At 39.3% G+C, this 72,089-nt stretch overlaps 3 protein-coding genes across 4 annotated transcripts; 1 reads left to right on the top strand and 2 right to left on the bottom strand.

Annotated features, from left to right (window-relative positions):
• Positions 1–42,429: 42,429 nt before the first annotated feature.
• On the bottom strand, positions 42,430–44,203 carry LOC104218090 (uncharacterized). Its single transcript, XM_070152636.1, has 5 exons — positions 44,180–44,203; positions 44,023–44,147; positions 43,698–43,795; positions 43,148–43,342; positions 42,430–43,066 (listed from the first exon to the last, which is right to left on the bottom strand). Exons 1-4 carry the CDS (start codon positions 44,201–44,203, stop codon positions 43,248–43,250), a joined length of 342 nt encoding a protein of 113 aa, XP_070008737.1. The 3' UTR covers positions 42,430–43,066; positions 43,148–43,247.
• Positions 44,204–51,457: 7,254 nt separating this feature from the next.
• On the top strand, positions 51,458–53,646 carry LOC104243629 (omega-3 fatty acid desaturase, chloroplastic-like). The gene is made up of 8 exons (XM_009798850.2): positions 51,458–51,786; positions 51,911–52,000; positions 52,086–52,152; positions 52,222–52,314; positions 52,407–52,592; positions 52,698–52,778; positions 53,032–53,169; positions 53,294–53,646. Exons 1-8 carry the CDS (start codon positions 51,473–51,475, stop codon positions 53,471–53,473), a joined length of 1,149 nt encoding a protein of 382 aa, XP_009797152.2. The 5' UTR covers positions 51,458–51,472; the 3' UTR covers positions 53,474–53,646.
• Positions 53,647–54,957: 1,311 nt separating this feature from the next.
• LOC104243628 (N-(5'-phosphoribosyl)anthranilate isomerase 1, chloroplastic-like) lies at positions 54,958–61,970 on the bottom strand. 2 transcript variants are annotated; one of them, XM_009798848.2, is made up of 6 exons: positions 61,429–61,970; positions 59,583–59,663; positions 59,027–59,083; positions 56,782–57,152; positions 56,542–56,705; positions 54,958–55,371 (listed from the first exon to the last, which is right to left on the bottom strand). In XM_009798848.2, the coding sequence occupies exons 2-6, from the start codon at positions 59,590–59,592 to the stop codon at positions 55,146–55,148; spliced, it is 828 nt and encodes a 275-aa protein (XP_009797150.2). In that variant the 5' UTR covers positions 59,593–59,663; positions 61,429–61,970; the 3' UTR covers positions 54,958–55,145. The 2 variants fall into 2 exon arrangements, with proteins under 2 accessions (XP_009797150.2, XP_009797151.2); XM_009798849.2 differs by having other exon boundaries at positions 59,583–59,666; positions 61,429–61,962.
• Positions 61,971–72,089: the final 10,119 nt, after the last annotated feature.

Genomic DNA, 72,089 nt, shown 5'->3' with positions numbered 1-72,089 from the left:
GTGGATGATTAAAGAAATAAAAAGTTGAATTAGTAGTGGAAAATGCACTAATTGAATGCCCATTTAAGGGAGCAGAAAATCAAATTAGAAAATAAAAAAAAAGAGGGGGGCGGAGAGAGCGGTATACACTCGATATACACTCTGGATACACTGGATATACAGGGGCAGAGAGCTAAGAAAACTTGGAAGAGATTCTGAGAGAGTGAGAACATTAAAAGAGGGTAGAAGGCTAGGAAATTCGGAGAGGAGAAGAAACAAAAGGGGGCGGAGAGAGCAGTATACACTTGATATACACTCTGGATACACTGGATATACAGAGGCAGAATTCATTTTGGAGAGTTTTGGGAGTTGAAAAAGAATAGCTATTGTTTCATTGCCTCGCTTAGGATCTGAAATAGCTAGAACCTTTCTTCCTTTTACTTCTGCTCTATACTTGGAGTCGTTTATAGGTTTGGATCTGTTTGTTTGAATCAAAATTCAATACCAGTTGGTTTGGTCAAGGTTGTGTTTGGGTGTTCTTTTTTTTGTTTCTACTGGGTTTATACTATTCCTGGTTTGGTCAAGTTAAGCTCTGGGCTGTCGTTGATTTCTGCCCGTTACTGCTGCTTGTTGATTGTTGAATACCAGCTGACTACTTGCTGCTGACCTCTCCTTTTCTATTTGATTCGATTTCCAGGTACATATCTCAGACTGTTTCAATATATTGTCTCCTGTCGGAATAGCGAAAATGAAACTGAAGTTTTCTGCCGTAGATCTGTTGTCCTCATAATTTCGTTATGTTTTTATATAACTTATGTAGTTTGGTTTGTTGTATGTTGTAATTAATTGGGGTGTATAACTGGACTGATTAAGTTGAATTATGTAGGCTGCTGGACTGTTGATTTATGGTTATTCTAGCTTTAGACTTAGTATGGTTAGTATTTATTTAGTTGAGCATTTGGCTGTTTAAAATTTAAGAACCAAAAGCAGTTTAAAATTACAACCAAATTGAAAGCAGGAGGCACTGACCACATCAAATTCATTTCTATGCCAAACGTGCTTCAGTAGTTGGAATTTTGACATAACAGTTAATATTAGTTCAGGGCTTAAACCATTTCTCATGAGTAAGTTTCTTTTATTTTGATTGGCATGTGAACTCAAATGGTCCTCCCAAATTAATATTAGTGTTTGAGTATAAGTCAGTGAATCAATGGACAAGTCTGTTAAGTTTTGGTCAATAAGTTGGTCAATTTGATTTAGGTAGCATAAGTTGAATCCATATGATAATCGTGTTCTCTATTTCAATAGCAGGTTCATTAATGCCAATTAGTAATATTAGTTCGGATCAACCTAAAAATAACTGGGTTTTCACGATCGTGTTTCCAGTATCTAATACATAAGTATTCTGAGTCTTAAATTAGGATTCTAGGGATCATTATTTCATTAATTTCTAATAAGTAAATACGGCTTCTCCTCGATTCTAATTGTTAAGCACGTTTGAATAATCTGGATAATCTCAGTGAATAAATTAGGATTTTTTTTAAAAGATGAATAAAGTAGAGAATCATAGTTGCTTTTAGGTTTGCCCTCTTAAAAACACATGAGATGGGTCTCGCCGATCAAAACAAATGCATAAATTGTGTGGTCCTCTTAAATCGTTATAATGAATATATAGAATTCGGGATGGTCCGTTTAGAAAATTTCATGGCCTTCCCCAACATAATAACGCGTTAGTCACTTTAGGCGCGCTTTTAATAACATTACCTCCCTAAACTCGGGTGCACATTTACGTGACCCAAATCCAAATCTCAACGGAATCGAAATGTGTCAATAACCAGGGGTGCATTGATTGTGACGTGGTCCGAGATGCATTTCCACAACGTTGCAAATTCCTTTTAAAAATAATGAATGAGACGAGCCTCGATAAACAAAAATACACAAGCTGCGGGGCCCTCTATACTTGTTGGTAAAATTACTTAGACTTCGGGATGGATCGTTTCGCAAAATTTTACGGCCCTACCCAAAATAATGATACGCTAGTCGCTTTAGGCACGTATTTAATAATGTTATCTTCTTAAACTCGGGTGCACATTTATGTGACCCAAATCCAAATCTTAACAGAGTTGAAATGTGTCAACAACCACGGGTGCATTGATGTGACGTGGTTCGAGATGTATTTTCATGATGTTGCAATTCTCGGTAAAAGTAATAATAATAAAAGCAGTACACAGTTAAAATTTGCACATAGATTCAACATGTATTAAAAATCAGATAAATAAGCCGAATATGACAGTTGAGCGACCGTGCTAGAACCACGGAACTCGGGAATGCCTAACACCTTCTACCGGGTTAACAGAATTCCTTATCCGGATTTCTGGTGCGCAGACTGTTAAACAGAGTCATTCTTTTCCTCGATTCGGGATTCAACCAGTGACTTGGGACACCAAAAATCTCCCAAGTGGCGACTCTGAATCTTTAAATAAAATTCCGTTTCGATTGTCCTTTAATTGGAAAAACTCTCTTTTACGTCCTTTTGCGGGGGCGTAGCCGAAAAAGGAGGTGTGACAATAACTCTAGCCTTAGTACACAGATAAATAACAACAGGGGCATGGCCGTAATAGTTCTGCCCGTCATCCAGGAGTAATGGAGGGTCTTGGGATCGGCCCTACCATACTATTTTTAGAGGAACCAAATGATCCATTTCTGCCTTCTTCCAAAAGTGACTTCCTCACCAACTGTGATGACGTCATCACTTGTTTTACAAGTCAATTCTGTATTTTGAGGCTTTAAAAACCTCTTTTTACCTCACCTCAATTTGTGTGCACAGTCCGGGTGTGTATCCAAAAAGCCATCACGTGAAAACCTATGAAAAATAATAAATTTTGCTTTTAAAATGAATTTAAGTTGACTTCGATCAATATTTTAGGTACCCGGACCTGTGATCTGACGGTCTCGTAGGGTCCGTAAAAATATTTGAGACTTAGGCATATGCCCAGAATCGAATTCCGAGGTCCCAAGCTCGAGAAATGAATTTTTAAAGAAAATTATTTTCTGGAATATATAAGAGTTTTTGGAAATAAAAGATGTTTGAAATTGATGGTATCGGACCCGTATTTTGGTTCCGGAGTCCGGTACAAGTTTCAAATAATAATTTGAGTGAATCTGTAAAATTTGATAAATATCGGAATTGGTTTGGTATAAAACGGACTTAAAGTTGAGAAATTGGAAATTTTGGTGTTCTTGAATAATTTCATAAATTTGGGGTTTAATTCATAGTTATTGATGTTATTTTGATGATTTGATTGCACGAGCAAGTCCTTATGATATTTTTAGGTTAGTGTGCATGTTTGGTTTGGAGCCCCGAGGGCTCGGGTGAGTTTTGAATAGGCCACAGAGTGAAATTGGACTTAGGAGAGTTGCTGGTGTGTTGCAGGTTTGTAGCAGGCCTCTGATCTTGCATTTGCGAGATCAGGCATCGCAATTGCGATGCAAGCAGGGTTCACAAATGCGGGGTTTTTGTTGCAAATGCGAAGAACCCCGGGCCAGCCTTATCTCGCAATTGCGAGGTACACTTCGCAAATGTGAAGTCTTCAGTTAATGCCAGAAGTCGCAAATGCGACCCATGTATCGCAAATGCAATGTCGCATTTGCGAAGTCAGCAGGTTCCTTAAGGGTTCGCAATTGCGGCATCTGCAACCTGCTAAATCACAACTTAGCCGAAAATTTCTCATTTTTCAAACCCTCTCAAACCTAAAACACCTTTGGGCGATTTTTCAAAGACAAGTACTCTTCCAAATTGATTGTAAGTCATTTATAACTCGTTTTCATTAATATTTAACATCTTTTCACATGATTTTAACTCAAAATCAAGGGTTTTCATGGGGAAATTGAGTGTTTTGGGTAGAACTTAGGTTTTTCAAATTTTGGAAATTTGGACCTCGATTTGAAGTCCGATTTCAAAACAAATTATATATTTGGATTTATGGGTGGAAGGGTAATCGGGTTTTGGTTCGAACCTCGGGTTTTGACCATGTGGGCCCGGGGTCGATTTTTGACTTTTGGGGGGAAATCATTGAAAAATTTATTTTCATGCATTAGAATTGATTCATTTAGCATTTATTGATATAGTTAAGTAAATTGTGGCTAGATACAAGCAAATTGGTGATGGAAACAAGAGGTAAAACGGTAGTTGAGGCTTGAATTGTGTTCGTGACATCGAGGTAAGTGTTTGGTCTAACCTTAGCTTGAAAGATTAGGAGTCGTATCTTATTTGCTATGTGTTAATTATTGAGTATGACGTATAGGCATGGTGATGAGTATCTATACGATGGTGTCGAGCATGCCCGTGAGCCTTATACTATGACCAATGTGACTCTGTTTCTTATTGTTCATGCTTTATATGATGGTTTTATTGTTGAACAAGGCTTGTGGAAGTATTATTGGTAATTGATCATTGTAGAGCGTTGGCTCAAGTTGAGAAATGAGTTGTGAAGAAATTGTGGTAAAGAGAAAAGGTTTATATTATTGTCTCCATTGCCGGGATGTTATTGCTTTTGATATTATCTTCCTTGCCGGGATGTTATTGTTTTGATATTGTTTCCCTTGTCGGGATATGGTTGTTATACTATTGCTCCCTTGTCGGGATTTTACTGTGATTTTATTGATTCCCTTGCACTTATTGCTTTGTGATTGTTGTTTGGGTAAGGAAGAGTGTTAAAGCACGAAAGGTGATGCCGTGCATGATATTTGCGAGAGAGTATTAATGCATGAGGGGTGATGCCGTGCCGATTTAGTGAGGTTAAAGCACGAAGGGTGATGTCGTACCGCACGATGTACAATTCTGTGCTATGATATGAGTGATAATGCACGAAGGATCATTCCGTGCCATGTTTATGTGAGGTAAAAGCATGAAAGGTGATGACGTGCCGATTGTATTGATTTTATGGTAAGGACGAGAGTAAAAGCACGAAAGGTGATGCCGTGCACTTGTCTTTTATTTCTGATTCTTGGTGATAATTGAACTTGGTGTTCCTTATATTTATCTGTTGTTCTTATGTTATTACTTGATGTTCGCCGCAACATGTTTCCCCCTTCTATCCTTAACTGTATATTTCTGCCTTTATTTTCCGCTGTATATGGTTTAACTGTACAGGTTTATTTGGTAGTCTGGTCCTAGCCTCGTCACTACTTCGCCAAGGTTAGACTAGGCACTTACCAGCATATAAGGTCGGTTGTGCTGATACTACACTTTGCACTGTGTGCAGATCCCGGTGCTGCAGCTTTTTGACCGCAGTGAGGGTGCTATCTTTAGTCCATTCAGGCGACCCAAGGTAGTCCTGCAAGCGTCCGCAGGCCTTGGCGTCTCCTCATATCATTTCCTTTCTGTTTTTACTTATTCAGGGACAGATTCGTGTATTTCTATTCAGACTTTATTTGTAGTATTTATAGATGGTCCGTGACATTGTGACACCAAATTCTGGGTAGAGTTGTATTTAGACTTTCGTAGTTTGTATTAATTTAAATTATCACATTTCGTCTTCCGCACTATTTTTATTATTATTATTTCCGCTGCTTTTGTTATGTTATTTTGGAATTGCTAAGAGATTAAAAATGAAAATGGTTAAATAATTGGACTAATTGGTTTGCTTAACTTTTACTAGTAGGCGCTATCACGACTCCCGATGGTGGAAAATTGGGATCGTAACACCAACTTTCAAACTCAAATACGCCACAAAGACTAACCTTATGTCCAGAAGGCCCTATATAAACTTCTGACAATGTTCACAAACTTTTGCTGGATAACCCAACAATCGAGTCCAAAATCAAAGTGTGGTTCTTTTGGACACAAGAGACCGAAATAGGTGGGAAAAATAATTGGTAACCTATCTATATATAACGCCCTTTTAAAGGGCGCTATACTTTAACGTCCGTTTTGTCCGTTAAGATATAGCGCGGTAAATAACCACCACACTATGTATCTTAAAGCAAAGCCCATTAAATATATGCGCTATACACCCTCAAGCCTCTTTGAAATAACCTGTCAACCTTGTTAAACCGGCAATGACCAGTCAACCTTATTATACTCACCCACTGATGAGTTTCCTAATTGTTTTTCGTTTTTCTTTTCTGTTTTTTTTTTAATTCATTTTTTCCGCTATGGCTACCCATATCTATTTTTTTTAATTCATTTTTACCATGCACCCACCTATGAGGAAACAATATTCCTTTTATTTCAAGTTGAATTTGAGATTTATTTCTTTTTAGTTTTCAAAACCTTTTTATACGAGTTATCCCTCTTTTAAATTCAAATTGAAAAATATAATCAACTTTGAAAGATTTGAATTTTAGAAATCTCACCCACAACAGGTTCAAATCTATCTATAAATAAAAGCAGAAGACAAAAGCACCTCATGAAGCCAAGTGGCAGCTTAAAAAAAAGCCACATGGCATAATTAGTTATTGGTTTTTCTTTTTAATTTAAATATATCTAAAAATGAAAATAATTAAAAAAACTACCATATATATATATATATATATATATATATATATATATATATATATATATTGGTTGCATTAATTTAATTAACAAATATAGATTTCTTATCTATATCTATATTAATAATTAACTATAATAAATAAAAAATAATAAATATATAAAAAAATAACTACCCATTCAAATTGGGTCGGAGTAGTTTCAAGTTGGAATTTTTAAATTATTTTAAAATCAAAAAGAAAAAAAAAAGCTATAAAAAACGGAAAAAAACAGAAGGAAAAAACAGAAGAAAAACTACCATATATATATATATGTATGTATATATATTGGTTACTTTATTTAAATTAATAATTATAGATATCTTATAATTAACTATAATATAAAAACAAAAATATAAATATATAAAAAAATAACTACCCATTCAAATTGGGTGGGAGTATTTTCAAGTTGGAGCTTTTAAATTATTATTTTTAAAAAGCAAAAAAAAAAAGAGCTATAAAAAACGAAAAAAAGAGAAGAAAAACTACCCATCCAAATCGGGAGTAGTTTCAAATGTGAGATTTAAAATAAAAAACAAAATTAAAAAAATAATAAATTATCAATTCAAATTGGGGAGTAGTTTTAAGTTGGAGTTTTAAAATTATTTGAAAATAAAAAAACAAAAATAAAGAAATAAAAAAACTTCAGAGAAAAATATTAAATAACGTAATATGATAATGAAACTTTCTATTAACAATGTAGTAGCATTAAATATTTGAAAATATAATAAAGAAAAATACATAACAAAAAAGTTGTTCGATGCGCTGCCTGTATAAGTCCCGTTAGTTTAACAAAGATTTTATTCACTAAAATTTAGATAATATTATTAAGAACAACAGAATCTATATATTACAAAAAGGAGAGGAAAAAACCCTTTCGTTAAGCCAAGTGGCAGCCTAAAAAAAAGCCACATGACATAATTAGTTACTAAATTTATTATTTAGTTAATAATTAATTATTGGTTATTTTTTTTGAATTTAAATATATATAAAAAACAAAAATAATAAAAAAATATAAAACTACCATATATATGAATATATTCATATATATATTAATTGATTACTTTATTTGAATTAATAAATATAGATATCTTATAATTAACTATATAAAAAACGAAAATATAAATATAAAAAAAATTACCCATTCAAATTGGGTGGGAGTAGTTTCAAGTTGGAGTTTTTAAATTATTTTAAAATAAAAAAGCAAAAAAAAATCTATAACAAAACAAAAAAAAAAGAGAAGAAAAACTACCCATTCAAATCGGGGAGTAGTTTCAAGTTGGAGTTTTAAAATAATTTTAAAATAAAAATAGATATCTTATAATTAACTATAATTAAAAAATGAAAATATAAATATATAAAAAAGTAACTACCCGTTCAAATTGGGTGGGAGTAGTTTCAAGTTGGAGTTTTTAAACTATTTTAAAATAAAAAAGCTATAAAAAAACGAAAAAAAGAGAAAAAAAAACTACCCATTCAAATTGGGGAGTAGTTCAAGTTGGAGTTTTAATATAATTTTAATATAAAAAATAAAATTAAAAAAAATAAATTACCAATTCAAATTGGGGAGTAGTTTTAAGTTGGAGTTTTAAAATTATTTAAAAATAAAAAAACAAAAATAAAGTAATAAAAAAAACTTCAGAGAAAAATATTAAATAACGTAATATGCTAATGAAACTTTCTATTAACAAAGTAATAGTATTAAATATTGAAAGATATAATAAAGAAAAATACATAACAAAAACGTTATTCGATGCGCTGCCTGTATAAGTCCCGTTAGTTTAACATAGATTTTATTCACTAAAATTTAGATAATATTATTTAAGAACAACAGAATAAAATTTAAAATAAAAAAAAATCAATAGTAATAAATTATATATCTTCTCATATATTACAAAAAGAAAGCGAATACTAAATATTGTTTAATATAATAAAGAAAAATAGAACAAAAAAGTTATTCACTGACTATATAAGTACGTTTGATTTAATAGAGATTTCATTATTGGGTATATCGTATTGACAAACAAGATGACAATTGAATTTTATTAAAGCAATACGATCCAATAAGACCAAACAAGCCTGATCATAATTTAATTTAATTAATATTTTTTTAATATTGACCGCACATCGCGCGGGTACGACTACTAGTTATAATAAAAAGAGCTGCATCTTTCTATTTTTGAAATTATTTAATCTTATATTCCATCTACTATAAATGACATGCATTGTTGGACTTTTTTTTCTAAACATAAAATGAAAAGATACGTAAAACTCTTATTAATACTCATTTTAAATGATAGTTTCTGTATTTTGAAGATACTTGGATTATATAAAAATTTAAATTCTTAAACATCATAATCCAATAGAATATTTTCGCGTAAAATGTGTAGGTGGAAGTACTACTTTAGACTTAAAGTGGCATTTTTGTTATCTCTTTTATAGGTTTTTTATTTATTTTTATAAAAATTTAATATGATGTGATCCGTCTAAGCGATACTGTTAATCTGATAAAATGAACTAAAAAGATAATCATTTGAGGGACTGAGAGTATTTTACAATTTTTTTTTATTAAAAGACATATTATCCTCGATAGTTGGAGTGTTTATAAAATCAAACCAATTAAGTTAATTTATTAAATATATGAACCAAATCAAAGCAATTGAGTCGATTTTCATCGATTCGCTTTTTGTTGGTTTTATTGGGTTTTCGGTGTTTAAATTTTTTGTTAAATTTTCTTAAAGCATGTTAAATACATTATCAAACACATATTCAACCGACTATAATCTAGCATAATACTACAAATCCAACTACAAAGTAAGAGCAAATATCTAAATTACTATTAAGACAAAGGACTAGATCACAAATCAATTGTACAAAAAAATAATATATGTACTGTACAAAATTTAAGATTTACAGAAAAATATACATACATACATATATATATATATATATGTATGTAATTATTATTTCTAGATATGTATTTATATAGTCAATTTAGTTTGTTTTTTCAATTATTTTTCACTTAAAACCAAAATCAAATCAAAATTTATCGATTTTTAAAATTAAATATCAAAACAAAATCAGTTTTCTTCTTTAGTTTGAATTGATCTTCGGTTTGATTTGATTTTTTCATATTACGTGAACGCCTCAACTCAACAAGGAGGTTAAAATTTTCATGATACTAGATCTACATTTTAAAAATTACTATAATAATGGAGTAAATTATTCCTACAATGTTCAAATTCATCTCTCCTTTGAAATGCGTGTAGAATTATCCAATATGGCTCTGAAACGTCAGGATAATGAAAATGCGTAGCATTGGCAGGTGGAGGTTGTTTTGGTGCAGTTACACGCGGCAACTCATCAGTGGGTGAGTTTAATAAGGTTAACTGGTTATTGCCCGTTTAATAAAGTTGACTGGTTATTTCAAAGAGTAAGGGGTCGTTTGGTAGGATGCATTGGATAAGTTAATGCATGCATTAGCTTTGTGTATTAATAATACATTGTTTGGTAAATATTTTGAACATATGCATTAGTTATGCAAGCACTTGTTATACATCATATTTGGTATTATCCTATGCATAACTAATGCATAAAAAACAATGGTATTAGCAATGCAATGGGTTTTAATGCATGCACTAGCTTAATTAAAGACAAAATTGTCCTTCAAAATTTATGCTTGATTAAAATATGCTAGTTAGTATATTAAGCAAGTTCAAAATAATCCAAATAGTGAGAAATAAAATTATATCCTTAGTAAATAAATAAATACTTAACATATTTCTTTTTTTATAAATAAATATTTAATTTTATTTTACAATATAGGTAGACAAATAAAATAATTTTTTCTAAACTTTTTCATATAAAAATATTTCTCAACATATGTTTCTTTTAAAAAGTTAGAGTGTGGACTAGTTTTGAGGGCATTTTTGTAAACAAACAATTCTTTTAGAAACTGTGCAATGTTTTAATACATCAAACCAAACAATGGATAAGAAATATGTCAGCATAACTAATACCAACATAACTAATGCAAGCATTATAATACCAGCATTACTAATACACTCTATTCAACATTATTCTTATGCACCCTACCAAACGACCCCTAAAGATGTATAGCGCATATATTTAATGCGCTATGCTTTAAAATACATAGTGCGGTTATTTACCGCGTTATATCTTAACGGACAAAACGGACGATAAAGTATAGCGCCTTTTAAAAGGGCGTTATATATAGAAATGTTACCAAATTTTTTCCCACCTATTTCGATCTCTTTTGTCCAAAAGAACCACACTTTGGTTCTAACAATCACCTCTGAACTCCAGACCTTAGTACTTCCTATGCTTTCAATGTTTATCTTCCCAACAACATTAAATCATCATCAGACAGAGAGTCAGCTTGAAAAGGAACACTTGAGGGCAAACTATTTCCGCTGGAATGCGATCAGAGTCAAATCTTTCTTGATGATTGATAACATTCTGAAATATAGTTCGCAAATGAAATGCCTCTACTGGGACTAGAATATCATTCAAGCTTCCTCTAATCCACTCATGAGCCTGATTCTTAGAACGATGCTGGTAACCATGATAAGTTCGTATTAGATGACCATTGTCACCAATATATACTTCTGGACAATAACTGTAACAAAATAATCCTTTTGGAGGTTAGAAGTCGTCTCGTCCAAATATTACTTTTGTTTCATTACAATTGAAAGAAAAATAGCGTGCCAAACACAATTGTATCTCATGGTATCGCTTCTTATAATGAACATGCCAAAAAACAAGCCAAGTCTAAAAAAACATTAACACAACAATTAATCCTACTGATAAATAAAATCAATTTCTAGTCCTTATTAGATCAATATTCAACTAAGTAGGATTTTATCCAAAGCTAATATTGTTAGAAAAATATTATGAAGAAACAAGCGGGGACATCTCAATTTTGCCCTAGCTTCTAAAGAAAAGGATGTGACAAACATAGGAATGCCCCAGATTTAACCACATCTTCAGTTCTAGATATATCTACCTCCCAAGGTAGGGATAAGGTTTGCATACACATTATCGTCCTTAAATCCCACCTGTGGGATTTCACTAAGTATGTTGTTGTTGTTGTTGTTGTTTTCAGTTCTAGAAATCTGAATACTTTGCTAAGCCTCACTATCTCCAAAACTCATTAAAAACCCTAAGCTTGCACAATAGTGCATAATCAGGATCATTACAAGAATTAGATTCATCATCACCAGAAAACCTACACTATGCTCCATCATCAGATGACAAAGATCACTCCTCTCCCAAGGTTCTTCTTTGTTCTTTTTCTTCTCCCCATTCCCATTTCATAAATTTGGTATTTCATGGAGAAATTCAAAATGGTCATCCTTGATATATACCCTTGAATTTGGTCTAAAACCTTAATTCTTACAGAGGTTTAACAAATTTTTCTAGAAAACCCTTCTCAAAAAATGAAAACCGCTATCTGTTTCAAGGGTTAAAATTTAATTCAAATTCCTCTTCAGTAACGAAATCTCCAACCCCTAATTCAAGCTCTTCTCTCTCAGAGTCTTCAAAGAAAAATATTTAATCTCTTCTTGAAGTCATCAGCATCGGCAGATCCCCATGTCTTTTCTTTAATTTTTTTTGTCAAATTTTCTTATCAGTTTCTGGAATCTGCTATTTCATTGTTGATTACAAGGACCTAATTACATCGAGTGTTTTTCATCTTGATTATTATTTATGTTTGAAAATACAAATTTCTTTGTTATTGCAGTTTCTATTTCAAGACTCAATTACAAATCTATTCAAGTTTCTCATTTTATGTAATTTCCCACTTGATGCTAATTCTTTTAAAAAAGAAAAATATTATTAAAAAAATTTCCTTTTAAGGAAGAATTAAGTGGTTAAAGATTCTGATTTTATTTGAATTTTAATATTTTCTTGCTTTGATTACAAGTCTTATCAATTTATTTATTTCTCTGATTAGGGATGTTAAATTAATTGAAATTGAGAAATTTATTTCTTGTTCATTAACTATCAGAAAAAATATTTGTTTCTAATATTTATTTATGTGTATATTTCATCAACCACAATTTAATAATACACGAGAAGATACAGAAAGAGCTCCCTTGCGTGCAGATTAAGTTACATGCATGTGATTCGCGTCGTATCACGACGTTAAATCAAGCGCTTGTTGGGAGGCAATCCAGCTTTATTGCTTTCTTTTATTTGTTTTTTTTATTTTTTTTAATTGTATTATTTTAGTAGTGTCATTTTTTCATTTTCTAGGAGCATGGAAAGCAAAGATATTGAAAGTATGCAACAGCAAACCAAATGGTTGGAACTAAATGTGAGGTACCCGCACGAAAGACCAAGCTTGGGAGAAGTCTGAGTACCCCATGAATTGTTAGTGCTTCGGCCTTTGGCCTACCAGGGAGTCTCTTTTACCCTTTTATTAGTTATGGTGTGCATTGGGGACAATGCGCAATTTTAAGTGTGGGGTGAAGAGATTGTCTGGGTGACTCTCTATGCTATTTTAGTTGTGTTAGTTTAATTGAATATTTTTTTTAAATAGAAAAGATTGGACTTTTCCCGACTATGGATCTATTAGACAATTTTCTTAAGGGATTTAAGTCTAAAAAAAAGATTTTCTTTTGTTAGGTAGTGTAGCAATTCCCCCTTGGTTTTTCTTTGTGTCGCGATTCTTTTTCAAGGGTTTTATTTGAACCGGGTGTAGTTAGTTTTTTAGGAATATGAGCCATTGTGTTGTTTTTTGAATTGAAGCAATATCACTTGACTTTGTTATGCCTTGAGAATAGTGAGTACTTTGGTTGTAACGCTTAGGCTCAGTTTTTGACTCTTGTATAAGTATCTTAAATTGTATGTTCTTAACTTTGCTTAACTCCTTTGACTAGAGTGTCTTGATAATCCAATCTTGAGTGAGTCATGTGTCATGTGCGTGTGAGGTTTGTTGTATTTTGTGCATTGCATTTTATGTCTAGAACTTGGCCCGTGTGTTTGCAAAGCAAAATAGTAGTTTTGTTCAGTCTGGGAAATGATATAGGCGTTTCTTTGTTGAGCCAGATATGTATATTTTACCCGCCTAATTGTTATGTATCATAGTTAACCCCGTTGAGCCTGTAATCTTGTTTCTTTGGCATCCACATTACAAGCTTTACCCATTTGTTTGAATTAACCATATATTTGAACCATTGTAACCTCTCATGAGTACTTGAATTGTTTATGAACTTTGTAAAGGTTAAAGTGTGGGGTGGTTGTTTGGCTTTTGAGTGGAACTAATTAAATAAGGAGAAAGGTGCACTGTTTTGAAAAAGTAAAAGCCACTTGAATTGAAAAAAAAATAGTTGGATTGTTGTAAAAAAAAATAATTCCTTGATAAGTGGTGGCTCTTGATGTAAGTGTGCTTAAAGAAGAATGAGGTAATATACATTGATGTGAAGGTGGAGTTTTGGTTTGACATAAGTATGGGGTTTGGATGTTAAAGTATATGTATTAAAGTGCTTAGGGAGGTATAGTCACTCTTATACCTAAATGTATCCTACCCGCCCCGTAACCTACATTACAACCAAATAAAGTCCTAATTGATTCTAAATTGAATGAGCTCGATTAGTGGAGTAGTATACTACGGGCAAGCTTATGGTGCATCTTTTGTGGCATATGAATGTTATTTCTGAGAGTGAGTGAATTCTGTCTATCTTGAGTTCCTAAGTGTTCGTAAATTTTATTGTGTGGAACTACTCTCTTTTGTTGTATGAGGGCACTTGATTCATGAAGGAAAGGTAATGTCAGTGACCTCTATGTTAGAGTAAGTGAGTGAGTTGTGAATAATGCGTGGTACTTGTGAGTCAAATCTTGAGGTGAAGATATTACGCTTTTGTGCTTAGTCTATTTTAAATACTCTTGGTGCGATGAGTTAGGAGAATTGTTTAAAAAGGTCGTGTCTATAAAAAAATGTAGTTTGATTGCTCGAGGACGAGCAATGGTTTAAGTGTGGGGTGTATCTGTAGAGATGCTCGAGTAGCCGATCAGAACGCACAGAGCGGTGAAGAAGGCAGAATTAATCTTCGAATGATATTCGAGATGTTGCAGACTCAACAAGCTGCGATAGCGCAACTCCAAAATCAGAATCGAGCACCAAGCCGAATTGAGCTCGAAACATCACAAGAAGTTGTTCATAAAGCCGAACTTGTACCGGAGAAATCGAACGCCAATGAATCGGGGACTGACCCTGCCATTATGAAGATGTTCGAGGAGCTCACTGAACGGATTGAATCGGGAGAAAAGAAAATCGAGGCAAATGATAAAAGGGAGAAACATACAACTCCCGGGTTGACCAAATACTGGGGGCACCACTGATTCTAAAGGGTTTGGATTTGAAGAAGTTCGTGCAGAAGCCATTCCCTCCAATTGCGGCTTCGAAGCCCATCCCGAAAAAATTCCGCATTCCAGAAATTCCCAAATACAATGGGACCACTGACCTCTAATGAGCATGTTATTTCTTATACATGCGTAATTAAGGGGAATGACTTAGAAGACGATGAGATTGAATACGTTCTATTGAAAAAGTATGGAGAGACTTTATCCAAAATCTGAGATGATATGGTACCACAATTTGCCACCCAATTCCATCGATTCCTTCGCCATACTTGCAGATTTGTTCGTAAAGGCTCACGCCGGAGCAATAAAGGTTGCGACTAGGAAGTCCGACCTCTTCAAAGTGAGACAAAAGGACAATGAAATGCTAAGGGAATTCGTATCTCGGTTCCAGATGGAGCGTATGGACCTACCCCTGGTTACAGATGATTGGGTTGTTCAAGCCTTCACTCAAGGTTTGAACGAACGAGGTTCAATAGCATCACGACAACTAAAGCATAATTTAATTGAGTATCCAGTTGTGACCTGGGCCGATGTACATAATCGATACCAGTCGATGATCGGTGTCGAGGATGATCAATTGGGAACCCCTTTCTGTTATGTTTACTCAAATAGGTCCGTCGATTGAATTCAAAGGGACATCGACAGAGAACCCCGATCGAACGGAGATCAATACTAGCCATACAATGTAGATCGTAAAAACAACGGCCCAAGAGTAATCCCGTTCGAAATGATTGAAGGACTAATCGAGGACAGATCTCTCGAGGGCTCATGAGTAAATATTGATGCATCGGGTATTATGTCAGCCATTGGATGAATTAAGGATACTAGATGGACCAAACCCCTATAGACCGATTCAGCTCAAAGGAACCCTAATCAAATATGCAAATACCATGGTACCCATGGACATAAAACTGAAGATTGCAGACAGTTGAGGGAGGAGGTAGCTCGTTTATTCAATGAGGGTCACCTTCGAGAATTCTTAAGTGATCGTGCCAAGAATCACTTCAAAAACAGGGATTTGAACAGGCAGAATGAGCAGGAAGAGCCACAACATGTGATTCATATGATCGTTGGAAGGGTCAATATTCCTCAAGGGCCGGTATTTAAACGCACCAAGGTGACGATCACAAGGGAAAAGCGAACTCGAGACTACTTACCAGAAGAAACCTTATCTTTCAACAACGAGGATGCAGAAGGGATCGGACAACCTTACAATGACGCACTTGTAATATCTATCCTTATAAATAAAATTCAAGTTAAATGTGTGTAAATTGATCCAGGTAGTTCGGAAAACATTATTCGATCAAGGGTTGTACAACAACTCAGTCTCCAAGGTCAAATCGTGCCTGCAACTCGAGTACTTAACGACTTCAACATGGCAAGTGAAACAACTAAAGGGGAAATCGTTTTGCCAATAAATGGGGTCAGGACTATCCAGGAAACAAAGTTCCATGTAATTGAATGTGACATGAGGTACAACGTGCTGCTCGGGAGGCCTTGGATTCATAACATGAGGGCAGTGCCCTAGACGCTTCATCAAGTCTTGAAATTCCCGACATCAGAAGGAATCAAAACGGTGTATGGTGAACAACCCACCGCTAAAGAAATATTTGAAATCGACGAAGTAGTACCGGTATCGGTGCTTTCATCAACAAAGGGATCAGAGTCGAAGGGAAATCAAAAAGTCAAATAGCAACCACAGCCACCGGCCTCGGCCCGATCTGAGGAGCATGAAACTTTCTAGGATAATGATTATATGATACCTCGAACCTTCATAATTGTCACGACCCGGACTTCCCACCCTCGGGAGTCATGATGGCGCCTACTAGTAAAAGCTAGGCAAGCCAACCAATTGAATTATTTACCTTGTTTCCATTCTAAATCCATTAACAATTAAGAACCAACAGTTATTAATCAATAAAATTTACTAAGCAAAAGATTAAATTTCAAGTTTAATAATACTGCAAATACCATTCCATAACAAAGCTACCCAAGACTGGTGTCACAACTTCACAGACTGTCTAGGAGTACTACAAATAAAGGTCTGAAAGAAATAAATACAACACTGTCTCTGGAAATACATGAAAGAAACAGGAATAGTAGATAGAAGGAGACGCTAAGGCCTGCGGACGCCTGCAGGACTACCTCGGGTCGCCTGATGAACAAGAAACAACAATCTCACTAAGGTCTGAAATCTACAGTACTGGGATCTGCACAAAAGAGTGCAGAGTGTAGTATCAGCACAACTGACCCCATGTGCTGGTAAGTGCCTCGCCTAACCTCGGCGAAGTAGTGACGAGGCTAGGACCAGACTACTAAATAAACATGTGTAGTTAAATCATATACAACGAAAATAGAAGCAGATAATTACGACTAAAGTTGGGCGGGGGAAACATGCTGCGGGGATTAACAGATAACAATAGAACAACAGTAGAGAAATGTAAGGAATGCTATAAATCAATTACCAGCAAAGATAAGGAAATAAGAAGAACAAGTACACATGTAATACCGTTGCAGGCGTGCAACCCGGTCCCATTTTATATTGCACCGTTGCAGGCGTGCAACCTCTCCCATTTCATATATTACCGTTGCAGGCGTGTAACCCGCTCCCATTTCATATAATTACCGTTGCAGGCATGAAATACGCTCCCATTTCATATATTTTCGCTGCAGGCGTGCAACCCGCTCCCATTTCATATATTTCCGTTGCAGGCGTGCAACCCGCTCCCTTTTCATATGTTACCGTTGCAGGCGTGCAATCCACTCCCATTTCATATGTTATTGTTGCAAACGTGCAACCCTCTACCTTTTCATTTATCAATACCAATCATAATAGAATCCCGGCAAGGGAACAATAATATAAAACAACATCCCGACAAGGAAATAATACTATAACAACAACATCCTAGAAAGGGAACAATAATATAACAACAACATCCCGGTAAGGGAATAATACTATAACAACAACATCCCAGCAAAGAAACAATAATATAACAACAACATCCCGGCAAGGGAATAACAATATGACAACAACATCTCAGTAAGGGAACAATAATATGACAACAACATCCCGGCAAGGGAACAATAATGATAATCCTCATATGAATCACAATAAACCTCAACGGAGTCACAACAATTACAATACAAGACTCACGGGCATGCTTGACACAGACGTATAGATACTCGTCACCATGCCTATACGTTGTACTCCACAATTAGCACATAGCAAATAAGACACAACTCCTAATCCCTCAAGCTAAGGTTAGACCAAACACTTACCTCAATGCCACGAACACAATTCAAGTCTCAACTATCGCTTTACCTCTTGATTCCACAACCAATTCGCTCGTATCTAGCCACAAGTTACTTAATTACATCAATAAATGCTAATTGAATCAATTCTAATGCATGAAAATAAGTTTGCTAAAGTTTTTTGCAAAAAGGTCAAAAATCGACCCCGGGTCTGTTTGGTCCAAACCCGAAATTCGGACCAAAACCCGATTACCCATTCACCCCGGAGTCCGGATATATAATTGGTTTTTGAATCTGACCTCAATTTGAGGTCTAAATCCCCAAATTTCAATGCTCTTAGGTTTTACCCAAAATTCTCAATTCCACCATGAAAACCCTACATTCTAGGATGAAATCTTGTAAAAAGAAGTTAAGGAGTAAAGAAAATGAGTTAAAAATCACTTACTAATATTTTGGAGAAGAAAGGTTGTTTGAAAAATCACCTCTTATTTTTTTGGGGTTTTGAAAAATGATAAATAACTGAAAATCCCGTTTAAATATACCCCTCTCAGACCCTCTATGCGGACCGCACAAAAAGGAGTGCAGCCGTGGAGCTCACAATGTTGACTACAATAACATGCTTTAGTATTTCGGCCATAACGTTCTCTATAGATGTCCAAATTGTGATTTCTTTATCTTTCTGGAAGCTAGACACGAAGGACTACAACTTTCGTTTTTGAATCATCTCAAATGTCCTTGTAGATCAAAAGATATAGGCTTCCGAAGTCAGACTAGTAAAATTCTTCCTCACCGCGGACCGCACAAAAAGGAATGCGGCCACAAAGGCCCCTCCGCGGTCAGCACTGGGGGGTTAAGAGATTTGCAACATCTCTAGACCTGCAACAGCTATGTTTTAAGCCTAAAACATCCCGGAACCTACCCGAAAATCCCCCGAGCTCTCGGGACTTCAAACCAAACATGCATACTAACTCAAAAACATCATATGAACCTACTCGTGTGATCACACCATCAAAATAACATGTAAAACCATGAATTAAACCTTAAAACTCAACATTTTCATCAAGAACACTCAAAGTTCATAACGCTTCAACCGGAAGTCCAACTCACGTTAAACAAATTCCGTTTTTCACCAAATTTCACAATTATCTTGTAAATACTATAACAAGTTTGTACCGGGCTCCAGAACCAAAATATGGGCCTGATACCAATGGTTTCAAACATTAATTCTTTTCTTCATTTCTTAGATAATTTAGTAAAACAATTTCTTTCAAAAATTGATTTCTAAGGCTTGGGACCTCAGAATTCATTTCTGGGCATACGCCCATGTCCCATATTTTACTGCGGACATTCCGGGATTGTCGGAACACGGATCCGGGTCCGTTTGCTCAAAATTTAGTCAACCATAATCAAATTTTAACTCTAGAAATTTCTATTTCTCATATTTTCACATAGAAGGCTTTCTAAATATAGGTCCGGACCACGCACACAAGTCGAGGTGAGACAGAAAGAGGTTTTAAGGCCTCGGGACATAGAGTTTATTTCTAAAATAGGTGATGACCTTTTGGGTCATCACATTCTCCACCTCTAAAACAACTGTTCGTCCTCAAACGGACATAAGAAGGAAGTACCTGAGTCAGGAAAAAGATGGGGATAACGGCTCCGCATATCAAACTCGGAATCCCAGGTCGATGCCTCGGCAGGATGACCTCTATACTGAATACGAATAGAAGGGAAACTCTTCAATCTCAACTGACGAACCTGCCGGTCTAGAATAGCTACCAGCTCATCCTCGTAGGACAAGACCTTGTCCAACTGGACAAGGTGAAATCTAACACGTGGGATGGATCGCCGTGATACTTTCGAAGCATGGACACATGAAACACTGGATGCACGTCTGATAAGCTCGGCGGTAACACAAGTCTGTAAGCCACCTCCCCCACTTGATCAAGAATCTCAAACGTTCCAATGAACCTAGGGCTAAGCTTTCCCCTCTTCCCAAATCTCATCACGCCCTTCATATGCGACACCCGAAGCAATACCCACTCACCGACATGAATGCCAAATCATGAATCTTACGGTCGGCATACCTCTTTTGTCTGGACTGAGCTGTACGAAGCCTATCCTGAATGATCTTGACCTTGTCCAAGGAATCCTGTACTAGATCTGTACCCAACAACCGAGCCTCTCCCGGCTCAAATCATCCAACCGGCGATCAACACCGCCTACCATACAAAGCCTCATAAGGAGCCATCTGGATACTCGACTGGTAGCTGTTGTAGGCAAACTCTGCTAAAGGCAAAAGCTGATCCCACGAGCCTTCAAAGTCAATGACACAAGCTCGGAGCATATCCTCCAAAATCTGAATAGTACGTTTGGACTGCCCGTTCGTCTGAGGATGAAATGTTGTGTTCAACTCAACCCGTATGCACAACTCTCGCTGAAATGCTCTCCAAAAATATGAGGTAAACTGCGTACCTCGATCCGAAATGATAGACACGGGCACACCATGAAGACGAACAATATCTCGGATATAGATCTCAGCTAATTTCTAGGAAGAATAGGAGAGTGACATAGCTGACTTGGTCAGCCTATCAATAATAACCCATACTGCATTGAACTTCCTCTGAGTCCGTGGGAGTCCAACAACGAAGTCCTTAGTGATACACTCCCACTTCCACTCAGGAATCTCAATCTTCTGGAACAAACCACCGGGCCTCTGATGCTCGTACTTAACCTGCTGAAAATTCAAACACCGAGCTACATATGTAACGATATCCTTCTTCATCCTCCTCCACAAATAATATTGCCGCAAATCCTGATATATCTTCGCGGCGCCCCGATGAATAGAGTACCGGGAACTATGGGCCTCATCTAAAATCAACTCCCGGAGCCCGTCCACATTAGGCACACAAACTCGACCCTGCAATCTCAAAACTCCATCATCTCCTAAGGTAACCTACTTGGCACCTCCGTGTTGCACCGTGTCTCTAAGGACACATAAATGAGGATCATCATACTGTCGATCTCGGATACGCTCCAATAAAGAAGAACGAGCGACTGTGCAAGCTAACACATATCTGGGTTCAAAAACATCCAACCTCACGAACTGATTGGACCAAGCCTAGCGGTCTCTCATCGACCGGAATAAAAGGGAGACTGCACATACTGGCTGACTTCCTACTCAAAGCATCGACCACCACATTGGCCTTTCTCGGATGATATAAGATGGTGATATTATAGTATTTCAACAGCTCCAACTACCTTCTCTGCCTCAAGTTTAAGTCCTTCTGCTTGAACAAGTACTGCAGACTCTTGTGATCCGTGAACACCTCACATGCCACGCCATACAGATAATGCCTCCAAATCTTCAACGCGTGAACAATAGTTGCTAGCTCCAAATCATGAACCATATAATTCTTCTCATGAATATTCAACTGACGCGAAGCATATGCAATAACCTTGACATCCTGCATCAACACCGCACCAAGTCTAATACGAGATGCATCACAATAAACTGTATAAGGCCCTAAACCTGTGGGCAAAACCAACACTGGCATCGTAGTCAAGGCTGTCTTGAGCTTCTAAAAGCTCACCTCACACTCGTCCAACCACCTGAACTGGGCACCCTTCTGGGTCAACCTAGTCATCGGGGCTGCGATAGATGAAAACCCCTCCACAAACTGACGATAATAGCCTACCAATCCCAAGAAGCTCTGGATCTCTGTAGCTGATGCTGATCTAGGCTAGTTCTTGACTGCCTCAATCTTCTTTGGATCAACCTGAATACCCTCTACTGATACAACATGACCCAAGAATGCAATTGAACTCAACCAGAACTCACACTTCAAAAACTAGGCATACAATTGACTATCTCTCAAAGTTTGAAGAACCACTCTAAGATGTTGCTCATGCTCCCCCCGGCTGCGGGAATAGATTAAAATATCATCAATGAAGACTATCACGAATGAATCCAAGTAAGTCCTGAACACTCAGTTCATTAAATCCATGAAAGTTGCTGGGGCATTTGTCAATCTGAATGACATCACCAAGAACTCATAATGCCCATACTGAGTGCGGAAAGATGTCTTAGGGACATCGGATGCCCTAATCCTCAACTGATGGTAGCCAGATCTCAAGTCAATCTTCGAAAATACCTTGGCACCCTGAAGCTGATCAAACAAATCATCAATCCTCGGCAATGCATACTTATTCTTGATTGTAACCTCGTTTAACTGCCAGTAATCAATACACCTCCTCATCGATCCGTCCTTCTTTTTAACAAACAACACCAGCGCACCACAAGGAGAGACACTAGGTCTGATGAAGCCTTTATCAAGCAAGTCTTGCAACTGCTCCTTCAACTCTTTCAACTCAAGCGGGGCCATACGATACAGCGGAATAGAAATGGGCTGAGTGCCCGGACCCAAATCAATGCATAAGTCAATATCCTTGTCGGGTGGCGTACCCGGCATGTCTGAAGGAAATATCTCAGGAAACTTACGAACAACAGGCACAGAATCAATAGAAGGAACCTCGTCACTAGAATTACGAACATACGCCAAATAGGCCAAACACCCCTTCTCGACCATACGCCGAGCCTCCATATATGAGATAACACTATGGGTAGAATGACCAGGAGTCCCTCTCCACTCTAAATGAGGTAAACCCGGAAAGGCTAAGGTCGCAGTCTTGGCATGATAATCCAAGATAACGTGGTAAGGTGATAACCAGTCCATCCCCAATATGATATCAAAATCAACCATATCCAGCAATAATAAGTCTGCTCGGGTCTCAAGACCCCCAATCACAACTACACAAGAGTGATAAACATGATCAATTACAATAGAATCACCCACCGGTGTAGACACATAAATAGGAGCACTCAAAGAATCGCTAGGCATAACCAAATACGGCGCAAAATAAGATGACACATAAGAGTATGTAGACTCTGGATCAAATAGCACTGAAGCATCCCTACTACAAACCAGAACCGTACCTATGATAACTATATCGGAAGCCTCAACCTCAGGCCTGGATGGAAGAGCATAACATCGGGGTTGGGCCCCACCACCCTGGACTACCTATCTAGGACGGTTTGCAGTTGACTGGCCTCCACCTCTAGTGGCCTAAGCTCCACCTCTAACACCTCTGCCTCCACCTCTAGCTCCTCTACCTCCACCTCTGGCTGGCTGGGTGGGCTGTGGAACACTCGGTGCCTGGACCATGGCACGGGAACCCGGATGCTGAGAGCTGTTCGATGCTCGAGGACAATATCTAGCAATGTGCCTCGTGTCGCCACAAGTAAAACAAGCCTCGGCTGCTGGGGATGACGACCCTGAAAACTCTAAAGCGGAGGTGCACTGGTAGGAGCTGGTGATGCACTATAGGACTGCTGATCGGAATACTTCACGTGAGAACCACGGCCACCTGGGGCACTGTGAGAAGCCTAAAGTGCTAACTAAAAAGGCATAGGAGGATGGCCTCTACCAAAAGAATCTCTGCGTCCAGACGAGGCGCCACTGAATCTGCCTGCATGACTAGGCCTCTTGTCAAACCCCTGACCACCTCCCTGCAACAGAACCATCTCAACTCTCCTGGCCACATTGGCCGCCTCCTGGAAAGAAATCTCACTCCCTGTCTCCTTAGCCATCTAAAGTCGAATAGGCTGAATAAGTCCCTCAATGAACCTCCTCACCTTCTCTCTCTCTCTCGGTGGGAAATATGATAAGAGCATGACGGTCCAAGTCGATGAATCTGGTCTCGTACTGAGTGACAGTCATAGAACCCTGCTGGAGACGCTCGAATTGCCTCCGGTAGATCCCTCTCTGAGTGATAGGGAGAAACTTCTCTAGAAATAGCTGAGTAAACTGCTCCCAAGTCAAAGCTGGCGATCCGGCTGGTCTAACCAAGCAATAATCTCTCCACCAAGTCTTGGCGGATCCAGATAAATGAAAAGTAGCAAAGCCGACCCCATTGGTCTCCACTATCCCCATGTTCCTGAGAACCTCATGATAGCTGTCTAGATAATCCTGCGGATCCTCAGAAGATGCACCGCTGAAAGTGGTAGTGAAGAGCTTGGTGAAACTTATCCAACCTCCACAGAGCCTCTGAAGACGTAGTTGATCTATCACCGGTCTGTGCTGCTACTTGGCCGAAGAAGCAGTACGTGACCTCGCCATTAGCTAAAGGACAAGAGTAGAGGTTTCAATTTAGCATTGAGAGAACAAAATTGCACGATGGAGAAGAAAAGAAGTGAAACTTTTCCTAACTCTGTAGCCTCTAGGGGATAAATACAGACGTCTCCATACCGATCCCTCGGACTCTACTAAGCTTGTCTGTGAGTTGTGAGACCTATGTAACCTAGAGCTCTGATACCAACTTGTCATGATCCGGACTTCCCACCCTCGGGAGTCGTGATGGCGCTCACTAGTAAAAGCTAGGAAAGCCAACCAATTGAATTATTTACCTTATTTCCATTCTAAATCCATTGACAATTAAGAGTCCACAGTTATCAATCAACAAAATTTACTAAGCAAAAGATTAAATTTCAAGTTTAATAATACTGCAAATACCATTCCATAACAAATATACTCAAGACTGGCGTCACAACTTCACAGACTGTCTAGGAGTACTACAAATAAAGGTCTGAAAGAAATAAATACAGCACTCTCTCTAGAAATACATGAAATAAATTGGAATAGTATATAGAAGGAGACACCAAAGCCTGCGGACGCCTGCAGGACTATCTCGGGTCGCCTGATGAACAAGAAACAACAATCTCACTACGGTCCGAAATCTACAGCACTGGGATCTGCACAAAAGAGTGCAGAGTGTAGTATCAGCACAACCGACCCTATGTGCTGGTAAGTGCCTAGCCTAACCTCGACGAAGTAGTGACGAGGCTAGGACCAGACTACCAAATAAACATGTGCAGTTAAATCATATACAGCGAAAATAGAAGCAGATAATTATGACTAAAGTTGGGCGGGGGAAACACGTTGTGGGGATTAACATATAACAACAGAACAACAATAGAGAAATGTAAGGAATGCTATGAATCAATTACCAGCAAAGATAAGGAAATAAGAAGAACAAGTACACATGTAATACCGTTGCAGGCGTGCAACCCGATCCCATTTCATATTGTACTGTTGCAGGCGTGCAACCCGCTCCTATTTCATATAATTACCGTTGCAGGCGTGCAACCCGCTCCCATTTCATATATTTCTGTTGCAGGCGTGCAACCTGCGCCCTTTTCATATGTTACCTTTGCAGGCATGCAATCCGCTCCCATTTCATATGTTACTGTTGCAGGCGTGCAACCCGCTCCCTTTTCATTTATCAATACCAATCATAATAGAATCCCGGCAAGGGAACAATAATATAACAACAACATCCCGGCAACGGAATAATACTATAACAACAACATCCCAGCAAAGAAACAATAATATAACAACAACATCCCGACAAGGGAACAACAATATGACAACAACATCCCGGCAAGGGAACAACAATATGACAACAACATCCCGGCAAGGGAATAATAATGATAATCCTCATATGAAGCACAATAAACCTCAACGGAGTTACAACAATTATAATACAAGACTCACGGGCATGCTTGACACCGATGTATAGATACTCGTCACCATGCCTATACGTCGTACGCCACAATTAGCACATAGCAAATAAGACACAACTCCTAATACCTCAAGCTAAGGTTAGACCAAACACTTACCTTGATGCCACGAACACAATTCAAGTCTCAACTATCGCTTTACCTCTTGATTCCACCACCAATTCGCTCGTATCTAGCCACAAGTTACTTAATTACATAAATAAATGCTAATTGAATCAATTCTAATGCATGAAAATAAGTTTCCTAAAGTTTTTCCCAAAAAGTCAAAAATTGACCCCGGGCCCGCTTGGTCCAAACCTGAAATTCGGACCAAAACCCGATTACCCATTCACCCTCGAGCCCGAATATATAATTGGTTTTGGAATCCGACATCACTTTGAGGTCTAAATCCCCAAATTTCAATGTTCTTAGGTTTTATCCAAAATTCCCAATTCCACCATGAAAATCCTAAATTCTAGGATGAAATCTTGTAAAAAGAAGCTAAGGAGTAAAGAAAATAAGTTAGAAATCACTTACTAATATTTTGGAGAAGAAAGGTTGTTTGAAAAATCGCCTCTTATGTTTTTGGGGTTTTGAAAAATGATAAATAACTAAAAATCCCGTTCAAATATACCCCTCTCAGACCCTCTGTGCGGACCGCACAAAAAGGAGTGCGGCCGCGGAGCTCACAATGTTGACTATAATAACATGCTTTAGTATTTCGGCCATAACGTTCTCTATACATGTCCAAATTGTGATTTCTTTATCTTTCTGGAAACGAGACACGAAGGGCTACGACTTTCGTTTTTGAATCATCTCAAATTTCCTTGTAGATCAAAAGATATACGCTTCCGAAGTCAGACCAGTGAAATTCTTCCTCACAGCGGACCACACAAAAAGGAGTGCGGCCGCAAAGGCCCCTCCGCGGTCAGCACAAAATCAATGCGGTCAGCACTGGGGAGTTCAGAGATTTGCAACATCTCTGGACCTGCAACATCTATGTTTTAAGCCTAAAACATCCCGGAACCTACCCGAAACTCCCCCGAGCCCTCGGAACTTCAAACCAAATGTACATACTAACTCAAAAACATCATATGGACCTACTCGTGCGATCACATCATCAAAATAACATGTAAAACCATGAATTAAACCTCAAAACTCAACATTTTCATCAAAACACTCAGTGTTCATAACTCTTCAACCGGAAGTCCAACTCACGTCAAATAAACTCTGTTTTCACCAAATTTCACAGTTATCTTTTAAATACTATAACAAGTTTGTACCGGGCTCCGAAACCAAAATATGGTCCCGATACCAATGGTTTCAAACATTAATTTTTTTCTTCATTTCTTAGATAATTCAGTAAAATAATTTCTTTCAAAAATTGATTTCTAAGGCTTGGGACCTCGGAATTCATTTCCGGGCATACGCTCAAGTCCCATATTTTACTGCGGACCTCCCGAGATTGCCGGAACACGAATCCGGGTTTTTTTGCTCAAAATGTTGACCAAATTCAATCATAATTAAATTTTAACTCTAGAAATTTCTATTTCTCATATTTTCATATAGAAGGCTTTTCGGATATAAGTCCAGACCATGCACGCAAGTCGAGGTGAGATAGAAAGAGGTTTTTAAGGCCTTGGGACACAAGTTTATTTCTAAAATAGGTGATGACCCAAAAGGTCATCACAATAATCCCCGATGATTCTGATGCAACGAAGTCAATGGTCGAAGAGCTGGAACAAATCATACTAATCGAGCATCTGCCCGATCGAAAGGTAACCTGGGCATGGGGTTAACCCCCGAACTCAGGAAAAAACTCATTCAATTCCTTTTAAATAACATGGATTGTTTTGCTTGGTTCAACATAGATATGACAAGGATCCCACCGGAGATCACAACTCATTTATTGAGGTTGGACCTAAAGTTCCGACTGGTAAAGCAAAAGAGAAGGCCCCAGTCCGAGGTTAAGCGTACATTCATCAAGGACGAGGTAACAAAACTTCTCAATATAGGATCCATTCTGGAGGTAAAATATCCTGAATGGTTAGCAAACGTAGTTGTAGTCCCTAAAAAGGGAAACAAACTTAGAATGTGCGTAGACTATAAGGAATTAAACAAGGTATGCCCTAAAGATTCCTTTCCTTTGCCGAATATCGATCGCATGATCGATGCCACGGCCGGCCACGAGATCCTTAGTTTTATCGATGCCTACTCCGGGTACAATCAAATACAAATGAACCCGGAGGATCAGGAAAAGACTTTGTTCATCACTAAATACGGCACTTATTGCTATAACGTAATGTCGTTTGGACTAAAAAATGATGGTGCTACTTATCAACGCCTAGTAAATTGAATGTTCGAAGAACAAATAGGTAAATTAATAGAGGTTTATATTAATGATATGCTAGTCAAGTCCCTGCGAGCAGAGGACCATTTAAAACATTTGTAGGAGACCTTCAACATAATGAGAAAGTACAACATAAAGCTCAACCCAGAGAAGTGTGCGTTCGGGGTCGGTTCGGGCAAGTTCCTCGGCTTCAAGGTATCAAAAGGGGGATCGAAATCAACCCCGATAAAATCAAGGCAATCGAAGACATAACAGTTGTTGATAATGTCAAGGCTGTACAAAGGTTAACAGGGCGCATAGCCGCTCTAGGTCGATTTATTTCAAGGTCTTCAGATATGAGCAACCAATTCTTCTCATTGCTTAAGAAGAAGAGCAATTTCGCATGGACCCCGGAATGTCAACATGCCTTGGAGGAACTCAAACGATACTTGAGCCCGACATTGCTTCACACCCCGAAGGTGGACGAGCAACTTTACTTATACTTAGCGGTCTCGAAGATAGCGGTAAGTGGGGTCTTAGTTCGAGAAGAGCAAGGTATGTAATTTCGCGTTTACTATATTAGTCAGACCCTAGGTGAAGCCGAGACCCGATATCCACACTTAGAAATATTAGCGCTTTCTTTAATAAGCGCCTCTAGGAAATTAAAACCATATTTTCAATGTCACCCAATTTCTATTGTAACCACCTATCCCCTTCGCAACATTTTGCACAAGCCCAAACTCTCGGGTCGATTGGCCAAATGTGCCATCGAGATTAGCGGGTACGAAATCGAGTATCAACCCCGAATGGCCATTAAATTTCAAATCTTGGCAAACTTCGTGGCCGACTTCACGCCAGCCCTCGTACCCAAGGTCGAAAAGGAACTATTATTAAAATTGGGTACATCATTAGGGGTGTGGACCCTCTTCACGGACAACGCTTAGAACGTGAAGGGTTACGGGTTAGGCATCGTTTTGAAGCCACCCATAGGTAATACAATTAGACAGTGTATCAAAACTTCGAAATTAACTAACAATGAGGCTGAGTATGAGGCCATGATTGAAGGTCTCGAGCTAGTTAAAAGTTTGGGAGCGGAGGTCATCGAGGCTAAGTGCGACTCCCAACTTGTGGTAAATCAAGTCAATAGAACCTTCGAGGTTCGAGAAGATCGAATGCAGAGGTACTTGGATAAGCTACAAGTGTCGCTACATCAATTTAAAGAATGGACCCTACAACACGTACCTCAAGAAAAAATAGCGAGGCCGATACCCTTGCAAATTTTGGGTCATCGATCGAAGACAATGAACTTAGCTCGGGGACTGTCGTACAACTTTTGAGGTTAGTAATCGAAGAAGGACACGCCAAAATAAACTCCACAAGTCTAACTCGGGATTGGAGAAATAAGTACATCGAACACCTAAAGAATGGGAAGCTTCCATCAATCTTAATGAATCGAGGACTCTACGTACGAAGGCTGCACGATTCACATTGGCCGAGGATGGAAAACTGCATAGGAGAACGTTCGATGGATCGTTAGCGAAATATTTGGGACCAGGAGATACTGACTACGTTCTATGGGAAATTCACGAGGGCACATGCGAAAATCATTCTAGTGCCGAGTTATTGGTTCACAAAGTCATCAGAGTAGGGTACTATTGAGCCGATTTGGAGAAGGACACTAAAGAATTTATTCGAAAGTACGACAAATGTCAAAGGTATGCGCCGATGATCCACCAGCCCGGAGAGCAACTCCATTCAGTCCTATCCCTATAGCCCTTCATGAAATGGGGGATGGATATCGTCAGTCCTCTCCCATTGGCCCCAGGTAAAGCTAAATTCATTTTGTTTATGACTGACTATTTCTCTAAGTGGGTTGAAGTGCAAGCCTTCGAGAAAGTCAGAGAAAAAGAAGTCATAGACTTCATCTGGAACCATATCATATGTCGATTCGGGATGTCTTCCGAGATCATATGCGACAATGGAAAGTAATTCGTCGGCAGCAAAGTAACAAAATTTCTCGAAGACCACAAATAAGAAGGATCCTATCAATGCCGTTTCATCCTAGTGATAACAGACAGGCCAAATCGGCAAACAAGACTATCATACAAAATCTAAAGAAAAGATTGAACGACGCTAAGGTAAAATGGAGAGAAATATTACCCGAGGTCCTTTGGGCATATCGAACAATGTCGAAATCCAGTACGGGGGAAACACTATTCTCTTTAGTCTACGGTGTCGAAGCTCTGATCCTGGTCGAAGTGGGGGAACCTAGCTTCAAGTTTCGGTATGCAACAGAAGAGTCAAATCATGAGGTTATGAGTACGAGCCTCGAATTTCTCTATGAAAGACGAGAAGCCGCCCTCGTTCGAGTGGCCGCACAGAAACTGCGGATCGAAAGGTATTATAATCAAAGAGCCAATCTTCGACACTTTAAGATCAGGGATTTAGTTCTGAGAAAGGTCACCCTCAATACTCAAGACCCAAACGAAGGAAAACTTGGCCCGAACTGGGAGGGACGGTATCATGTCCTTGATATTGTCAGAAAAGGATCCTACAAACTTGGCACGATGGACGACGAGCAATTACCAAATAATGGAACGTATCACTCCTCAAACGATATTACTGCTAACATACGACCTTGTCCATTTTCATTTACATTTTATACTAACCAATTGCATGTGTTCAATCGAAGACATCAAAGGATTCTTCATCACAAAGTCCTTAGGTCTGAAAGCACGCGTTGTACTCTTTTTTCCCTTAGACCAGTTTTTGTCCCAAGTGGGTTTTTCCGGCAAGGTTTTTGATAAGGCAACCATCGTTCATGCAAACATAGAGCAATTCAACAATATCCGAGGCTCTATTACAATCAACCTCGAATAATGGGGGCATCACCCTCGGATGTCGACTTTGTTAAAAGGAAGATGCTTCGCGTCGATAGGATCTCGATAGGTAAAACTTTGTAAGGCCAAACGGTCAAATGAACCGTGCCCATGTAGATTGCTCGAGCCCTAAAGGCAAACATGTACGCATGTATAATCTATTGAGAGAAGTATTTTTCCTTGCAAAATATTTCATGCCTTAGAGAAATTTTTATTTTACAATTTCATACTTTTGGTCTGTTGTGAAAACAGGCTTAAGGGTCGATCACAACTGAAGTTCAAACAACTTACCCCGTACTCGGGGACTACCGTCCAAAATATTGATGTAATCGAACCACAAAAATCTCTAGATCTTAAGACTTTAAAAAGGCAACCCTCGTTTTTATAGGCCACGGCCACCCCACTCGGGGAGAACAAGTTCGAAGTGTAATCGGGGAACAAGCGCAAGAGTGAAACCCCGAGTTAAAGGCTACGTCCAAATAACACGGTTCGAAGACGTACGAATTCTGTAATGAAACAGGCCTTCTAATATCTTCATAAAACTGGTTAAAAGGGCTACCCTCGGCAAAATTATAAAAGGTGTCGCTAACATCAACCCTCGAAAACCCCAAGGGGTACCAGATTGTTTGAACTCTCGAACAACCTTATTTCATGCTAAGGCATAATAAATTTCTATATGGTTACCTTTTTTGCGCCAAAAAGGGAAAAAGCCATTCTATCAAGGCCATATCAACCTAATTCAAAAGTCCTAAAGTCCATGTTATTTTTGAGTTCGAGGGATCATCCTCACTTAATTACGACCTAAAGGTTATCCTACTTTGAGTTCGAGCAAGTACTCACTCGACATTAGTTTGGTTTCGATCCAAATCGCTTGAACCTCTAACATATGAATGCAATTTCATAAGGCATAAATAAAATAAAGTAAAGATGGAATGGAAAGGGAAAGAAAAGACCTTTTGTATATCAAAAATTTATTTACAAGGTCAACATGGTTCGATCGAAATTTACAAAAAAAACCCTAAACGCTTAATCTTCTCCAGCACAACATCTTCGTCCTTAGAGCCTTCTCCACTCCCGGAATCATCATCATCAGAAGAGAGCAATACCTTGGCTTCAGCCTCAGGCTCTTTCGCATTATTGATCTCGACAGCAAGGTCAAAGCTGCGAGCGTGAATCTCCTCAAGAGTCTCTCTTCGAGACTGGCACTTGACAAGATCGACAACCTAGTATGCTCGAGTCTGAGCAGCATCGACAATTTCTTTTGCTCGAGCTTGAATGACCTCAACATAATATCGGTATACAACTACGATTGCCACAGCATCGGCCTTAGCCATCTTAGCATCAGATTTCGACATTGCATGTTCTGTCTCCAATCGATCCTGTAGCTTCTCAATTTTCTTGGCTTGTTCCAAGTTATTCTCTTTCATGCCTTGGAGTTGACTTTTGGTTGAGGATAACTGAGCTCGAGCATCATCTCTCTCTGAGGCAAGGTGGTCCATCTTTTGCTTCCACACTATAGTCTCTGTCTTCACCTCATCTACTTCTCCTTGAAGTTGCACGATCGTTTCGTGCAGTCGCTGGACCTGTGAGATCGAATCATTAGACATCACTTCCACACCGAGGCCATAAGTGTCTAAGACTTTATTTACCTGCTCAGTCAGTTTGCTTTGTTATTTCTGGGCCACGGCCAGCTCAGCTCGGAGGCCTTCGATTTCTTTTTGTTTTTGCTCACTGAGAAGCCTGAGAGCATTTTTCTCCTCGGTAAGCCCTTGAATTTTAGCCTCATATCGGCTCAAATCTCTTTGAGACTTAAAGAAAGCCTCATGGTGAAGTACCGAGGCCTACACAAATAGAAGGAAAATAATTAGGCAAGGAGAGGAAAACACAAGTATGAAGACTGGTGTTAACAAAGAAAGTTATGGCTTACCCGATTCAAAGCTTGCTGGGCCTCATTGAAGAGACACGATGCTCCTACCTCGCCCATCAGAGCTTGATATTCCTCGATGACTAGACCTTGAAGGTAACTGGCCACCCTTACGGGGACGGAAAAAACTCGTGCATCCTCCGGGATTGTAATAATAATAGTCCATTTGCACCCGGGATCAACATTGGGGGCCGGAAATTGGCTAGTCAATATGAAACTCGAGGAAAATTTTCCCAAGCTCCTCCTCGGTGCTTCCAAGTCATTCAAGCCAGCGACATCGTCAACCCCGGCAAAACAACCTTGGAAAAGGTCCTCCCCTCCTAGAGCGCCTTCTACCTGAGGGGTATTCATGGCCTGAGCCTCCCGAACTTTCCCTTCTGAGAATGAAGGAAGTGGCAGGGAGTCTCCAATTACTATTGCCCCAAGTGGGACACTTGGGGCGTTCTCTTCATTTCGAAGGGCCTCGGAGCCGGCCCCTTCGGACATACCCACCGACTGCTCATTTCGGCGGGAGTCATCTTCAGTTTCCAACAACTCGGGGACTTTGCCTGGGTCCTCTTCCAAAACCCCCTCGGTTCGAGGTGGAATCTCTTCAACCCTCACCGACTAAGAGGCCTTTGGGGCCTCGGTGTTCCTCTTTATTCGAGCCACCATCTCGTAGTCGTCGTCTTCATTTTCTTCTTTTTCCTCTTTTAGTCGCTGAACTACCTCCACAGGCAGGGCGATGATGACTTTCTTTGGCTTGTGAGCTGGATTTTTCTTGTGCTTTGGATCCTCAGAGGTTGAGATCCTTTTGCTCTTCTTATCCTTCACTAGTTTCGGGACCGGGGTTGAAGTATCCTCCTTACCAGACAGAGGCCTCATCAGCACATCCTTCCCAAGACCTGCAAAAGAAAAACAAGTATGAGGAGAAATTCAGACAACGATCAAGGTTATCGAGATATGCGAAAACTTACAATGGCTTCAGCCTCCCATCGACCCTTCGACAATTTGCGCCATACGCGCTCAGCGTGTCTAGACGTCAGCACCAAGCTCCTGACCCAGTTCTTTAGATGGGGAATCACACCCAACATCTAGGCCACGACTGCACCAAGTAAAATACCAGTATGAAGTGATGAAAAAAGAGAAGATAATAAACAGAAGTTAAAAGGTGGAATTACACTCATGTTTCATATTCCATTTCTCTAGAAATGGCATGCTCTCGGTTGGGATCAGGTTCGAGGTCTTCACTCGGACAAATCAGCCCATCCAACCTCAGTCTGTGTCCTCATCTGTGCTTAAGAAGACCACCTTCGAAGACCGACGTTGAAGCTTTATTAGCCTACCTCGATAAAGTCGGGGGCTATACAGACGAATGAGATGGTCTAGGGTGAAGGGAAGCCCCTCGACTTTGCTTACAAAAAATTGAAGCAATGTCACTATCCTCCAAAACGAAGGATGAATCTGGCCGAGGGTGACCTTGTACATCTTGTAGAAGTCCACAATGATTGGATCTAGAGGACTGAATATGAAAGAGTAGATGTAAACACTCAAAAAACCCTCCACATGCATAGTGATTGACTCTTCGGGCGAGGGCACCAACACGTGCTTGTCTACCCAGTTGCAGTCCTTTTCAACTTGCTTTAAAAAGCCACTGGTGATTGTGTATATGTACCTCGACATCAGCTCATATTGGCCCAGAACCGAAGAGGTCTTCTCAACTTTGAAATTAGAGTCAAGGACACACGGGGGAGGAAAGAATTCTTCAAGGAGTGGCTCCTCCGTTGGTTGTTCGCCGTCCGATTTAGACGAGGAAGCTTTTTCTTTCTATGGCACAGTTTGGATGTTTTCACCATTTTGGGTTTGATTTTAAAGAAAAAAGAAGAGAATAAGACTTGGTGTTTTGAGAGAAGGTTGATAACAAAACCTGGAGATTATGCAGAACGGAAAAACATAAAAAATGTAAAAAGCTTTGGAGATTGGAAGAAATTGAAAATAAAACTTGAATCAATGAGAAAAGAGCCTATTTATGGGTTTTACGACGACGGTTCGAAACCACTAGTGCCGACCATCAACTGGCATGCATTAAAAGCCTAGGGAACTGCACCGACTGGACGTTTCGGTCACATCTGCCGCTTACGTTATGGGAATGACGTCATGACAAGTTTAGGATCGAAGGCTCAATTCGTTTCTTGTCATTACACTCCAAAAAATGAGGGGACTATCTGTATACGGTTAAAATCGAGTCGACCTGATTTTACTAATTTATCGAGACCAGTGTGAAAGATCGAAGATTGATCCCGTAATAGATCAGATCGAGGCATGAGGACAAGGTACCGAGTTCGAGATTCGAGGAACCTGTCAAAATTGAGACCAGTAGTGATTGAGACCGAATGAGACAGACATCGAGTAATATCGAAGGTAGCATAATAACAAAAAGGAGAGATATCCGTGACTGTTCGAAGATCATGACGGAAATCTCGGAACGGATCAAATCAAGGACAGTTAACTAGCTAATCATGGGATTTCCTTTTGTAATTAGAGTTATACAATTATTAGGATTCCTTTACTATATAAAGAGGAGTATCAATCATTTGTAAGGTACTTACATTCTGATATATAAAATCAATATAACACTTTCTCTTTAATTTATACTCTTTTTCATCAGCTTGCTTATATTTTTAACTGTTCTTATACCAATCAGCTTGAGGGTATCCGAGCTCAAGGGCCGAATTCCATTCAAACACTGGTTTGCTTTATCTTATTGTTAATTTTTATTACTAATCTTTACATAATAATAGAAAGGCGGGATATCCGTGACTGGTCGAAGATCATGGCGGAAATCTCGGAACGGATCAAATCAAGGACAGTTAACTAGCTAATCATGGGATTTTCTTCTGTAACTAGAGTTATACCAATATTATGATTCATCTACTATATAAAGAGGAGTATCAATCATTTGTAAGGCACTTACATTCTGAGATATAAAAGCAATATAACACTTTCTCTTTAATTTATACTCTTTTTTATCAGCTTGCTTATATTTTTAGATGTTCTTATACCAATCAGCTTGAGGGTATCCGAGCTCGAGGGCCGAATCCCATGCAAACACTGGTTTGCTTTATCTTATTGTCAATTTCTATTACTAATCTTTACATTTATCAATTGATATTAGGTGAAATCACGTTTCTTTAAAACCACATTATAAGTTTAATTGTTATCCAATTTTAAAGGTAAACAATGAGTACCTTGAATTTTCTAAGAAAGATATTTTTTCACAAACGAAGAAAATTGAATTCGTCGTTTTCCTTGGCAAATACCTCAACTCTACTCTATAATTACTAACTTGAATCAATACTTAGACATTTTTATCAACCTTTTGATTTTTATATCCTATTCCTACCAAATGATGGGAAAACATTTTCTTCCTCAATACCAAGTGCACCATAAACTTGTCATAAATGCAAAGGAGAAAAACAAAAAAGGTATAGGTCTCCTTGGGTCCTCCATTTTGGTGGTCCTCCTACGTAATACAATTGTAGCAAAGGCATTCGTGAATGAATAGAGCATAGTCTTGTTCAATCTTAAAAGGATGAAAAAACAAAAGGTACAAACAAGAAACAACATTTTCTTTTTCATTTTTTGAAAAGAAAGAAAGAAAGGAAGAAAATTACAAATGCAGCAAAAGAGAATTGACGGGATGAATAAAAAATTGGAACTCTTTCGAACTCCAATTTGGAACGATTCAATCCTGAAAACTGCAAATTTGTTATAATATTAGGTTGGTCCTGTTGAATTTGACAAAATGTTTGTCCCACATCGGTGGGAAAACAAAAGTTGGGGGGAATTTCCCCTATAAAAGAAGGCTTAATGTTTAGGTTTTAAACACACCTCTCATTTGCCTTCTCATCTGTTTAAGGCATTTGTATCTTCTCTCTTTAGTATTATTTCACTTGTATTTTTGGAGTGGAATAAAATATTGGTTGTGTCCGAGGAGTAGGCAAAATTAGCCGAACCTCGTAAATTCTGGTGTTCCCTTTATTGTTGCTTTATTGTCTTATTTATTATTTGGTGGTTGTCATAATTTTTGGTATAGTAGTTGTGACTTATTCACACTCTATACATTTGGCTTCCGCAACAATTGGTATCAGAGCCAAGGTACTGTCTAAGTATGCTCTGTGGTTGCAGCATAGTCTGATCTTCCACATCAGAAAAGATTTATCTTGGTAACTGAGTCAAGGTTCTGTCTGAGTATGCTCTGTAGTTGCAGCTTAGTCTGATCTTCTACATCAGAAAGGAAATAATCTTGATTTGTGTCGTCAGCTATTAAATAATATTTGTGTCAAATATGGGAGATAATAAACAAGAAGAATCTACATCAAGTGTCAACAATACGTCATCATTGGCATCTTCGCTTATGACAAGAATTGTGTCAAATGCGAAATTTGCGGTAGAAATTTTTGACGGGTCCGGGCATTTTGGGATGTGGCAAGGCGAGGTTCTAGATGTCCTTTTTCAACAAGGGCTAGATCTGGCCATTGAAGAAAAGAAACCAGATGTTATTGGAGAAGAAGATTGGAAGATTCTCAACCGTGTTGCTTGCGGTACCATTCGATCCTACCTTGCTAGAGAGCAGAAATATCCATACACAAAGGAAACTTCTGCAAGTAGATTATGGAAAGCACTGGAGGATAAATTTTTGAAGAAAAACAGTCAAAATAAATTGTACATGAAGAAGAGACTGTTTCATTTCACCTATGTTCCTGGTACTACGATGAATGAACATATCACCAGTTTCAATAAGTTGGTTACAGATTTGCAAAATATGGATACAACTTATGATGATGGTGACTTGGCCTTGATGTTGTTGGCGTCACTTCCTGATGAGTACGAGCACCTTGAAACTACTCTACTCCATGGAAATGACGAAGTTTCTCTCAGAGAAGTTTGTTCGGCTTTGTACAGCTATGAACAAAGAAAGCGAGAAAAACAGAAGGGCGGAGAAGGAGAAGCACTATTTGTGAGGGGTCGTCCTCAAAATCAAACGAGGACAAAGAAGGGAAGATCCAAGTCAAGATCCAGACCCAGCAAAGATGAATGTGCCTTTTGTCGAGAAAAAGGGCACTGGAAGAAAGACTGTCCGAAGTTGAAGAATAAGGCCAAACATAACAATGGAAAGGCCATTATGGATTCAAATGTAGCTGATTGTGATGATTCAGACTTCTCATTAGTTACAACAGAGTCATTAACATCATCAGACATATGGTTGATGGACTCGGCTTGTAGCCATCATATGTGTCCCAACAGGGACTGATTTGTGGAATTTCAAGAAGGAGAATATGGAGTCATCCACACAGCGGATAACAGCCCTCTTACCTCATATGGCATTGGTTCAATACGATTAAGGAACCATGATGGAATGATCAGAACATTGACAGATGTTCGATATGTACCGGATTTGAAGAAGAATCTCATCTCTGTGGGAGCCCTGGAATCAAAAGGGTTCAAAATCATTGCAGAAAATGGAGTGATGAGAGTATGCTCCGGTGCACTAGTGGTAATGAAGGCTAATCGGAAGAATAATAATATGTACCGCTATCGTGGCAGTACAGTTATTGGGACAGCGACAGTGACATCCAGTGACGACAAAGAGGCAGAAGCAACCAAGCTATGGCACATGCGCTTGGGACATGCTGGAGGAAAATCCTTGAAAACTCTATCAGATCAAGGATTGTTAAAAGGAGTAAAGGCTTGCAACTTGGAGTTTTGTGAGCATTGTGTCAAAGGGAAACAGACAAGGGTTAAATTTGGTACAGCGATCCATAATACTAAAGGCATTTTGGATTATGTACACTCTGATGTTTGGGGTCCTTCCAAAACACCTTCATTGGGTGGGAAGCACTATTTTGTAACCTTTGTTGATGATTTTTCCCGAAGAGTATGGGTGTATACAATGAAGAGCAAAGATGAAGTGTTGGGAATTTTTCTCAAATGGAAGACGATGGTGGAGAATCAGACAGGCAGGAGGATCAAGTGTATTCGCACAGACAATGGAGGTGAATACAAAAATGATCATTTCAATAAGGTATGTGAAAATGATGGCATCGTCCGACACTTCACTGTTAGACATACACCACAACAAAATGGAGTGGCAGAACGTATGAACCGGACCTTGCTGGAGAAGGTACGGTGTATGTTGTCCAATGCTGGCTTGGGCAAAGAATTTTGGGCTGAGGCAATTACATATGCATGCCACCTCATTAATCGCTTACCATCTGCTGCTATTAATGGCAAGACACCATTTGAAAAATGGTATGGAAAACCTGTTGTAGATTATAACTCTTTGCACGTGTTTGGCTCAACTGCATATTATCATGTGACGGAGTCAAAATTGGATCCAAGGGCAAAGAAGACTATTTTTATGGGAATTACTTCTGGAGTCAAAGGATATCGCTTATGGTGTCCTATGACAAAGAAAGTAATATTCAGCAGGGATGTTACCTTTGATGAATCTGCTATGGTAAATAAGGTAACAGAAGATACCAAACAAAATAAAGGTGCTTCTAAGCAGGTGGAGTTTGAGGGAAAATTTATTTTTCCTACACAAGAAGCAGAGGAGGAAACAAATGAAGATTATCCTCTAGAAGGAGAGCCAGTAGAGGAGATTCCAACTCAGGAACCTCAACAACAACTTGAATCAATAGCAACCAGCAGGCCAAAAAGAACAATAACGAAACTTGTTCGTCTCATAGAGACGGTTGCTTGTGCAACCTCAATTGTAGCTGATGATGTTCCTACTACTTATAAAGACGTTGTCCAAAGTTCAGAAGAAGATAAGTGGAGGATTGCCATGAATGATGAAATACAGTCCCTTCATCAGAATCATACATGGAGATTGGCCAATCTCCCGAAGGGAAAGAAAGCAATTGGGTGCAAATGGGTATTTGCAAAGAAGGAAGGATTTCCTAACCAAGTAGATGTTCGCTACAAAGCAAGATTGGTGGCCAAAGGATATGCTCAAAAGGAGGGAATTGATTACAATGAAGTGTTTTCTCCAGTTGTAAAACATTCCTCCATTAGAATTATGTTGGCTTTAGTAGCACAATTGGATTTGGAACTAGTTCAGATGGATGTAAAAACTGCGTTTTTACATGGAAACTTGGAGGAGGAAATCTACATGACTCAGCCAGAAGGATTCAAAGTTGCTGGAAAAGAAAATATGGTGTGCAAACTTGAAAAATCGTTGTACGGATTGAAACAATCTTCTAGACAATGGTACAAGCGATTTGACGAGTTTATGTTGCGGCAAGGGTACAAGAGAAGCAAATACGATCATTGTGTGTATTTGCACAAGCTTAAAGATGGTTCCTTTGTATATCTTCTCCTATATGTTGATGATATGTTGATAGCTTCCAAGAATTTGGAAGAAATTGATAAGTTGAAGATTCAACTGAAGAAGGAGTTCGAGATGAAGGATTTGGGTGAGGCAAAGAAAATTCTTGGCATGGAGATAATTAGAGATAGACGTTCAAAGAAACTCTGTTTATCTCAAAAGGAATATTTGAAGAGAGTACTTCAACGTTTTGGCATAGATGACAAGACTAAGCCAGTTAGTACTCCACTTGCTTCCCATTTTAAGCTAAGTACTACTATGTCGCCAATGGATGAAGTTGAACGAAAGTATATGTCAAAGGTACCATACGCAAATGCTGTTGGTAGCTTGATGTATGCAATGGTTTGCACAAGGCCTGACATTTCACAAGCTGTTGGAGTTATTAGCAGATATATGCACAATCCAGGGAAGGAGCATTGGCAAGCTGTGAAGTGGATTCTACGGTATATTCATAATACTGTAGATGTCGGGTTAGTTTTTGAGCAGGAAGACAATCAGTCTGTAGTTGGATATTGTGACTCAGATTTTGCGGGTGATCTGGACAAACGAAGATCAACTACTGGTTATGTGTTTACTTTTGCAAAGGCACCAGTTAGTTGGAAGTCTACTTTGCAGTCAACAGTTGCTTTGTCTACAACAGAGGCAGAGTACATGGCTATTACAGAGGCTGTGAAAGAGGCAATTTGGCTTCAAGGATTGCTAAAGGAGCTTGGTGTTGAACAAAAAGGTATCACAATTTTTTGTGATAGTCAAAGTGCTATTCAATTAGCGAAGAACCAAGTTTATCATGCAAGGACGAAGCACATTGATGTTCGATATCATTTTGTACGAGAAATCATAGAAGAAGGTGGAGTCACAGTGAAGAAAATTCATACTACGGAGAATCCTGCTGATATGCTGACAAAGGTGGTGACTGCGATCAAGTTTCAACATTGTTTGGATTTGATCAACATTGTTGAACACTGAAGATTGAAGATGAAGACACAACCAAAATTTGTTATTGAGAGAAAATTGAAGATGTGGAATTTTGCCAAGGTGGAGATTTGTTGAATTTGACAAAATGTTTGTCCCACATCGGTGGGAAAACAAAAGTTGGGGGAAAATTTCCCCTATAAAAGAAGGCTTAATGTTTAGGTTTTAAACACACCTCTCATTTGCCTTCTCATCTGTTTAAGGCATTTGTATCTTCTCTCTTTAATATTATTTCACTTGTATTTTTGGAGTGGAATAAAATATTGGTTGTGTCCGAGGAGTAGGCAAAATTAGCCGAACCTCGTAAATTCTGGTGTTCCCTTTATTGTTGTTTTGTTGTCTTATTTATTATTTGGTGGTTGTCATAAATTTTGGTATAGTAGTTGTGACTTATTCACACTCTATACATTTGGCTTCCGCAACGGGTCCAAAGGTGACATTAGCAAGTCAAGAACAAAATTCTTCAGGAGATAGCCACAAGTGTAATCTATGCCCAAGTGCCGTCCATGCTTCGTGCGTGTGGTCAATTTTATAGACCATGTGATATATTCTATAATGGAAGTCTCTCTTTCTTCTTTAATTTTTTCCCCCTTGTTCTATTAAAATAGTAATAATAATAACAACAAACCCAATATAATTTTGCAGGTAGGATCTGAGGAGGGTATTGTGTACGCATACCTTTTGCAAGTAATAATACTAAATGCACCCCGAGCAGTTGCCGCCTGCTTTTGCGCTATTGTTACTTACGACGTCTCTTCTCTTACGCAATTCCTGACTAGTCGTAGTTTTTCTAAGGACCGGAATAAGAGGTTTCGGCTTTTCGGGGTATTTAACATAACTAATAATTCTTTATTGGAAAAGTTTAAAAATTTCAAACAATTTTGATCGGTATTCAACTAAGGGCCCCGTTAAGTAAGATGGGAGCCAATACAAAGCTAACAAGCGGGAACCCTGATCTAGACACAGTAGGATCAATTGAGTTAGCAAATCTAATGTGCGTACAAGCATCTTTTTCCTTTTATTTTTGAATTTGGCACTATTTAAATAAAAAAGAACCTACAATAAGGTTTTCTTCCTTAAACACTAACCCGGCCAAGACTCACCAATAAGGTAACTCCGCCCTGTGTTTTTTGGATCAAATCCGGTGACAATTCTCCACTCATGTCCTTCCAGAGCTGGGTAAGTGATCTTCAAGGGCATCTCCCCGATCCATTCTTCCCAGCGCTCCTCAATCAGATCCATAACTGCTGTTGCTTGTGCAGGAGTAACTAGAGAACTTAAAATTGCAATAAAGTTGTCAACTAAGAAAGACCGGAAGTCCATGCGAGCCGGGCTGATATTAACCAAAAAGATACCCTCCTCGAAAGGGCCTGAAATCAAAGACCCAGTCAGGGATAGAGTTGAGAATGACATTAAACTGGATGGTCCTCTTAGACTGGCCATCGGTCTGAGGATGGAAGGCTGTGCTAAAACTCACTCTGCTACTCAAAGCCTTCTGTAGGCTCTGCCACAAGGCTGAAGTGAACCGTGGATCTCTATCTGATACTATGGATGATGGTATCCTAGGCGCACTATCTCATCAATATGGACCATAAACTTTTTCAAGAATGCGCATAGTAGGGCTAGGGAAACTACCTAACTTCAGTTCCAGGCTTCCAAGGTCATCCATTACATTTGTAGGGTCTGAGAACGGAAATCTAGAGAATATGTTTTCCAGATGAGTAACAAGAGAATCTCGAGCGTTGCTGTAATCAGCAGCCTGCTGTCCTTTAAACCCTTTCAACCCCTTCATGATGCCACCAAAAATACCGGCGGTAGCATTCTAGAAAAAGCAGAAAATTACCTTCCATAAGAGGTCTAGCAAAAGACGAAGAATAGAAGCCTGATATCACACTGTAGGAACCTGTTTCTTCTTTTGATGTTGGGATGTACCGACAGCATCATCTGCAGCAGCCGCGAGGGTAAAGCTTCCGGAATCCTATAAATAGGTCATTGTTATCCCATCATAATGTAAACAGAAAGCTCATGAATTTGTGTGGAGATTCTTTTGATCTTCCCCTGGGCAGCAGGGCTGAGTATTTTAGGATTGCAGGATTACCTGCAAGATGGAATGTAAATGAGTGACAGACCTGAAATCATTTCCGAAGGCCAACAGAGAGAAAATAGCAAATTCAGACCCATTCACCTACAAATTAAAAGAACAATTAGCAAAATAGTGTTTTAAAAAGAAAACACAATCAAGAGTGAAGTCAATAATGAGCCTTTAACAGCCTATCAATAACCCCTTAGATTGTATCAAGTTATCGTGCCAGTCATAATTTTCTGGAAAGTATTTACAACCATCACAAACTGAGTAGAAGCATTATGGTGAGAGTCAGAAGTAGTCCTGTCCTAACTATAATCTGGAACGTGAGCATGGGAAGCAACCATAAGCAGTGAAATCATCCCTTTACCAGGAGAACTTATGGTCTTATCCATGTTTATCTTGGAATTCCATCGAAGTATAGACACTAATGAGGATTCTCCCACAACATTAAGATCCGGCAAGGACCTGGCAAGAGTTGATGTAGATTAATCATATGTTTTCCACATGCATACATCAAAATACTCGAACAATGAAATTGAATCTCAAAATAATCGGTAATCTCAGGATAAAATAAAATCCATCACCAAAATGCATACAGTCAGAAAACGTCTGTAAGCCAATGATGTTCATCTCACTGCTCAAGCATGCATGAGAAGACTACAAAAAGAGAGACGCAAATAAAATCTTTTTACCTTATTTCAACTGCTCCACTCTGATATACTAAAACCAGTCCATATTTTTCAGCATCATTCTTAAGAATGGAAGTCCAAGAACACGGTTTAGCAAGTTTAACTTCACGAATAGGGTTGATACCGCCCTATAATTACATAATCTTATTACAAACTATACAGATGCTGATATGGCAGGTGACATTGACAACAGAAAATCTACTACTGGATATTTATTTACATTTTCAGGGGGAGCTATATCATGGCAGTCTAAGTTGCAGAAGTGCGTTGCACTTTCAACAACTGAAGCAGAGTACATTGCCGCTACAGAAACTGGCAAGGAGATGATATGGCTCAAGCGATTCCTTCAAGAGCTTGGATTGCATCAGAAGGAGTATGTCGTCTATTGTGACAGTCAAAGTGCAATAGACCTTAGCAAGAACTCTATGTACCATGCAAGGACCAAACACATTGATGTGAGATATCATTGGATTCGAGAAATGGTAGATGATGAATCTCTAAAAGTCTTGAAGATTTCTACAAGTGAGAATCCCGCAGATATGCTGACCAAGGTGGTACCAAGGAACAAGTTCGAGCTATGCAAAGAACTTGTCGGCATGCACTCAAACTAGAAGACAGTGCTACCTCCTCTAGATGAATGAGACTGGAGGGGGAGATTGATGATGTCCATCTCATTGAAGAAGTATTAGGCATGTGCCTAATAAGAGTTTTCTTTGGTTTGGTAGCCAACCTTGTTGACTTGGTTTGGTTGGTAGCCAACCTTGTTGAATTAGTTTGGTTTGGTAGCCAACCTTGTTGAATTTCTTTGGTTTGGTAGCCAACTTTGTTGAATTGTGAAAAGTGTGTGTAAATTGTCAAATATTGTAGGCTTTAGAGGGTGAAGCTTTGGCTATAAAAGGAGAGCTTCAACTCTCATTTCTACACACCAACAAAGAGAGAAAGAAAGAGTAAGGTTTCACAGACAAGGTATAAGAAAATAGTCTGTGAGGAAAATAGAGAGTGAGCGATATTGTAGTGAGGTGGGAATATCAAAAGAGGGTTATTTCTTTTGAGTGTTGTAGTGGTCTTTGGAGTATTTACCTCCGACCTACAAAGTTGTAAAATTCCTTACTATAGTGATATCAGTTGCTCCTCTCGGGGTCGTGGTTTTTTTCCCTTATTCAGAAGGGTTTTCCACGTAAAAATTTTGGTGTCATTGTTACTCTTTTATTCTTGTTAATTACCGTATCTCGGTGCTACATTATTATTCCGCTTTATTACCGTGAATATTATTTTGGTAAGGGGTTTATTCCCAACAACTGGTATCAGAGCACAGGTTCTGCTCGTTCACTGAAATACTATTCACTGTCGGTAGTACTATACTTGGTGAAAAATAAAAATGTCCGGAGTAAAGTACGAGGTAGCAAAATTCAACGGAGATAACGGTTTCTCAACATGGCAAAGAAGGATGAGAGATCTGCTCATCCAACAAGGATTACACAAGGTTCTAGATGTTGATTCCAAAAAGCCTGATACCATGAAAGCTGAGGATTGGGCTGACTTGGATGAAAGAGCTGCTAGTGCAATTAGGTTGCACTTATCAGATGATGTGGTAAATAACATCATTGATGAAGACACTGCACGAGGAATTTGGACAAGGTTGGAAAGCCTATACATGTCCAAAACGCTGACAAATAAATTATACCTGAAGAAGCAGTTATACGCCCTACACATGAGTGAAGGTACGAATTTTTTGTCACATTTAAATGTGTTTAACGGACTAATCACACAGCTTGCCAACCTCGGAGTGAAAATCGAGGAAGAAGATAAAGCCATCTTGCTATTGAACTCGTTGCCATCTTCGTACGATAATTTGGCAACAACTATCCTGCATGGTAAGACTACTATTGAGTTGAAAGATGTCACATCGGCTCTTCTACTCAATGAGAAGATGAGAAAGAAGCCTGAAAATCAAGGACAGGCTCTCATCACAGAAGGTAGAGGCAGGAGTTATCAAAGGAGTTCGAACAACTATGGTAGATCCGGAGCTCGTGGGAAGTCAAAGAACCGATCCAAATCAAGAGTCAGAAATTGCTACAACTGTAATCAACCAGGTCACTTCAAAAGAGATTGCCCAAATCCAAGGAAGGGCAAAGGTGAAACCAGTGGCCAGAAGAATGACGACAACACAGCCGCCATGGTGCAAAATAATGATAATGTTGTCCTCTTTATAAATGAGGAAGAGGAATGCATGCACCTGTCAGGTTCAGAGTCGGAATGGGTGGTTGACACAGCGGCATCTCACCATGCCACACCGGTAAGAGATCTTTTTTGCAGATATGTAGCAGGTGATTTCGGCACAGTGAAAATGGGTAACACAAGTTACTCAAAGATTGCGGGGATTGGTGACATTTGTATCAAGACAAATGTCGGATGCACATTGGTTCTAAAGGATGTGCGGCATGTACCTGATTTACGGATGAACTTGATCTCGGGAATTGCTTTAGACCGAGATGGATACGAGAGCTATTTTGCAAATCAAAAGTGGAGACTCACTAAGGGATCATTGGTGATTGCAAAGGGAGTTGCTCGTGGCACGTTGTACAGGACAAATGCAGAAATATGCCAAGGTGAATTGAACGCGGCACAAGATGAGATTTCTGTAGATTTGTGGCACAAAAGAATGGGTCATATGAGCGAGAAGGGATTGCAGATTCTTGCCAAGAAATCACTCATTTCTTATGCCAAAGGTACAACGGTAAAACCTTGTGACTACTGTTTATTTGGTAAGCAGCATAGAGTCTCATTTCAGACATCGTCTGAAAGAAAATTGAATATACTTGATTTAGTATATTCTGATGTTTGCGGCCCAATGGAAATTGAATCAATGGGCGGTAACAAATATTTTGTTACTTTTATTGATGATGCTTCACGAAAATTATGGGTTTATATTTTGAAAACCAAAGATCAGGTGTTTCAAGTTTTCCAGAAGTTTCATGCTCTAGTAGAAAGGGAGACGGGTCGAAAGCTAAAGCGTCTCCGAAGTGACAATGGAGGTGAGTACACTTCAAGGGAATTTGAAGAGTATTGTTCAAGTCATGGGATCAGACATGAAAAGACAGTTCCTGGAACCCCACAGCACAATGGCGTAGCCGAGAGGATGAACCGCACCATTGTGGAGAAGGTGAGAAGCATGCTCAGAATGGCTAAACTGCCTAAGTCATTCTGGGGTGAAGCAGTTCAGACAGCCTGTTACCTGATCAATAGGAGTCCATCAGTTCCGTTGGCGTTTGAAATCCCAGAGAGAGTCTGGACCAACAAGGAGGTGTCCTACTCGCATCTGAAGGTGTTCGGTTGCAGAGCTTTTGCACATGTACCAAAAGAGCAGAGAACAAAGCTGGATGATAAATCTATTCCCTGCATATTTATCGGATATGGAGATGAAGAGTTCGGGTACAGACTGTGGGATCCTGTAAAGAAGAAGGTCATCAGAAGCAGAGATGTAGTCTTCCGAGAAAGTGAAGTTGGAACTGCTGCTGATATGTCAGAAAAGGCGAAGAATGGTATAATTCCTAACTTTGTTACTATTCCTTCTACTTCTAACAATCCCACAAGTGCAGAAAGTACGACCGACGAGGTTGCCGAGCAGGGGGAGCAACCTGGTGAGGTTATTGAGCAGGGGGAGCAACTTGATGAAGGTGTCGAGGAAGTGGAGCACCCCACTCAGGGAGAAGAACAACCTCAACCTCTGAGGAGATCAGAGAGGCCAAGGGTAGAGTCACGCAGGTACCCTTCCACAGAGTATGTCCTCATCAGTGATGAGGGGGAGCCAGAAAGTCTTAAGGAGGTGTTGTCCCATCCAGAAAAGAACCAGTGGATGAAAGCTATGCAAGAAGAGATGGAATCTCTCCAGAAAAATGGCACATACAAGCTGGTTGAACTTCCAAAGGGTAAAAGACCACTCAAATGCAAATGGGTCTTTAAACTCAAGAAAGATGGAGATGGCAAGCTGGTCAGATACAAAGCTCGATTGGTGGTTAAAGGCTTCGAACAGAAGAAAGGTATTGATTTTGACGAAATTTTCTCCCCCGTTGTTAAAATGACTTCTATTCGAACAATTTTGAGCTTAGCAGCTAGCCTAGATCTTGAAGTGGAGCAGTTGGATGTGAAAACTGCATTTCTTCATGGAGATTTGGAAGAGGAGATTTATATGGAGCAACCAGAAGGATTTGAAGTAGCTGGAAAGAAACACATGGTGTGCAAATTGAATAAGAGTCTTTATGGATTGAAGCAGGCACCAAGGCAGTGGTACATGAAGTTTGATTCATTCATGAAAAGTCAAACATACCTAAAGACCTATTCTGATCCATGTGTATACTTCAAAAGATTTTCTGAGAATAACTTTATTATATTGTTGTTGTATGTGGATGACATGTTAATTGTAGGAAAAGACAAGGGGTTGATAGCAAAGTTGAAAGGAGATCTGTCCAAGTCATTTGATATGAAGGACTTGGGCCCAGCACAACAAATTCTAGGGATGAAGATAGTTCGAGAGAGAACAAGTAGAAAGTTGTGGCTATCTCAGGAGAAGTACATTGAACGTGTACTAGAACGCTTCAACATGAAGAATGCTAAGCCAGTCAGCACACCTCTTGCTGGTCATCTAAAGTTGAGTAAGAAGATGTGTCCTACAACAGTGGAGGAGAAAGGGAACATGGCTAAAGTTCCTTATGCTTCAGCAGTCGGAAGCTTGATGTATGCAATGGTATGTACTAGACCTGATATTGCTCACGCAGTTGGTGTTGTCAGCAGGTTTCTTGAAAATCCTGGAAAGGAACATTGGGAAGCAGTCAAGTGGATACTCAGGTACCTGAGAGGTACCACGGGAGATTGTTTGTGCTTTGGAGGATCTGATCCAATCTTGAAGGGCTATACAGATGCTGATATGGCAGGTGACATTGACAACAGAAAATCTACTACTGGATATTTATTTACATTTTCAGGGGGAGCTATATCATGGCAGTCTAAGTTGCAGAAGTGCGTTGCACTTTCAACAACTGAAGCAGAGTACATTGCCGCTACAGAAACTGGCAAGGAGATGATATGGCTCAAGCGATTCCTTCAAGAGCTTGGATTGCATCAGAAGGAGTATGTCGTCTATTGTGACAGTCAAAGTGCAATAGACCTTAGCAAGAACTCTATGTACCATGCAAGGACCAAACACATTGATGTGAGATATCATTGGATTCGAGAAATGGTAGATGATGAATCTCTAAAAGTCTTGAAGATTTCTACAAGTGAGAATCCCGCAGATATGCTGACCAAGGTGGTACCAAGGAACAAGTTCGAGCTATGCAAAGAACTTGTCGGCATGCACTCAAACTAGAAGACAGTGCTACCTCCTCTAGATGAATGAGACTGGAGGGGGAGATTGATGATGTCCATCTCATTGAAGAAGTATTAGGCATGTGCCTAATAAGAGTTTTCTTTGGTTTGGTAGCCAACCTTGTTGACTTGGTTTGGTTGGTAGCCAACCTTGTTGAATTAGTTTGGTTTGGTAGCCAACTTTGTTGAATTGTGAAAAGTGTGTGTAAATTGTCAAATATTGTAGGCTTTAGAGGGTGAAGCTTTGGCTATAAAAGGAGAGCTTCAACTCTCATTTCTACACACCAACAAAGAGAGAAAGAAAGAGTAAGGTTTCACAGACAAGGTATAAGAAAATAGTCTGTGAGGAAAATAGAGAGTGAGCGATATTGTAGTGAGGTGGGAATATCAAAAGAGGGTTATTTCTTTTGAGTGTTGTAGTGGTCTTTGGAGTATTTACCTCCGACCTACAAAGTTGTAAAATTCCTTACTATAGTGATATCAGTTGCTCCTCTCGGGGTCGTGGTTTTTTTCCCTTATTCAGAAGGGTTTTCCACGTAAAAATTTTGGTGTCATTGTTACTCTTTTATTCTTGTTAATTACCGTATCTCGGTGCTACATTATTATTCCGCTTTATTACCGTGAATATTATTTTGGTAAGGGGTTTATTCCCAACAACTGGTATCAGAGCACAGGTTCTGCTCGTTCACTGAAATACTATTCACTGTCGGTAGTACTATACTTGGTGAAAAATAAAAATGTCCGGAGTAAAGTACGAGGTAGCAAAATTCAACGGAGATAACGGTTTCTCAACATGGCAAAGAAGGATGAGAGATCTGCTCATCCAACAAGGATTACACAAGGTTCTAGATGTTGATTCCAAAAAGCCTGATACCATGAAAGCTGAGGATTGGGCTGACTTGGATGAATATAATGATGCAGAACGAGATGGTTGTGTATAAGAGTGAAAATGTGTAATGACATGAACTTGATGAAGAAAGAAATGTGTTTCATCACTCATGGACTCATGAATCCCTTCCACTAATAATGTAAAATAAAAAGGAAATACTATTTGTCATGATCCAGGCCTAACTACCAAGGTATTGCTCACGCTGCCCAAACTTTGGGGCCTCAAAGTTTTGTCCCCTTAGACTTTAACCCAACAGGCACCTCAACAGTTAAAGTCCAGAACCCACTTATATGGTCCCTAACATTCACCTCCATTCCGATACGGGATTTTCCTAAGCTAAGCTTCACGGCGAACCCCTTTCAAGTTCAACCGCCAATTGTTTGTGGGCTATTATAATTGAGTTTAATCAGGAAAAAAAAAGTTTCTCTACTCATGCCACTCCTCTCTGATCAGTTGTCAGTACCACATTTGAGTCTAACTACTCCTATATAAGAGCTTCTTTGTATTGAGTTTAATTATTAAAAAACAACTTAATCTTCTCATGCCTCTCCTCTCCGATCTATTGTCAATACCACCTAGCAGAATTAGAACTTAAAACAGAAAAGTGATGATTGTTCTCCTGGAGGCTCCTAATAAATGATGAATTTCAGACTTCCCACCCATGTCAGGCCAGTATCTATCCACGGTTTAGAAGAATACTTCAAAATGACATAAGTTACAGAAGAGTTTAAGAACATAAAGGCATACCATCCTGTTCAGTATCCGGAACCAAGTTCAAGCTAGTTGTCTTAGACTGCCCCATGAGGCTATAAACACAAACCTACACAAACGAAAAGTATCAGTAAGTTATGCACAGATGGTGTTACCAGTTTCTCAAAGATGCAGCCATCTGAAAACATGATAGATGTTACCTGGCCACATTGGTGACCAGTGGCAAGAGTTAAAACAGTGGAGGAGAAATCCAAAGCAGATATTGATGTTCTAGGACCAGTGTCTTGAATGCCCTCCACCTGGCCATCACACTTTGACATGTTATCTCTTGGAAAGTATCGACATGCCAATGAAACCAGAGACTATTTTTATGACTATATAGGTGAATATGAGAACACATCAAGGCAGTTGCTTATCAGTTAAGAGTCGAATAAATGCAAAATGCAAGGACCTGAGCTTCCAGAATAGCTATAAGTGAAAAGACTGGAAATGTTGCATTCCACAGACGGACAGATCCATCCAGATAGCCAGCAACAAATATTCTCTCCATTCCCCTGGGTCAACAAGTTTTTTGACCCAGGGGCACCCCCACCATTTAAGTTGTCTGATATTAGGGCAGCTATTCCTAAGCATTGTTGGGTCAAGAATCCATGGAAATCTATGAGTTATGTTGTGAGGGATGCTGCTATTGTATTTGGATTGGCAGCTGCGGCTGCTTATTTCAACAATTGGGCTGTTTGGCCTTTGTATTGGTTTGCTCAGAGTACTATGTTTTGGGCTCTCTTTGTTCTTGGTCATGATTGGTCATGCATCTTCTTGATTTTTCGTCAAAGTTTTGATTTTTATTGTTATTTGGAGCTTAATTTGGTGACACCATTTTGGTTTTCTTTGTGAATTGACCCCATTTTGGTTTTCTTTGTGAATCAGTGGACATGGAAGTTTTTCAAATAACCACAAGTTGAATAGTGTCGTTGGACATATCCTTCATTCTTCAATTCTTGTTCCTTACCATGGATGGTTTGTCTCTTTTCTTGAAAATTATTTAGATTTTTAAGAAGATTATTGTATAATGAATGGTGTATTTGTGGTGATATTTTTTCAGGAGAATAAGTCATAGGACACATCATCAGAACCATGGACATGTTGAGAATGATGAGTCATGGCATCCTGTAAGTTTCAGCATTTTCCAAACACTATTTTAGTTGCTTGTTTCAACCTCTGATTTTTTGCTTTCTCAGATACCTGAGAAGATTTACAATAGTTTGGATCTTGCCACAAAGAAATTAAGGTTCACTCTACCCTTTCCCTTGTTGGCATACCCTTTCTATCTGGTGAGTACTTCATAGTATCTTTTATATCCATAATAAGTGTGAACTGGCAACAAAAAATGACATTTTCTTGAACTTGAGTTGGGTAATTACAGTGGAGTAGAAGCCCTGGAAAGAAAGGGTCTCACTTTGATCCAAACAGTGATTTGTTTGTTCCAAGTGAGAAGAAAGATGTGATGACTTCAACTCTGTGTTGGACAGCAATGGCTGCATTGCTAGTGGGATTGTCCTTTGTGATGAGTCCTTTCCAAGTGCTTAAGCTCTATGGCATCCCCTATTGGGTTAGTCCATTTTTCAACCTTCCTTCTTGACACTCATTCCCCCCCCCCCTTTTGCCTAACTTTTTGTTTGTTCTTATTATTTGGAATTGAATATTTTGAATGTAGGGCTTTGTCATGTGGCTTGACTTAGTTACCTACTTGCATCACCATGGTCATGATGATAAACTTCCTTGGTACAGAGGAGAGGTATACTTTTTATTGGAGTTAGATTTTACTATTAAAAATACTAGTTGATAGGCTGGAACTATGTTATTAACATATGTTCTGTCTTTAGAGATTCTTGATGCATAACTGGTCTAATCATGTCTTTGAGAAATATTAGCACTTAGCAGTATTATTTTATAAAGAAGCAGACTCCTACTTGCTTGGAACTGAGACGTAGTAATTATTATTTTATTAACAAAAAGTTGGGAGTTGACAATTTAGATGTATCAAACAGGAATGGAGTTATCTTAGAGGAGGGCTTACAACGCTTGATCGTGATTATGAATGGATCAACAACATCCACCATGACATAGGAACACATGTGATACATCATCTATTCCCTCAAATTCCACACTATCATTTGGTGGAAGCAGTAAGTATCACAATATATATTAAAATGAGTTTTAACTTATATACATCGACAGTATAAAGAAACTAGCTGCTCAATGCAATATGCGATGGTATTAACATGTGTTGATTACTTTTTGAATTTGCAGACTGAAGCTGCTAAGCCAGTGTTAGGGAAGTATTATAAGGAGCCAAAGAAGTCAGGGCCTCTACCATTTTACTTGTTGGGAGTTCTCATAAAGAGTATGAAGCAGGATCACTATGTGAGTGACACTGGTGATATAGTATATTATCAAACTGATCCCCAACTCTCAGGGTCTCAGAAATAGAATCCTATACTACAATTTAAAAGCAGGTGATTCTTTTTCACTAACACTATGGCCATTCAAGTTTGTAATCACAACTACAAAGTAAAGTTAGCTCCCATTAAAGGATGGAGAAGGCATATAAAGTCTGTAGATGAGCAGTTTCAATTGTTGCCATATTGTAATAATTGAGTGGAGAAAGAAATTGTCTTCAACGAAAATTGGGGAAAGTTGGGTGATAAGTTGGGGAAAGAAGAAGGAAACAACAAAGGAATGTCACTTTCAATAAAAAAAATTAATAACATTTTATATGTCGGACTAAACCCCTTAAGCACCTGTAGCATGTTAATTTTAGCAATAGTTGTTAATTGGTTGTTTTCTAGGTAGCCAATATCCACTCTCTATCATACAAGTCATGTATAAATAAGATAAGTTTCGCCCCCATATAGAAGTTGAAGTCTTTATATTAACACAAGTTTGATATGTCATGAGATATTAAAAAATAATTAAAGTTATATATAATGATACAACAATAACAACAACAACGACCCAGTATAATTCCACAAGTGGGGTTTGGGGAGGGTAATATGTACGCAGACCTTACCCCTACCCCGATGGGTAAAGAGGCTGTTTCCAGGAGACCCTCGGCTCATATAATGATAGTGTAACGATTTTTATACTATCAGTGCAGTTTATTAATCGTAATAGCAAGAAATTAGTACAAGACAGAGACTATTATATGCCACTACTTTAGTTACCTACTAACACACCGTGGCCAGGATGATAAACTTGTTACATATCCTCTTGGAGAATTTTGATTCTAATTAGATTATTTTGATTCTAATTAGATTCCGCTACTAAAGAATTATTTCACTATGATAAGACAGATATCTAACTGACAGGTCTGATTTCTTTTTATAGAAATAATAAAGTCAACCAAGTTTAGGAAATATGTTGTTGTCTTTGGAGGATCTCAATGCGCAACTAATTTAATGATAAGTATCAGCTGTATTGCTCCAACCGAGAGGTTGTGAGTTCAGTCTCCCCAAGAGCAAGGTGGGAAGTTCTTGGAGGGAAAGATGTCAGGAGTCTATTTTGGAAACAGTCTCTCTACCCTAGGATAGGGGTAAGATCTGCGTACACACTACCCTCCCCAGACCCCACTAAGTGGGATTGGTTTGTCCAGAATAACTAATCTATTCACAAAGATTTTGAATTAAGTTGTATCAAACGTATAGTTATCAATTCAGGCTTACAACAGTTACAGATTGGGCTGTTAGGCAGGAGATACTTTATAGTAGCAACAACAAGACCCATTCACGCTTCAATAATCACATTGACAGGAAGTAATAAAGTAGCTAAAATGCCTCAGAGATTTGGCCAAGAAAGTATAGTATCTGTGTTAAGTATCACATATTTTTCTTTTGTGTTGGAAAAGATTTTATCACAATAACGGGACTAAATTCATTAAGACAAGCAAATTGAAAGTCATTTTCAATCCAACAATGTGCAATAGAATTTTACTTTATTAGCTGTCGTCAATCCATCTTCAGTCACGCTTATAGCCCATCAATTGAACTACACAAGGGAAGTTTCTTCTCCTAGTAACACATGAGAATAATTAGTGCAATAAATTACAAGAGGAACATTGCAGTTGATTTAAGAATCTGCGCTGGGGAATTTGCCTCAATATTTGCTACAACCGTACAGATTTCACTGCATTCATGAACGATAGTATCCGTGACACATCCTTTTGGATGCCGTCCTGTCCACATATGCCACTACTCACATCCACTCCATTGGGTTTAAGTGCAGAAAGAGCTTCACAAACATTCTCCGGGTTAATTCCTCCTGCCAAGAGCCACCCATGTTTGCTTCTAATGCGCGGCAGCTTAAACTGAACCCAGTTGAATCCTTTGCCACTGCAAAAGTGAGCTACTACTTAGTAAAGTATACAGAGAGCAAGTGAAAATTGGTAACCGATGATTTTTGCAGGAGTAAAATTCAGCTGCTTACACACTCATATCAATTGCATCATTCATCAGTTGTTCATATCAATTGCATCATTCATCAGTTGTCATCTATAGAAAGCACATAGAAAGCACTAAGACTTTGCTATGAATTCAACTTCTCAAAAATTGTCATTGTCCTCATTGCTATTATTCCTATTCTTGTTCTAACTACAATGTCACTGTTATAGCATGTTTGGCCAAGATTCTCCCCAATGCCAAGCTTTTTTTTTTTTTTTTTTTTTGGGGGGGGGGGGGGGAGGGGGGACTGCTTCTAATTAGAAGCAGAAGCAGTTTTTAAGAAGCATAAAGAAGTAGCTTCTTTCAAGAAGCAAAAGCAATTTTGACTTTTCTTCCTACCAAAAATACCCTTAGCAAAATATTATATATACCAAAATAACCTTACTTAGTTTAAACTATTAAGTAATATATAATTACTTTTGGGATGAGCTTTCATATTTATTGAATGATTTCTTGATATATTTAAATTATCTTGAAAGAATAAAGTACTTTTCAATTTTATTTTTATATTTTACTTAAATTAAATAAAAAAACTTAATTATTACTTTAATAATAAATATTTGCGATTATTTATCTGCTTATATAACATTAAGTATTAAGCAAATCTCTTCATGTCCTTATTCGTAATTTGACACTTAAAAGCACTTTTTGAAAAGCTTGGGCAAACACAAATTATTCTTCAAAAGTGTTTTTCAAACTGATTAGCTAAACACAGATTGTTTTTCTCCAAAAGTACTTTTTTGAAAAGCACTTTTGAAAAAAAACACTTCTCAAGATAAGCTTATTTTCCCAGCTTGGCCAAACAAGCTATTAGTCGCTTGATTCCTTTCGCATTAGAAGACTCAGTTGCTTGGTCATGCTAAAGTTACAAAAACAAGTTTGATTTGGTCTGAAAGAATTCAAACAAGTTTAGTAATACCAACAGAATAGAATTATGTCTTCGTTGATTAGCTCGATATCACTTGTCCTTTACATTATCCATGCAATATAAACATGGTTGGAAAGAGACAGTGAAGGATTTCATACTCAGCCATGACAGGTTTATGCAAGGAGAATCAATACCTGCCACCTTTTGCACTATCCACTAGAACCCAATCAACCAGAGAAGACTCCTCATCAGAAATATAGTTCAAAAGGCCTCCCTCTTCATTTGCATGAAGTACGTATATTACACGTTTTTCCCTGACCAAAATTGGAAAAGCATCTCGAGAACCATTTCCATGAAGCTGCTCAATTTGCATGTCAATTTTGAGGAATTGGAAACAAGAAATTAAAGATGGTGAAAATTACAGAGGTCCTCACCTGCACAAATTCAAGGTCTGCTGCATCAGAGGCTTTTAGTATTGTGTCAGCATTATCGTCTACAAACACCCCCACTGGCTCAGCTCCATATTCCCGTGCAACCTTGGAAATCTCCTTTGCAGTAGAAAGTGAAATAGAACGTTTTGAGTTAGGCCATATGATCATACCAATAAAATTGGCTCCAGCTTCTGCGGCAAGAGCAGCATCTCTAGCTGATGTAATTCCACACATTTTGACTAAAGCCCTACTTTCTATTTGCTCTGTTTGAGCCGAGACCCCTACTGACTGATTCAAGGTGCAGATAAATCTATTCCTAGCAGAAGTCCTCAACCGTGTCCTATTTGCAGAATATACTTCTACACCCAATAGACCTGTAAAAATGAAGATTTTGCAAAAGAATGATGCATCATTTTATACTTCAACCAGAACTCTAGACCAGTTAAAAAGAAGGGAAAAGGTCCAAAATTGTCCCTCTACTATACTATATTGTTTCCTTCTGCCACCGTTATACTATTCGTCCAATCTAGCCCCTAATCAACTTTAAAAATTTGCACCTAACCCTAACAGATCTACGCCGTGGCAGCTGACCCTCTCAATTTTTTCCATGTAAGCTGCCAAGTCACACTACCAAACAACCCCAAATCTGCCACCTCGCCATCTTCTTCCCCTACTATTTCTTCTTCCACACCCACTCAAAGACACCAACACCTCCCAGGCTCCAACCACCGTTATAACCAAACAATCCCAAATTAGATTCAAGTAACTTCATATTTCCCAAAACAACTACTGATTCTCATTTTTTCTTCACGACGATTTTTTCAGATTTCGAAGAACTTGACGAGTTCTTCAACCTTTCTCACTATTTAGAAATGGAGGCTTCAAGTTTTCTTCTCTTAAATCTTGATAACATATGTATTAAGCTCCAAATCTAAAACAAATATATGATTTCCAGAAGATTTAAACAATAAATCACTTAACATCCATTAAATTTTCAGATCCGTGAACTTGGAAACCCAAAATGGATATTCTATTTTTTTTCAAAATTAATCCAAACCAAGACGGCAACAATCTAATTTTGAGCACACTTGAAGCTCAAAACTGAAAAGGTCGTGGTTGGGACTCTTTCTTGCCAATTTGCTTCAAAACCGCCATTACTGTAACAAGGAAAGAGAAAAGAGAAACTCTCAAGAGCCCATATTTTGGGATTCAATAAGCAAATTGAACCCTCTCGCAAAATGGGTCACGGACATGGTATTTGCATTCAAAGATTTTAACTTTTTTACATCATTAACAAAAAAAAATCCCCAAGAATTAGTAAAATTTTTAGAAAACAATTTGATGAAATTATGTATACTATTGAATGAATTGAGTTGTTAAAGGTCGACCCAGCAAAAGATCAAGTTTTCTTCTAAGGTTCTTCAGTTTCCCAGCTAGTTTCATGTCTTATTTGTTGTTTTATTAAGTAAAAATAAAGATTGTATTTAATGGTGGTTGGAGCCTGGGAGGCGCTGGTGGCTTTGAGTGGGTGTGGAAGAAAAAATGTTAGGGGAAGAAGATGGTGAGGTGGCAGATTTGGGGTTGTTTGGTAGTGTGACTGTATTGTTTGGTAGTGCGACTTGGCAGCTGACATGGACAAAATTGAGAGGGTCATCTGCCACGGTGTAGATCTGTTAGGGTTAGGGACAATTTTTAAAAGTTGATTAACGGTGGAGGTTAGATTGCACGAATAGTATAACAGATGGCAGAAATAAACAATATAGTATAGTAGAGGGGCAATTTTGGACCTTTTCCCTAAAAAGAATCTTAAGGAAATATCATAATAAGTCACTTTTAAAACACCTATCAAGTGCACATTTGCATCTTTCCACGTACCGGTAGCAAAGGTCAGAAAGGAAACTTTTCTATGTAAGATTAAAAAATCAAGAAAAATGAATTAGTGGAAAAGCACGAGATCCAAAACCAACGCTTAACTCCAGAATAATATATGGTGTAAGCTTCCTATCCCAGTCCTTGTTGGCATCTCTCTTTTGCTTTGGTAAAAAATCTTAAAGGAGAAATAGAATAAGTAGTAGCTGTGGTGATCACCATTTGGTTTTCACATCATGTGGTTTCTTTAAAAATCACTAGTCCTGACCTATTATCTTCTTAAACTATGGATTATTTCTTAAAAGAGTTACTCTCTTTCTTCTTGTTTCGGGGTACTATAAGTGCAAATAATGCCCATGTGATCCAAACTTTCACTTACCTTGGCTTCTGCGAATGCCTATTACTCTTGGTTGAAGCTGAGTTCCCACGTTGAACACTGAAAAGACAAAACTATGGCTTAGACTAAGTAAATAGTGAAATTAACCGACACAATGCTATATACTCTTATGACACTCATACAAATTATTAAATAAAAAGGGCATTAGAATTGAAAGAAGTAGATCTTTGAGGACATTAAACAAATTTTAGTTGCCGAATAAGAGCTCAAGGAAAAAATAACTGGCATGTCTACTGGGCTTACTCTAGTTTCCTTGTTTGTATAGATATAGGAAGAGCTTTTAGGGTGATGATATGCAGATGCAAAGCTCTTTGGCACACTCCTCTCTGGTGCACGCTGCACGGAGGAGCACCCCACATCTCTTTAATCTAAACCCTATTAGTCTCTGGATGAGATGACACTTATATAGCTTGATAGTTTGGATTCTGGCTATTGTGTCTCATACACAGTGACACACCCTGTGTGCTTAGCCCTCTTAAGAAAGGTGTAAGTACTATGTATAAAGAAGGATAAGCAGAAATAGAAGTTATTGAAGAACCTGAGAGCATCTTTTCTTCCTAATTCCGTTCTACCTCTGTAGAGCTATGCGCGAGAGAAGGAGAGATGCCGTAAAATAGTCCTGCTACTCATCAAATAAAAAAGTAGGTCAAACAGAGGAATTGCAAACACGTGCTAATAACTAGACTAGTCATCCGATACTATCTACTAAAGCAACTAAACAAATACACTTTTTAAAATTAGCAATTAGGCAATTTAGCAGACAAGCCCTAAATGCAAAACCTGCAAAGCAACATACACCAACAAATCGTGGAGATATCAAGAACGTTTCACTACATGATTGAATTCTAGAATAAGTACAAAACAAATACTCCTTCCGTTTCAAAAAAAATGAACCTATTTCCTTTTCGGTTAGTTTAAAAAGAATGACCCCTTTCTAAATTTGGAAAGAATGTAGCTTTAAACTTCTCATTTTTTCCTTAATGAGATGATTTATAGTCACGTTAACTGCACCTTGTCACACCTCCTTTTTACCACCCGAGTGGGAGTATAAGGGAGTTTTTCCAATTAAAGTGACATTGTTCGAAATGGGATTATTTTATTTATCAGAGTCGCCACTTGGAATATTTATGATGTCCCAAGTCACCGGTTTATTTTTTTAAAAATCCCAAATCGAGGAAGTTTATATTTTTTAAAGTCTGCGAACTAGAAATTCTAGATAAGGAATTTTGTTAACCCGGGAGAAAGTGTTAGGCATTCCCGGGTTCCATGGTTCTAGCACGATCGCTTAAACTAAATAATTGGCCTATTATCTGATTTATTACATGTTTTAAACCTATTGTGCATTTTTAGCTTTATAACCGCTTTTAATTAATTTAATACTGCTTTTAGAATTTATGAAATTATTTCTTGAACAAGTTACGATTATCGTACACTTGTTTGTTTTGGAACACACCACGAACCACGCTACATGAAATGCACCCGCGATTCACAGACATATTTATTTTATTATTAATGTTCAAAGTTGTTACGATCGGGTCACATGAAATGCACACCCGATTTTGGGGATTAGGCATCATAACTATGTCATGGGAACCGTACCCATAGTCACGATGATTTTATTATAAACGTGCCTAAAGCAAACTACAAATGTTTATAAGTTGTGTAATCTCTAATTGGGCGATTGTGTGTGAAAAGGCCCGCGATTATGGAGTACTTTTACTAAAAGAGATTTCATGCTCACTTCTTATTTCAAATATACTCTAACCGACCTTAACACTCAAATCCAAAGGTTGTTGTGATCTGACCCAATTCTTTTTTTTTGAAGGCGGAAGAGCTTCTCGCACATAAATTTTCAACAACCAAGAAAATGTACAAGTCTTGGGAAGAAGAAGAAAGAGATACGAAACAAAAAAATTAACAAGCACTCAAGAAACTTAATCAGCTAATTTGCCTAGACCAGTATTTACCTGAAAATCAATTCACAGCAAAAAATTGCCAAAATTTACAAGAAAAGTTTATCGATTCTTCATGCCTTGAGTTGCGCATAGATTGATGTACGAATTGCATGATGAGGAGATAAACATTTTCCATTTACAAGAACTTGTTCCACAAAATCCACTCGTTCTGATTTGAATTGATTCAGCTTATATTACAATTGAAACATATGAGCAAACCAAAATAGGATGGATTCAGTCAACAAACCAAATTTGCATATAGTTACATGAGTTGATTCCTTTTTCATTCAAATGGAAACAGAATACACATTCATTACACAGCAAAATTAGCAAGAATCGTACTTGAACAAATAGATAATAAATCGAACAAGAATTCAACAGTTTTTCATCATTTAGGGAAAACCCAATACCAGAAAATTGAGAACTGACCTAATTGAACACTGAAACGAGCCAAATAAAGGCAGAAATCAACTCAAGTGCAGCTCAGCAATATTAATCCAGCAGCAAAAGACAGCATTTAAGCCCCAGATTTCAACTCCGAAGAACCAAACCACGGAAGGCAAGGAGGCTGTGAACTCAGCAATCTCTCAACCGAACTCCATTTCACATGAAAATCCAGAAGAAGAGCTGACCCCCCCCCCCCCCTTTTTTAATTTTTCTGACTCTTGATATCAAACTAAGAAGAAAAACAAAACTGAATACATTTTTTTAAATTTTTTATTCGATTTTAAATTTCGAAGTGCAAGCTTATTCTCCCAGCAGTCATAGGCGTGTGCGTTTTGGAGAGGATGAAGAAGAAGCAGAAGAAGGGAGCCGGGGGGGGGGGGGGGGTGATTTCGACCTTTCTCTGTATTTCTGGGGAACGAAGAAGAAGAAGTCAGCAGCGGCGCTGCTTCTTCAGAGAACGGGGAAGGGAATTAAGGGTTCTGTTTTCGTGTGAGATCGGAGGTGAATGGGAGCTGGTCTTCGGTGGTCAGGGATCTGGTAAATTAGGGCTGTTTAATCACATATCCGAAATACGAATGTATCCATTCAATTTTGAATTTCGGATTTTGGATTAGATCGGATTTCGGATTATGTTTATTAAAATTTCAGATTTCGGATTGGTATATTTTAATCCAATCCGAAATCCGAAATTATTAGGACATATAAATACTACATTTTAATTTACATCAACCTCCAAGTTATTACCTTTACAATTGCTAGATTTAGCTATATTGGCACCATAGTACTCTCGTAATTGCATAAACATGAATTTTTTTTTTATGTATTGCCTCTTTTACAAAAAAAATATACATATTAATTTAACTTTGAGGCATAATAATACGATCTGATATCCGATCCGATCCAAACTTTAAAATCCGATCTGATCCGATATAATTCGGATCGGATTCGGATTGTATTTTCTAGAATCCGAAATCCGAAATTCGAATCCGAAATATGTTAAATCCGATCCGATCCGTGCACAACCCTAATCTGGTTGTTGTTGAAAAATGAGAGATGATGAAGAAGGTCCAAGGGCGCCCTTTGGTATAGGTCTAAGCGTAGGTTTTAATTGGAAGGGGATGGGTTTTGGGCCGATGGGTTCAAATGTATTAGGGTTGGGGTTGGTTGAAATTTGAGCTTGGATTTGGGTTAGCCTTGGGGAAGAATTGGGTCAATTTGGTACAAAGAATTAATCCAAACTCATATTAAAACCCCTTTTTTCAATTACCTCTTTTATTCCTTTTTTCCTTCTTTTTTTCTTTTTCTTCTTCTTTAATTAAAAATTCTAAATTAATCTAAATTGTAAAACTAACTAATTATCTAATTATAAAAATTACTTGATCCTAAATCAAAAGAGAAAAATCAACATGCACATTTAATTTACCCTTAAATTGAATCTTGTAAATTGAATGAAAGTAAAATAAATCAAATTTGGAGGGTCAAAGAGTTTTAGTAAACTTTTTTTTTTTTTTGTAGAAAAAGATGTGAATGAATTTACCCCCAAATATGAATATTTATTTCATCACTTGTTTCAAAATGTATTATGAACTATTGATCGGCGCGTTGATTTATTATTGACTTGCCTAACAACAGCATAGGCATCATCATGGCCATGGCGGTAATTGTGTCATGACACCTAGGTCCCAAATACTCCCATCACTAGGGATAGATTTTTTTTTAAAAAAAATCTTTTTTTTTTTTGGCAAGTGCAGGGTTTCTTTGGAAATGTATTCCAAGTGAGTATAGGCTCATGGTGTGTGAGGAAAAGAGGTATGTGATTGCAATGGCTGCCAGCCTATTCTTGGGTGAAACTATCCATATTGGAAGGTAAATCAGACATCATTTAAGGCTTCTTTCCCTTCTCCACTCCAACAATATAGTCATCTACATATGTTTTGTCATTATAGTAGGGAAAAATCTAGTAACCTTACTGTAATATTGGATAAAATTTAATTACTCTAACGTAACAAAAAATAATATTATCTAACGAACTTTTCTATTATAGTGGGTAAAGTTCAGTTTATTGTTATAGTGAGTAACATTCAACTACTTTTAATGTAATATAAACTAGTGTTGATAACTTTATTGTCGTTATTGTCGTCGTTATTGTCGTATCAATAAAGTTTAGTAACCTATAGAATTAATCCGCAAAATCAAAAGCACATTCAAGATTTTAAACTAGTCAGTGTTATATTACATACTTCTATGTGACAATTAGTGTACATTTAGTATAAATTTGTACTAGTATTTTAAAAAAATTCAACTCCCAAAAATGTGATTGTGCTTCCACTTGCTGTTGCAAAGACAAATCTTCCCCTGATTGAACTAATTACTGTAATTGTTAAGCTTTAATGAAATAAAAATCAATGACCATCTTGTTCATTGTTTAATGTAGTTTGTTGGGATCAATCATCATTCTACTTGGGTAGGGTTTTAATTAAACCATTGAAGACGGAAACAAATTCATAAATAACCATTCTTCGTCATTTTGTAATTGAAAAATAACCATTGTTATTGTGTTACAAATTTTACTAGTGAAATTTTAGGACATTCTCATAGAATTTTTACTGTTGAAATTCGAAACTTCATGTTAGTAGTTATTTTTCGATTGCATGGCTGCAAAGTGGCTAGTCCATACTATTACTATAAATATCTTTGGGATGTTGTAATTCCATCGTGGATCTCATGAACATTAGCGTTGAATGTGTTCATTCTAATTAAACACGCTTTCAATTGGAACTTTTACCTATATATGGAAATCAATAAACCTAAATATTACTATTAGGGAGGTTTCCATTTAATCACATAACATAACTATATTTACTAATTGTATATTCAATAAGAGATTAAGCTCCCATCTTTCCGATTTTAGGCTCTAATCTCTCTCTCACACGCACACCCCTCAATCCACTCCACAGTGCTACTACTTGGGTCTCAATTAGAATTTTACTGTATTTTTATTTTAAGCCATTATTTAAATTTTACCTTACTTTAAAAAGTTTTATAAATATAAACTCAACGATTGATACCATTTAACATTTGAAATATCCGAGAAAACTTATACACTACACCTTGTCAAAGATAAAAAAAATTCAATACCGTGAAGGTAGTTTATTGTGCATCCAAAGGTTACTGTGACGACCCAAGGGGTCATCACCGTAATTCTTCCTTGTTCCGTGCTCCCGAGGCCTTGAAAACCTCGCATTTAGTTGTCTCGATTGGCGTGTGCAGTTCGGGCGCGTAGCCGAAAAGTTTTTATGTTAGAATATGTGAATTATGTGAAACATTTGATGAATTTTGGTATTAATATGCATAATGTTGACTTCGGTCAACATTTTGGGTAAACGGACCCGGACCTGTGATTCGACGGTCCCGGAGGGTCCGTAGAAAAATATGGGACTTGGGCGTGTGCCCGGAATCAAATTCTGAGGTCCCAAGCCCGAGAAATGAATTTTTGAAAGAAATTGTTTTTCTGAAATTTGATATGAAAATTTGAAATGAAAAGGAGTTAGAAAATATAGGTATCGGGCTCGTATTTTGGTTCTGACGCCCGGTACAAGTCTTAAATATGTGTTAAGCACTATCTGTAAAGTTTGGCTAAAAACGGACGTCATATGACGTGTTTCGGACTAAAAATGGAGAATTTGAGTTATGAAAGTTGAAGAAAAGAAAATCATGTGTTTGAGGCTTGATCCTATGTATATGATGTTATTTTGGCGATTTGATCGCACGAGTAAGTCCGTAAGATATTTTTAAGGTTGTGTGCATGTTTGGTTTGGAGCCCCGAGGGCTCGGGTGAGTTTTGAATGGGGCCCGGGAGGTCTTGGACTTAAGAAAATGCAGGTTCAGGTGTTGCAGACACCAGCGCGGCCGCGGTCATTTCCGCGCGGTCCGCGCTGGAGCCGCGCGGCCGCGATGCATTATTGTGCGGTCCGTGTGGCTGAGTCTGAGGGCTAGGGTTTCAGGTTAGCCAGCGCGGCCGCGCACCAAAATAGTGCGGTCCGCGCTGGAAGGGTTCAGAGAAGCCCCACTTTTCTCCCACTCGGCGCGGCCGCAACACATTTTTGTGCGGTCCGCGCCAGGTCCTCAGAAAGGTATACAAGTTCGGAAATCTCAGTCATTTTTCAATTTTCAAAAAACCCAAAACCTAAGAGGCGATTTTCCAAACAACTTTTCTTCTCCAAAACGATTGGTAAGTGATTTCTAACTTAATTTCTTTATCCCCTAACATCTTTTAATATAATTTCAACTTCAAATCAAAGATTTTCATGGGAAAAATTGGGTGTTTTGGGTAGAATCTAGGTTTTCTACAAATTGAGAAGTTGGACCTCAATTTGGGGTCCGATTTAAAAACAAATCATATATTTGGATTCGTGGGGGAATGGGTAACCGGGTTTTGGTCCGAACCTCGAGTTTCGACCACGTGGGTCCGGGGGTATTTTTGACCTTTTTGGGAAAAACCTTGAAAAATCTATTTTCATGCATTGGGGATGATTCATTTAGTAATTATTAATGTGATTAAGTAACTTATGACTAGATTCGAGCGGATTGGTGGTGGAATCAAGAGGTAAAGCTATACTAGAAGCGTGAGTTGAGTTTGGAGCATTCGAGGTAAGTGTTTGTTCTAACTTTGGCTTGAGGGAATAGGATTAGGATGATATTTGCTACTTGCTAATGTGGAGTACGGTGTATAGGCATGGTGACGGTTATCTATGCACCGGAGTCTAGCATGACCGTGAGTCTTGATTGCTTTTAATTCGAATAATGTGACACAAGCTCCTTGTTTATTTGATAAGTTTCATATAATGTGAACGGTTGAGGAAGAATGATTTAAAAGGAGAATGTGTTGTGAATACTCCCTTGCCGGGATGTGTAGACTGATATATATATTCTCCCTTGTCGGGATATTTTGGGCTGTTAGCTGTACCCTTGCCGGGTTAAAGGTATTGAGTTGTTATTCTCCCCTGAAGGGGTCTACTATATGAAGTCAGATATTATGAACTATATTATGGGATCGTGTGGCACGCCGTCCACTTATATATGATATTATGGGATCGTGTGGCACGCCGTCCACTTATATATGATATTATGGGATCGTGTGGCACGCCGTCCACTTATATATGATATTATGGGATCGTGTGGCACGCCGTCCACTTATATATGATATTATGGGATCGTGTGGCACGCCGTCCACTTATATATGATATTATGGGATCGTGTGGCACGCCGTCCACTTATATATGATATTATGGGATCGTGTGGCACGCCGTCCACTTATATATGATATTATGGGATCGTGTGGCACGCCGTCCACTTATATATGATATTATGGGATCGTGTGGCACGCCGTCCACTTATATATGATATTATGGGATCGTGTGGCACGCCGTCCACTTATATATGATATTATGGGATCGTGTGGCACGCCGTCCACTTATATATGATATTATGGGATCGTGTGGCACGCCGTCCACTTATATATGATATTATGGGATCGTGTGGCACGCCGTCCACTTATATATGATATTATGGGATCGTGTGGCACGCCGTCCACTTATATATGATATTATGGGATCGTGTGGCACGCCGTCCACTTATATATGATATTATGGGATCGTGTGGCACGCCGTCCACTTATATATGATATTATGGGATCGTGTGGCACGCCGTCCACTTATATATGATATTATGGGATCGTGTGGCACGCCGTCCACTTATATATGATATTATGGGATCGTGTGGCACGCCGTCCACTTATATATGATATTATGGGATCGTGTGGCACGCCGTCCACTTATATATGATATTATGGGATCGTGTGGCACGCCGTCCACTTATATATGATATTATAGAAAGCGGAAAAGGTGTTTTAAATATTTGGCTTGCCTAGCTCCGATAGTAGGCGCCATCACGACACCCGATGGTGGGAAATCCGGGTCGTGACAAGTTGGTATCAGAGCCCTAGGTTACTTAGGTCTCACAACTCACGGACAAGCTCAGTAGAGTCTGAGGGATCGGTACGGAGACGTCTGTATTTATCCCGCAGAGGCTACCAAGTTAGGAAAACTTCACCTTGTTTATTCTTGTCGTGCGATTCTGTTTCTCAAGTACTGATTGTCTTTCCACTTTGTTCTTTCGTAGATGACGAGGACACGTGCTTCCTCTTCTACTGCGCAACAGCCTGATCCCCCAGCAGCAGCCCCTATTAGGGGCAGAGGGCGAGGGCGAGGCCGGGGCAGGGCTCATCCCCGAGCAGCATTTCCAGCGACGGAGCCTCAGGTCGATTTTGAGGAGGAGGTTCCGGCCCCAGCTGTTCCAATGGGCCCAGCTCAGGTCCTAGAGGGTTTCATAGCCACTCCAGTGCTTCAGGACTCTTTGGTCCGACTGGTAGGCTTTATGGAGGGCATTTCTAGAGCGGGTTTACTTCCCGTAGCTCCAGCCACATCTCAGGCTGGGGGAGGAGTTCAAACTCCCAATACTCGTACTCCAGAGCCGGTAGCTCCTCAGGCTCAGGTTCCAGCAGTTCAGCCAGCTGTGGCAGCCCAGCCAAGTATTGCGGCTCAGTCCAGTGATGGTGCGGCTATGTCCGCGGATGCTTTGTGGAGGCTTGATCGTTTCACCAAGCTCTTCACTACTACATATAGTGGCACTCCCTCAGAGGATGCTCAGGATTTCATATTCAGCTGTCATGAGGTTCTACGGACTATGGGCATTGTAGAGACCAATGGGGTCGACTTCGCCACTTTTCGCCTGGCAGGATCCGCCAAGACTTGGTGGAGGGATTTCTGTTTAGCCAGGCCAGCAGGGTCGCCATCATTGACCTGGGATCAGTTTTCAGAGTTATTTCTGGGGAAGTTTCTCCTAGTTACTCAGCGAGATGCTCTTCGCAGGCAGTTTGAGCGTCTCCAGCAGGGTCCTATGACGGTCACCCAGTATGAGACTGGGTTCATTGATCTTGCTCGTCATGCCATTATGATACTCCCACTGATAGGGAGAGGGTCCGGAGGTTTATTGATGGGTTGGCCCAGCTGATCCGTGTTCAGATGGCCATGAGTGCCGGTAGTGAGATTTCATTTCAGGAGGCGGCAGATGGTGCCCGCCAGATAGAGATGGCACTTACTCAGGGAGGTGGTCATGGGTCTGATAAGAGGCCCCGTCATTCTGGTAGATTCAGTGGTACCTCGTCTGGAGGTAGGGACTCTTATGGTAGAGGCCATCCTTCGAGGCCCTTTCAGTCAGCTCTCCAGACTTCTCATGGTTCACCAGTGAGTCTGGTTCTCAGCCGCAGTATTCTGACTAGAAGCTCTTCAGTTCTCAATCAGCACCTATCAGTGCCCCGCCACTTCGTTACTATCAGCAGTCGAGGGCCTGTTTCACTTGCGGCGATGTGAGGCACATTGCCAGGTACTGCCTTCGAGCTTCCGGCATCTCTCAGCAGCAGGGACCTCGCCCGATGATCCAGGCACCAGTTGCCTCACAGCCTGCCCAGCCAGCTAGAGGCGGGGGTAGAGGACATAGAGGTGGAGGTAGAGATCTTAGAGGTGGAGCTCCGACCGTTAGAGGTAGGGGTCAACCAACAGCAGATCGTCCCAGAGATATGATTCAGGGAAGTGGGGCCCAGCCCCATTGTTATGCTTTTCCAGCCAGGCCAGAGGCTGAGTCATCAGATGTTGTGATTACAGGTACTATTCTGGTCTGTGATAGGGATGCTTCTGTGCTATTTGATCCCGGATCTACGTATTCATATGTGTCGTCCTATTTTGCACCCTATTTGGTTATGCCTAGTGACTCGTTGAGTATTCCTGTTTATGTGTCAACACCGGTGGGTGATTCTATTGTGGTCGACCAAGTTCATCGTTCTTGTATCGTAGTGTTTGGGGGTCTTGAGACCCGTGTTGATTTGTTGCTTTTGGACATGGTCGACTTTGATGTTATATTGGGGATGGATTGGTTATCCCCGTACCATGCTATCTTGGATTGCCATGCCAAGACCGTGACCTTAGCCTTACCGGATTTACCCCGTTTAGAGTGGAGAGGGACTTCTGGTCATTGTACCCGCAGTGTTATCTCGTATGTGAAAGCTCGACGTATGGTCGAGAAGGGATGTTTGGCCTACTTGGCGTATGTTCGCGATTCTAGCGCGGAGGCCCCTTCTATTGATTCTGTGCCCGTTGTTTGGGAGTTTCCTGAGGTTTTCCCTTCAGACTTGCCGGGTATGCCGCCCGACAGGGATATCGACTTTTGTATTGATTTGGCCCCGGGCACTCAGCCCATTTCTATCCCGCCATATCGTATGGCCCCGCCGGAGTTGAAAGAGTTAAAGGAACAACTGCAGGACTTGCTTGAGAAAGGTTTCATTAGACCTAGTGTTTCGCCTTGGGGTGCGCCGGTGTTGTTTGTTAAGAAAAAGGATGGTTCGATGAGAATGTGCATCGATTACCGGCAATTGAACAAGGTTACAATTAAGAATAAGTATCCACTGCCGAGGATCGACGATTTATTCGACCAGCTTCAGGGTGCGAGGGTGTTTTCAAAGATAGATTTGAGATCTGGCTACCACCAGCTGAGGATTAGGGCGTCTGATGTCCCTAAGACAGCATTTCGCACTCGGTATGGGCACTATGAGTTTTTGGTCATGTCATTTGGATTGACTAATGCCCCAGCAGCGTTCATGGAGTTGATGAACCGAGTGTTCAGACCTTATTTGGACTTGTTCGTGATAGTCTTCATTGACGATATTCTTATATACTCCCGCAGTCAGGAGGAGCATGAGCAGCACCTCAGAGTGGTCCTTCAGACCCTAAAGGATAGTCAGTTGTATGCTAAGTTCTCAAAGTGCGAGTTTTGGTTGAGTTCAATCGCATTCCTGGGTCATGTCGTATCAGCAGGTATTCAGGTAAACCCGAAGAAGATAGAGGCAGTCAAGAAATGGCCTCGACCAGCTTCAGCTACGGATATTCGGAGTTTCCTGGGGTTAGCAGGTTACTACCGTCGGTTCGTGGAGGGGTTTTCATCCATTGCAGCCCCTATGACCAGATTGACCCAGAAGGGTGTCCAGTTCAGGTGGTCGGACGAGTGTGAGACGAGCTTTCAGAAGCTCAAGACGGCTCTGACTACGACACCGTATTGGTTCTGCCCACAGGTTCAGGGTCATATATGGTCTATTGTGATGCGTCTCGTATTGGGCTTGGTGCAAGTGTTGATGCAGGAAGGCAAGGTCATTGCTTATGCTTCGAGGCAGTTGAAGATCCACGAGAAGAATTATCCGGTTCATGATCTCGAGTTGGCAGCCATTGTTCATGCCCTGAAGATCTGGAGGCATTACTTATATGGCGTGACGTGTGAGGTTTACACTGATCACAAGAGTCTTCAGTATCTGTTCAAGCAGAAAGAGTTGAATTTGAGGCAGAGGAGGTGGTTAGAGTTGCTAAAGGATTATGATGTTACTATCTTATACCACCCGGGGAAGGCCAATGTGGTGGCCGATGCATTGAGCAGGAAGTCCGCCAGTATGGGTAGTCTTGCTTATATTCCAGTTAGCCAGAGATCGCTTGCTTTGGATGTTCAGGCCTTGGCCAATCGTCTTGTGAGGTTGGATATTTCTGAGCCTAGCAAAGTGTTAGCTTGCACGGTTGCTCATTCCTCACTATTAGAGCGTATCCGCGAGCGGCAGTTTGAGGATCCCCATTTGTGTGTCTTGAGAGACACGGTGCAGCGTGGAGGTGCCAAGAAAGTAACCTTAGATGATGATGGTGTATTGAGATTGCAGGGGCGAGTTTGTGTGCCCAATGTTGATGGGATTCGAGAATTGATCTTAGCGGAGGCCTACAATTCTCGGTATTCTATTCACCCGGGCGCCGCGAAGATGTATCAGGATCTGAGGCAGCACTATTGGTGGCGTAAGATGAAGAAAGACATCGTTGCACACGTGGCTCGGTGTTTGAATTGTCAGCAGGTTAAGTACGAGCATCAAAGACCCGATGGTCTATTTTAGAGGATTGCACTTCCCGAGTGGAAGTGGGAGAGGATTACGATGGATGTCGTTACTGGACTCCCGATGACTCGGAAAAAGTTTGATGCAGTTTGGGTCATTGTTGATAGGCTGACCAAGTCAGCGCATTTTGTTCCTGTTGCAACCACCATTCGTCCGAAAGGTTAGCCGATATTTATATCAAGGAGATTGTTCGCCTTCATGGGGTGCCACTATCTATCATTTCGGATCGGGGTACGCAGTTTACCTCGTATTTTTGGAGAGCGGTTCAGCGAGAGTTGGGCACCTAGGTTGAGTTAAGTACAACATTTCATCCCCAGACGGATGGTCAGTCCGAGAGGACTATTCAGATTCTTGAGGACATGCTCCGAGCCTGTGTCATTGATTTTGGAGGCTCGTGGGACCAGTTTTTGCCTTTAGCAGAGTTCGCCTACAACAACAGCTACCAGTCCATCATTCAGATGGCTCCGTATGAGGCGTTGTATGGTAGGCGATGTCGGTCTCCAGTTGGATGGTTTGAGCCGGGAGAGGCTCGATTATTGGGTACGGATCTGGTTCAGGAGGCCTTGGACAAGGTCAGGATTATTCAGGATAGACTTCGTACAGCTCAGTC

Source organism: Nicotiana sylvestris, chromosome 7 (genome assembly GCF_000393655.2).
Source record: "Nicotiana sylvestris chromosome 7, ASM39365v2, whole genome shotgun sequence".
NCBI lineage: Eukaryota > Viridiplantae > Streptophyta > Magnoliopsida > Solanales > Solanaceae > Nicotiana > Nicotiana sylvestris.
Note: the sequence above shows the minus strand (reverse complement) of the source record. Positions and strands in the feature narration are given on the sequence as shown.

Coding starts and splice junctions, on each gene's coding strand:
- LOC104218090 (XM_070152636.1), bottom strand. CDS start 44,203: ATGTCACCTGCCATATCAGCATCT. Junction 44,148..44,179: donor CACCTGCCATATCAGCATCT/GTATAGTTTGTA, acceptor ATGTAATTATAG/GGCGGTATCAACCCTATTCG. Junction 43,796..44,022: donor AGTGGAGCAGTTGAAATAAG/GTAAAAAGATTT, acceptor AACTCTTGCCAG/GTCCTTGCCGGATCTTAATG.
- LOC104243629 (XM_009798850.2), top strand. CDS start 51,473: ATGTTGCATTCCACAGACGGACAGATCCATCCAGATAGCCAGCAACAA. Junction 52,001..52,085: donor CTTGTTCCTTACCATGGATG/GTTTGTCTCTTT, acceptor ATATTTTTTCAG/GAGAATAAGTCATAGGACAC. Junction 53,170..53,293: donor ACTATCATTTGGTGGAAGCA/GTAAGTATCACA, acceptor TTGAATTTGCAG/ACTGAAGCTGCTAAGCCAGT.
- LOC104243628 (XM_009798848.2), bottom strand. Junction 56,706..56,781: donor CAGACCTTGAATTTGTGCAG/GTGAGGACCTCT, acceptor CAAATTGAGCAG/CTTCATGGAAATGGTTCTCG. Junction 55,372..56,541: donor GATAGTGCAAAAGGTGGCAG/GTATTGATTCTC, acceptor TCACTTTTGCAG/TGGCAAAGGATTCAACTGGG.